The 72,089-nt window shown below is 45.6% G+C and overlaps 1 protein-coding gene and 1 long non-coding RNA gene across 2 annotated transcripts; both read right to left on the reverse strand.

Moving 5' to 3' along the window:
• Positions 1–12,848: 12,848 nt before the first annotated feature.
• On the reverse strand, positions 12,849–27,915 carry LOC142924758 (exosome complex exonuclease RRP44-like). The gene is made up of 10 exons (XM_076067567.1): positions 27,803–27,915; positions 25,609–25,693; positions 24,643–24,770; positions 23,333–23,419; positions 22,725–22,881; positions 20,800–21,017; positions 20,527–20,695; positions 19,849–20,004; positions 18,176–18,298; positions 12,849–16,186 (listed from the first exon to the last, which is right to left on the reverse strand). Exons 1-10 carry the CDS (start codon positions 27,841–27,843, stop codon positions 16,109–16,111), a joined length of 1,242 nt encoding a protein of 413 aa, XP_075923682.1. The 5' UTR covers positions 27,844–27,915; the 3' UTR covers positions 12,849–16,108.
• Positions 27,916–34,992: 7,077 nt separating this feature from the next.
• LOC142924759 (uncharacterized) lies at positions 34,993–51,938 on the reverse strand. The gene is made up of 3 exons (XR_012941843.1): positions 51,507–51,938; positions 49,875–49,970; positions 34,993–35,265 (listed from the first exon to the last, which is right to left on the reverse strand). It is a non-coding gene; the product is annotated as an uncharacterized LOC142924759 (long non-coding RNA).
• Between the last annotated feature and the right edge of the window lie 20,151 nt (positions 51,939–72,089).

Consider the following 72,089-nt stretch of genomic DNA (forward strand, 5'->3'; position numbering starts at 1 on the left):
GAAAGAGGTAGTGGCCAATGTCGTAGAAGGGATTGAGAGAGATGCCAAGGAGGACTTAGGGAAAGAGGTAGAGGCAAGTGAGGTAGATGGGAATGAGGGAATAGCCAAACAGGAAGTGGCTAATAAAGTTGATAATGTTGTGGAGACAAAGAAAGAGGGAGAGGATGGTGTTCAGAGGAAACGTAGGAATAGGAAGCTACAAAGGACTGAGATGAAAGTTCTGGAAGTAGAAGAGCTGAAGGAAAACGAAATTGAGGGAGAGGGGAATGATGGAGAGCCCAAGAAGGAAGTGGCGAGTAAGGTAGAGGTAGCGGTGATTGAGGTAGATGCAGTGGCCACACAGGAATTTGTGAAAGAGGTAGTGGCCAATGTCGTAGAAGGGATTGAGAGAGATGCCAAGGAGAACTTAGGGAAAGAGGTAGAGGCAAGTGAGGTAGATGGGAATGAGGGAATAGCCAAACAGGAAGTGGCTAAGAAAGTTTATAATGTTGTGGAGACAAAGAAAGAGGGAGAGGATGGTGTTCAGAGGAAACATAGGAATAGGAAGCTACGAAGGACTGAGATGAAAGTTCGGGAAGTACAAGAGATGAAGGAAAACGAGATTGAGGGAGAGAGGAATGATGGAGAGCCCAAGAAGGAAGTGGCGAGTGAGGTAGAGGTAGTGGTGATTGAGGTTGATGCAGTGGCCAAGCAGGAAGTGGTGAAAGAGGTAGTGGCCAATGTCGTAGAAGGGATTGAGAGAGATACAAAGCAGGAATTGGTGAAACAGGTCGAGGCAATTCAGGTCGACACGATCGAAGAAAAGGCTATGCACGTCTTGATCAATGAGGTAGATACGAATGAGGTAAAGGCCAAACAGCAAATGGCAAAAAAAGTTGAGAACGTGGTGGAGGAGATAAAGCAGGAAGGGGCAAATGAGGTTGAGGCATATGAAGTAGATGCCATTCAGGAAGTGGCAAAAGAGGTAGAGGAGATTGAGGGAGAGGCCAAGCAGGAAGTGGTTATGGAGGTAGAGCCGAATAAGTTAAAGGCGAATGATGTAGAGGTGATTGAGGTAGAAGTGGAGGTAGGGGCTATTGAGGTGGAGGAGAGTGAGGGGATTTTGGTAGAGGAGATTGATGTAGAGGCAAAAGAAGTAGGAGCTATTGAGTTAAAGGCAAATGAGGTAGAGCTGAAGGAGGTCGACACGATTGAAGACAATACAAAGCAGCAAGTGGTGAATGAGGAAGGAAGATGTGAGCAACCTTTGAGGGCAGAGAGTATTCAGGAAGAGAAGAAAGCGATTAAACACATCCCATCTTCTAAGGGAGAGAGAAAGAACAGTTTCTGGCGTTGGGCAATTTGGAGCTTCATGGGCTGCACACGGCAGCTGGAGAAAGATGAGGAAGAGGAGAATGAACGAGGAGGAGACAGAGGGAAGGAGCATCAAGACCAGGAGCCGGGAAACAAGAAGAAAGAAAAGTGGTGGAGACTCCGCAGAGGGAGAAACTAGCGTGTTCTCCCAGACATAGACATTGAGACGTGGTTGGATGGACATGGATATTTATATATATATTTCAATTGTAATAAAAACGTACTTATGTTTCTTGAACTCGACTTCTGGTACAAAATATGTATTACTGAAGCTATCAACAGAAGGTTTGTACAGGATTAACTGCACTTGTGGCAAATGTTATGTTGGGCAAACAGGACGAATTATCAGCACGAGACTAAAAGAACATCAGAGAAATATTAAATACACACGTGTCAACAAGAACACTCAATTGATTTTGATAATGTTGAAGTTATTTGCAAAACTAGCTATGACTGCCCAAGACTAATTAGAGAATCTATCGAAATTGAAATAAATAAAAATAATTTTAACCGTTTCGATAGCTACGAACTTAGTGCTGAGTGGAAGCAAATCATCAAATAATACATTGTTTTTAATGCATGCCTATACAGAGTACCATACTACAAGAGGGATTACTGTTGGTACGGCTATTTTAACACACACAATGGACAGGAAGGACAAGATCAAAGGGCTCGCAGAAGTGTGGTCACCACATCTATGCCTCTATATAAGGAACGAAACACGTGGACTTCTCCACAAATCTGGCCGTCGCCTGATGAAGCTGGTTGTAATTACTGGCGAAACGTCATACTCAGATTGTAAATCTTGTGGCTTGGCTCTCCAACACACCGGTGTGTACTAGTGACGAATTGGCATGTTCTGTTTACGTGACAACCCTTACTAGTTGGCTGTCAAGTGGTGCCGGGTTTTAATGACATATTTACGCGATCTAACCCTATTCAGTTGCATGCAACCAAGTTACACTTATCGCTCAGGTATGGGGTCGCCTCAAGAAATGCTTGTAATCGATGTATTGATGATGATGCACCATGGTCCCCAGTCTCATATTGAACCCGAGACTCATGCAGTCTGTGCACTCCCAGCAGATAGTGACAGCACAAAAGGGAGCGCGTCACCAGCATTAATTGAGTAACTCACTGGTTCGTTCATTTCGTCTTTCATCTGTTCATTCTTCAATTCATAGGTTCATTAAATGAGGTATTTGCCAATTAATTAATTAGGCACTTAATCCATTTACTCATTCAGAAAATCATTGATCGCTTCTCTCAGTCTCCTTCCATGCATCAAGTCATACGTGAAGTCACAGCTCAGTTCCCATTCGTGTTCAGCTATACAGGTGACGTCACGGCAGCTCTACACACAAGACAATGTCGTCCACGGTGGTGGAATATTGATTTGGTGCACTGCACTATAAACCAGTCAGCCATCCATAGGGAGTGTGGGGCCTGGTGCAAATCTCACCGTGTGGGATTCCTGAAGCCTTCAAACTAAACTGGAAGTCACGTAGATAGGTTCATACATATCAAGGGTCACCAAAAAGATTTCCAAAATCATGAACAAACAAAAGATCCAGCTTCGATTTAACACAGTACGTAAAATTCGTGATCTGATCCAATTTGTGAAGGATGTGATCCCTGACATGCAATACCCCCGGCGTCTACAAACTAATCTGTGTCTGTGGCAGTAGTTACATTGGGGAAACTAAGCGACATGTCTCGAACCGTGTTCGTGAACATGAGACAGATCTGAAACACGGAAGGACCAATACCTCGGTCATGGCTGATCATTGTTTTAATGCGGTGGGCTCACAAAATTGATTTCTCTAAGATGAAGGTACTTGCAAACCCACTGGCTATCAACAAATATTCGTTCATGAAGCCATCCATATATACAGACGGACACAATTTCAACCGAGAAGATGGGTACAAACTTAGAAATCATTGGAAGGACGTTATCAACCAGTTTAAGGCATAACTGGCTGTGATGCTTCATGCCACCTTTCGATGTAAATTTAAAAAATTTCCCGTGGCTTCGGCTGTCCGATTTCACATTAACAGGTTGAATTTATCGCGCCAACGTGGCCAACTACGGATGCCGACCTCTACGTCGTGGTGGCTCTGCGATCTTACATTAACACGCTAATCTCTCACATTATCATCGCCACCCATGCACTCGTCGTGGACGCCGCTCTCCGATCTTACATCAACATGCTAATGTCTCACATTAACATCACTAGCCCCGCCCACTTCGTTTAAGACCCTAGGACGACACCCTATAAAACAGTCTGCATTCAGCAGCTTTCCTCTTTCCTCCTGATGACGATCGCTTGTGTTGTGATCGAAATGTCATAGTTTTTTTGTTTTCTTTGAACCTATCTACGTGACTTTACCGAAAGACCCAAATAATATGAATTCCTGCAGTCACAAAAGCTTTAAGTCAAAATTTAAACCAGAAGTTTTACATCTGATACCGCAACGTCAAAGCACAGGGTCCACCCACAGCCTGAGGCCCAGGGAAGTTGCCCCGATTCGCCATTACCAGGGGTGGCTGTTCCAAGCAATGGCTAACATCAGTGGAGAGTGATATCGTGTCCTCCCCTCCCTCCACTAATCTGCACTGAGCAGCGTGGTGATACATGGTTATAAAACACCTATGGATGACATGATGTGGAGAGGCCTTCATCCAGCTGTGGATTGAAAATTGCTAAAGTAGGCTTTTTATAACATTTTAATGCATTTGGGGAGTAAGAGAGGTGCTTCGTGACACACGAGTACACACATTATTTTCTCTCGTATGTAAAAAAAGCGTACTTGACTAAACAGACACTTTAGACACCATTTGGAAGTGCACGCTGAAATGCACCTATTTGCAAAGCAAACCAGGATCAATCCACTGCTGGATGAAGCCCTCTCCATGCTGCGATTCCTCGCATCCCTGTGATGTGGCAATCCATTCAGCTCCTGTAAGCGACCTATTTTTATTTCTAGAAGCAGCCTGGCCACATATGATTGCTCAACGAGGTGGATTATGTGAAAAATTTTAGCAGTCATTATCTCAACGCATGTTTTTAGATGTGGAGAAAAAAACCGGAGGACCTGGAGAAAAGGATACGTGACCATGGAGAGAACATGCAAACTCCAAATACGGGAGACCCTTGAAATATCACGAGTTCATAGTTCGTGATTTAGACCTATCGCCGGCAAGCTCTATGTATATCAATTTACCTATCATGGGGATTAGATGTGGTCTTTAGTGGGTATACTGTACAAGGAAGTACTATATCATTGTGTGATATTGTGGTGGGGAGCGGGCGAGGGGATTATTTGTTTACTAGCCTTTTGCCCTTCCAAGCATGGGTGTATTGCAGTGAATCTGAAACTTGCAAGCGCAAAGCAGACCGCGAATTGATATTCATTGCATCCATTTGTGTGCAATTTGTAAGGCCGCGGTGACAGACCTATTTCATTTAAAGGTTATAATCCCTTGTTCATCATGACGTCCTTTTTACTTCGATGTCTCAATAGCGTTAGGGAGATCACATGACGTGAGGGTTCTGCCTTTGTAGTGAGTTTCTAAGTTGATGCTGAGGAGGTGGGAGGAGGCGCCTCGCCCCCCCCCCCCCCCCATGTGGAGTGACGTCACCCGAAAGTTGCTGAGACAAGGTCTTATATAGGCGTGAGATGAGTGCATCAAGGTAGGTGGGTGGAGCTAGAGATGGTCCAACAACAGAGGCTGGGGCAGTGGCCTTTGTATTGTGAGATTAGCATGTCAATGGCTGTGGCAGTGGCCTTTGTATTATGAGAGATTAGTCTCTTCATGATTATTAATGAGGGGGCCTGCTCGATGTGGAGTGACGTCACGCGCAAGACACAGACATTCTTGGCTCATAGTAGTAAATTTGGCATTCAGTACAGCACATTTCTATTGTGATGTGTCTAATTTTGGTTGCCGTGTATGTAAGGTCATTATTTAGGTCAAGCTTAAGTATTGAATATCACGCTTTTGGCTTTTGCTGCACTTTCAAAAAATTTAACCACCTCGATATCCAAGGTACTCCTTATAAAGGCATCAGGGTCGGGATCAAACCCTCAGCCTCCTCCATACCAGGTGAGGTAGTTAGCATCTCCTAGCCACCGAGCTGATTCTTTCACTGTGGCAATGATTGTCCATGCTTTGCACAAGCAAATACTGTAGAAGCATAACTCGCTTTTTGTGTCTCCACATAAATCAGAATACGATGTTTAAATACATCAGCCTAATGGCTTTTCCCACCAACATTCCCCAGCAGCATTTGTTTTAAGCAATATAATTATACCGGCTTCCATTTGGGTTTCATCAGTTAGGCTTGTTAAACTAATGGTGGTTGTTATTCAAAAAAGAGCCGGCCATTTGCGTCAGTGCCACAGTCCAAATTTACCGGACTTTAAATAATACTTTCCAATTATCCAATTGGTTAAAACCACAGAGCAGCATTGCCCTTAATGTGAAACCATGGCACACTCTACCCGTCTGTAAAACATATCACCTTTGTGAGAGCCTTGCATTGTAGGAATGGTGCAAATACATCTGGTAATGATTTCATCTAATTAGATCTGAGGAAGAGTCATTACTATAAATGTTGACTTAAAGCTTTCGTGACTGCAGGAATTCATATTATTTGGGTCTTTCGGTAAAGTCACGTAGATAGGTTCAAATTAATAAAAATAAAATAAACAAAAAACTCTGACGTTTTAATCACAACACAAGTGATCGTCATCAGGAAGAAGAAAGAGGGGGAAAGCTGCTGAGGCAGACTGTTTTAAAGGTTGAAATGGGTGTAGCCCAAGGGTCATAAACGACGTGGCTAGTGATGTTAATGCGAGAAATGAGCACATTAATGTAAGATCAGAGAGCGGCCTCCATGATGAGGGCGCGGAGGTGGCTATGTTAATGTGAGAGATTGGCATGTTAATGTAAGATCGCAGAGCTGCCGCCACGTCGAGGTCAGCACGCGGAAGGGGCTATGTTGGTGTGAAATTTGTTTCACCTGTTAATGTAAGATCGGAGAGCCGAACCTACGGGGAAAATAAAAACTAACATTGGAAGGTGGCAGGATGAGAACAACACCAGTTATGACTTAAACTGGTTGATGACGTTCTTCCAATGATTGCTGAGTTTGTACCCATCCTCTCAGTTGAAATTGTGACTGTGTCTGTATATGTGGATGGCTTCATGAACGAATTTTTATGATAGCCAGTGGGCTTACAAAGTACCTTCGTCTTAGAGAAATCAATTGGCGTGTGAGCCAAACGCATTAAAACAATGATCAGCCAAGGCTACTGTGTTGGTCCTACCATGTTTCAAATCTTCCTTATGCTCATGAACACAGTCCGAGACATGTCGGTTAGTTTCCCCAATGTAACTACTACCACAGACACGGCTTAGTTCGTAGACGCCAGGGTATTGTATATCAGGGACCCTGCGTGTCCGCAGGTGGTGGATAGTGGAACGACCTTCTGTCAACGTTAGCTGCAAAATACGCAGCAGCAACCCTGGCGGATAAGCAGTTGTGGACCAACCAGTGACAGCACCACCAGGGTGTGGTTAGGACTGAAAATGCCAATGGTTTTCCTCTTGAAAAGCGACATATACCCTTTAACGATGCTGCCACATAGCGAGTATAGGCCACCATTATAATAAGCATGTCTGCCACCAGCCATGGGTTAACAAGTCCTCAACGGCAGAGCAGGAGGAAGAAGATGTTAACATCTCAACAGCTGTGAAGGCGGACCAAGACTGCAGCAGAACGATATCTCCAATCGTGCTGGTCTCCTTGCCATTGGATTCATGGTCCCATTCTCTCAAGAACTGTGGAAGCTACTGTACAACAGCTTTTTGGCGTCATCTGGTCCAACACCATGTGAGACTAGGCTCTAACGAAAGCTGTCTTGGGTGTGGACCAATCAATTTCAAGGACAGTGCATACATTATCAGAGTTATGTTTTTTGTTTGCATTCCGACCGCAGGTATTGTGGTCAATGCAAACATGACTCCTTGTAAAAAAAAGGTGTCAGTTTTGTTGCCAAATAACAGTGTAAAAAAACAATTATTAGCTTCTCCACAATAAAATAAATTATGCACAGGCGTGTTTCATTAAAGGAACAACATCTTCTGACCCATTCAATACAATGTTTTTGGTGACCAGCTAGTGACGACGGGAGCATGATTGTGAAGTCTGGAAGCTTCTAGTGGCAACTACAAGAAGGTCGTCTAACACTCAGCAGAAACAAGAGTGTGTTTCTGCAGCTGTACCTGCGACTAAGAAGTCCTTTCAAATGATCCACTCTGCTCACCCCACGTGGGGAAGGAGCTAGGAAAGTGGCCCTAAAAATAGTCTGTCTCACTCCTTCCCGACTGGATAACCACGTTCAGAAGGATCCCCATTACTGTGGTGGAAACAAAACTAAAAGTCAGATAATTACCTTTGGGAACTGGAATGTCAGGACCCTTATGGACAACACTAAAAGTGGACGCCCAGAATGCTGCACCTTAATTGTGGTCCAGAAACTCAGACGACACAACACTGACGTAGCTGCCCTCAATGATACTCGACGAGAAGAGGAGGGGCAGCTCAAGGAACAAGGAGCTGGCTGTACCCTCTTCTGGAAAGGCAGACAGGAAGAATAGCGGCAGCTGCACAGAGTTGGTTTCTCCATCAAGAATGAACTTGATGATTGAGTGCCTCATGACTCTATGTCTCACACTGGTGGGGAGCCAATATTCTACTGTCATAAGGGTATATGCCCTGATTCTTCACTCCGATTATGAATGTTACATCAACCTTGATCAGGTCCTTTCTACTGTTCCTGTGGGAGACAAACTTATTCTGCTCGGTGATATGCATGCCAGAGTTGGAAGAAACATTAACCTCTGTAATGGAACCATCGGGAAAGAAGGAGTGGGTAAAGTCAATTCCAACGGCATCCTTCCCTTGACTAAATGCACGGAAAATGGAGTCATCATCATCAACACCCTGTTACGCCAGAAAAACAAATACAAAACATCATAGCATCATCCGTGATCTAAGCACCGCCACTTGATCGATTACGTCATTGTCCATGCCCAGGATCCCAAAGATGTCTGCATCATCCAGGCTGTTCTAGTAGCTGCTGGTGGCTGGACTGATCATCGACTCATCTGCTCAACCATGCTCATAAAGCTGGCTCCCAAGTGACGGCTTCATCGGAAGAGATGTCTACAGAAGATTAACATTGAAGCTTTATAGGACTCCATTAAGCAAGACCTCTTCCGCCAATGCCTCAATGAAAAACTGTCAAACTTGATTAACCAAAAGTGGGAGAATGTAGTTCGTCAGAGAAAGTGCTTCAATGATGTCCTCAAGTCCAACATGAAGAAGTGCTCCATCGACACTAACTCAAGGGAGTATCTTTCCCAGGATCACCTCAGATGGAGGCAGAGTCTATTTCAAGAAGCCAAACATTTTAAAACTTAACAGCAGAAACAGAAAAAGTGGGAATGGCGGAAACAACAGCCTGCAGCCTGACTAATGCAGTTCCACCCACCACTATTTCTGGACACATGTGCCAGAGTTGCGGCAGAATCTGTCGATCCCAGATTGGTCTCTTCAGCCATCTTTGGACCCACAGAAAATCCAAATTTTCTCTGGAAGGCAATCCTCGATTGCGAGGGAAAGCCTATGATGACACTTGGGTCCCTGGTTCCATTGAAAAGGACGCAGTTGGGTTCATATTTTCACTACCACCACACCGTTCCGGGCCCTATCCACTGCTATTTGTGACTCAGTCTATGGGCGTCTGAGTCTATGAGTTTGTATGTACAACGTTAGTTCATGGGCTTCTCTGGACAGACAAGATATTGGTAATACGAAGCCGTAATTTTCACAGCCCCGATGTGTTATATGTAATTTTTGTTGTGACTGAAATGATGTACATTATATAAGCGATATAGTTTGAAGAGTTGCGATGATTAGAAGGCTCGTGTAGGGGCTAATGTTGATCAAACTGTCGAATGTTTCCCTGCACTCAAGTAAACAAACACGAGAATGTGGAGCGCCATCTGCAGTTGGAAATGATGCGTCGATAGCTCAAGGAGCTGGAGAAAGCCACGGCCACGGCCTCCACCAACACCACCACTGCCTTCAACGCCATCCTGGCAACCACATGCAGTTCCGCCGCCACCACCAGGGATGCTGTTGGGAGATGCATCGACACCCCCACCCCGACTGCTTCTGGCATATTATTCACCCCCACCGCCATGGCGCTTGATGTTGGCAGATTCAGCCCTGCCCCCCGGCTGCTGCTGGCATCTCCAACACCGACACCACCACCCCGGCTGCTGCCGGGAGATCCAGCGCTGTCATCCCAACCCAGCTCATGCTGGCAGATGCACCTCTGCCTCCCCAGCTTTTGCTGGGAGATCCACCACCACCGCCTGTGCCAAATCCACCAGGTTCGGCAAATTGCGTAAATTTATTCGACAACTTCACTGGTCGGCTACTGCTGGAAGATCCACTGCCGCTACCCCTACATCTGCAGGCCGATCCACCACTGACACTCCTCGGTCTGTAGGCCGATCCACCACCGACACCCCTGCGTCTGCAGGCCAATCCACCGCTGCCACCTGTGGGTCTGCAGGCTGATGCACCTTCACAACTCCTGAGACTTCATATTCAATACTCGTTGAGAAATACAACTGAGATTATTGCATTACGTGTAGTCATTACACTTTCGGTGTTTTGCTTTCAATGGTGTTTGTCACGCCAAAACAAAGGTCACATGTTGCTTTCGGGAGGTTATAGCTGGGAGGGAGAGGACAAGTTTGGCAGAAAAGAACCAGAGCTTTGTATGAAGTGATAGGCCATGTAACTTTTATACAGCGCTATGCAGCTGAAAAAAAGGATATGCCACTGAACTAATTCAGAGTAAGACCTCCGCTCTGAAATCGGAGCTGGTTATAAACAACTGCCCAGATATGGGAATACCTCCACTCTTTCCACAACTACCTATCATGCGGAGTTGAGGGGGTGGAGTCCTTGAAGACATACAAAATATCAAGGCAGGTACTGCTTTGATTTATTTGGTAGGGCGAATGGTAAGGCCCTACCTCTTATTGGCATGATCCAGGTTCACCATCAGACTCTCCCACTCCTCGAAGTGAACAGCCATTACGAGATCATCACCAACATCATCAGCACACAGATCATCCGTTGTTCTCTCCTTCCAGATTAAGAAAAACCGTGGGGCATGTTACACGTTAACATTATTGATACATTACGATTCGTAGATCAAAGTAGATTTTAATACAATCAGTCCTCGCTTAGAATGCCCCCGTAGAACACCGATTCGTTACAGTGATAGGTGTGTGGCGAAATGTTCTGGACTGACTTCTACCACCAAGCCAGCTTCACAACATTTGCGGGTTTCTCCCGTTTCCTCCTACGTGCCGAATCCTGATGCTTGAAATTGTCCAAACATCTTAATGCAGCACGGAGCTAATAATGAGTCTCGAGACTCAATGTGGCTCTCCTGGGTACATAAAGGATTTTCTAGATTTGATTATATTTATTCATATGATTCAGCCTAGCAGCAGCACTGCGATGTGCCAGCCTTGCCACTGTGTCATGGTGGTAGTGGTGCTAAAACCGATTCGGAATAATATGTTCAGTACGCGTTGTGATTTTTTATTTTAAAAGTGTTAATCAAACGAGTTGCAGTGACATCATGGTCGAGTAAGCAGCAATGACCGCTCCAACCCCTACATTAGAACATTACCTTTTTCGACCCAACATAACCACTCGCTTTCCTGTTTGATAGTTTTCTTATTTTTCTACCTGGCCTCAGGCACTTTAAAGGGGGCCTTGGAAAGCTAGTTTTCTACTTTGGAGCTTCCTAGGGCGATCCACAGCCTCCTTAGGTGTAGGGTCCTCAGTAAGCAACTCGAGCCTGACCTCATGGCTAGGCCAAGGGGACCTTCCGCCTGTATCTTTGTGCTCCATGGAAGACAGATCCCCTGGGAAAAAAGCCATAGCTTTGTCTCCCCCCCCCGTTCAAGTTGACACCAGAGATCCCGGTGGCAGGAACGAGAGCTCTTACAAGCCCTTTTGTAAAAATAAAAAAAGAGAATACTGCCCTTCTTCGGGTCCTCAACGAGGTGTCGAGTAAGGTTTGCAGGAGGGTGAAGATTCAGGAGGCAGCCACATATGACCCTTCAGACTATGCTAGACGAGCAGAGCGGTGCAATGAAGACCTACGAAGCCAGGCTGCTGGAACCTGAGGAGGCTTACATCAGACTGGACTCTAAGAGACGGGAGTGCCAAGTAAACCATACGGCCTCCCGGAGGGGGTCGAGGGCAACGCTCCTCAAGATGCTCTATCCTACATTCGGCTACATCTGCTCGAAGCTCCGGCATTCCTCTCTACAACTGGGCCATCACCACCTACACGAGTCGGCGCTGCGCTGTGACCACGGCGTGCCTCCACGCGTGCCTGTCGACGGTCGTCCTCAAAACTGCCCGCATCGAACGCGAGCTCATCTCATTCGTATGGCAATGCTTGCTTCCCGCAGAGCAGACTCTTGTCCACAACCTCTCTCGCATAGATGTAGCGTAATAAATGCACATTCTTTACCGTCGGTATACTTACCTGCAGTTGCGGGCACAAGCCCATAGGGGGTACCACCCTGAGCTGGGGAAGGACAGAGAGAGCCAGGCCCCAGGTGAGGGGTTGGGGGGTTCTTCCAGAGCCCCCTGGAAGGTTCTAGAGAGGGGGCGGTACCGGGGGCGGAGAGCCCCCGAGAGGTGTATTAAAGGGGCACCTCTGGGACAGCTCGGGGCAGTGCTCCGAAGACGAAGAACAAAAGACCAGCCTAGCTAGGACCCTGGGACCCGACATCCTTATAAGGGTCGGGGGCCGAGCGCGGACCAGTGGTCAGGACCCGCATCTTGGCTGGGTCGGGTCAGAGTAGCCTCCCTAGCTAGGACCCTGGGACCTCGAGCCCGACGTCCTTGTAAGGGCCGGGCCGAGCTCGGACCAGTGGTCAGGACCCGCACCTTGGCTGGGTCGGGTCAGTTAGCCTCCCCTTGGGCACAGATAGCCAGAGGGCTGAGAGCCAGGTTTGATCAGTGCGAGGGCACGCTAGCCCAGAGGCTGTACCTCCCTAGATAGTGGGAGTTAAGGGGAGTTCTGTTCATAGTTACAAATAAACCGTGTTGCGTCTAAAGACGTCTCCAGTCTCCGTTCCGTGGAACCCACTACATATATATGTATTTTTATATTTTGACCACTGTGTGATAAACACGTTGCCTGCGTGCGGCGACGCTGGATGCTTTTCCCTCTTCCTTTTCCTCATCCCTTCACCACAGAATGAACACGGTAATGCGGTCATGCACCTCGGGGGGGGGGGGGGTCAGACATTTGTGACGATGTGTGACGAGGGGGAGGGGGGGGGTTCAGAAATGTGACGTCACATCAAAATGCGCAACTTTAAGTATAGAATTGTTATAACACTAATTGTTATACCACTCCTACAACATCAGTGCAGCGCCACGCACTACAATGGCAATAGTTGAAGCTTTGTTTTATTTTCAAAATGGAAATATGGTTTTGGGGGGTTGGCAGAGCTTTGTGACATCATATTTGAGGGGGGGGGTCTGACTTTTTGTGACGCCGAGTGACGAGAGGTCAAAAATTGCGTTACGTCATTTATGGACGGCCCCTCAAGTGAATGGCAAAATTGGTTTCGATTTACGTTGTTTCACTTACCGTCGTGTTTTTCAATGTACTAAATCGAGAACTTCAGTGCTTGGGGGATTTTGAAGCTGGCTCACCGCCTGGGCTGCTGCTGCCTTCCCACTCGGCTGTGGTTGCTCGAACCTCCGAGTCGTTCATAGCTCGTGGCTTCTAATATCGGAAGGAAGCGGTGATCGTCTTTGTTCGATGGCCAAGATCTGCTGCTGCGAGGATGACCGGAGTTTGCGTGATGATCGTTTATGCTCCTGGACACGAGATCAGCAAGGTGTGATGTTTCATTTGTGGGAGTTGCACCGCCTGTACGCGATCGCGGCTGGGGGGGGGGGGGGGACTCAACCGTCGACGCGCCCACCCGGGCCCCACGTTTGCCGTGAGGCACCATGAGGGCCTCCCCGACGGCCAGGGCCTCCACACGGTCGGAGTGGGCAGAGGCCGGCGTTCGACTGGTGGTTTGAAAAGAACATGGACAAACATTCGAGCTCACGCTTTTGCTTTGGCAACAATTTTCGTTAATTGGGCTCCGAGCGGCTCAACAAGCCTGGAAGCCGGCGCATTTAATCACCTCCGAGATCGAAATGTGGCAAATCGCATACTAATCAGGAGCAAGTTGGCCAAGGGATTGAGAATCAAATTTGCATGTGAAACGGCGGTGCAGGACTCGATTCGAAGGCGAGTGAATACTGCGCGGTGGTGCATTGCAAGTGGACATTATTATCATCCAACAGTGACCAGCATGGTCAAGTATGGTCAAACTAAACCTGACATCCAACATCACGTGGCCAGATGTTCATCCAGCAGTGGAAAACGTAACTTAAAGTAACCAAAATAACAGAAGATGCATGGAAAATAAATCGGTCTAATTTTGTATATAAACGCATATAACGCATGTGTACATGCTTGTAAATATACGATTCAGCTAAAAAATGTTAAACACATTTACACAAAGTCGCAAAGACATCAACTCGCTGAAATCTTTACCACTACTCCAGGAGCTTAGAATTATTGCCCAAGTACTGTATATACGTGAGCAAAGTTATAACCATTTACGAAACAATTTGAAAACGTGTCAATATTTTGTCAGAAATTATCTTTGCACGTCTAAAGGACAAGAGAAGCTGTAACGAAATGCGCATTTGTAAACGATTAAACCTTAAAATTTTCGGACACCGACATTTTTTCCAAAAACATTCCTTGTGTGATTGCACAGAGTCCGATGAGGGGTGGGGCAGCTGTGTAAAAAAACCTGAGGTGAAATTCTCCGTTAAACCGACGATTTAAACAGCAACAGCTCGGGAATTTTATACTCTGTTCTATGCAGCTGACCGCTGCCCCTTCATACAGTAAATGGCATCCTCACAAGAATAAGTAACCTAACATCCTTTGCAGGGAATCCTCTCGCGATAAAAAATATTCCATTTCCATCCATCACGAGACCCCTGCGGGTGTCACCGTGCACAATCATACTTCGAAGCTCTTGCTCGGATTCCCCAGAGCTTTGGCCTCCGAGTGGCCACCCTAATGGCCCACTCGATAGGCCAAACCTGGCACAATTGTAGGTTTTCAACTATAATACACGTTGTATGGGTTAGATCGTTTAAATATATAAATGTGTTGTTAAACCCACCACCACCCGACAGCCAATTAGTAAGGTTTGTCACGTAAACAGAACATGTCAATTCGTTACTAGTACTGTCCACCAGTGTGTTGGAGAGCAAAGCCACACCATTCACAATCTAAGTACAACATTTCGCCAGCACTAACTAGCTTCATCAGGCGACAGCCATCACTTGTGAGCACTTCTTTCGCGAATTGGGAGGGGAATCAATGAATGCATATGACTATGGGTATCCATTGCCGATTGGGTTATTTATATGTTAATCAACACACATTATGCATGCGCATTAAGGAACGAGGATTCTCCACGAATCTGGCTGTCGCCTGATGAAGCTGGTTGTAATTACTGGTGAAACATTGTACTCAGATTGTAAATGTTGTGGCTTTGCTCTCCAAGACACCGGTGTGATGTTACTAGTAACGAACTGGCACGTTCTGTTAATGTGAAAAACCTTTCGAATTGGCTGTGTCGGGTGGTGGCGGGTTTACTGACACATTTAAATATTTATTACGCGATCTAACCCAAAAAAACAGTGTTATGGATATTGGTCGCGAAAGCCTACGTGTTAAACTGGTTTTCAACTGTTAGATCAGTGGTAGCCGATATGTGAATCGCGATCCATGGGTGGATGATCACAAAAGATTTTGATTGTGGATTTTGGGACAAATAGGAATAAATACCTCTAATATAAAGCAATTATTGTTATAGCAGATGGCAAAACAAAATCCCCAACTAAGAATTAATGGATTAATAATATATATTTTAAACCAATAGATCGCACTATCACTTGGCATGTCTACAGTGTTCTATTAGTCGGTTAAATCCATCCGGGTAACTGTTGGTCATATATTGCTGGTAGATCACGGAACATGTTGAGATATACCAGAATGGATCACAGTGCTTTGTGGGTTGGACGCTGCTGCGTTAGTCAATAAACACCACCGATTCAGTAAACAATATTATTGTGAAATCACCTTCATCACAAGGGGGTCAGTGTCTTGGCTGGCAAAGAAGTGGGGCATAAGATATCCTAAACCTTTCATACATCTTGACGCGTATACACCTTAATTGGCTGATTGTACTGGTTGGCAAGGTAAAACTTCTAAATAAAAAAAAAAATTGCGCTACCATTTGAACCGCTGCGACAGGAGAACGAAGAACCGGTGACCTCTGGATTGCAAGTTCGGAGTGCAAACCGTCTGTCACTTCAGGGTAGCATTTCTCACAACCGCCACTGCTTTTTTTTTCAATTGTTCACCTCTGCTTGCGAGCACAATGTACACTTAATTAACTCTGAAGATGTAAAACCCAGAGTGTGTGCCCACTTATGCACCTCCTCCGACATGTTGTTGACACCGCATCCACGATACACTAGTGCTGTCTGGGTTTCTTAGGCCGGGGAGAAGGCGAGCCCCATGTGGTGGACTCCGCAGGGTTGTAGCCTGGAATCTGTGACAGCGGACACACAAATGGCACAAACGTACAACAAAGATAGTCACCCAAATAAGCCTTTAACAGACTGTGCTGCTGTTAGGCGGCATGGCCCACGAGGGGGTAAGTGGCCAACACCTCTCCCCAGTGCTGATGTTTACACACTGCACCAGGTACTCATTTAAGAAAGAGTTGACCTTGGGTAGGCAAAACAGCAGTTCAGATAATCCTCACTGGTGTTGGCGGTGAGTGGGAATTGGGTTGCCGGGTTCATAGCGCAGCATGCTAACCACTACACAAATGCTCTCACACACACACACATGCGAGAATTTCCAACACAAGTGATACGTTATTATTACACTTATTAACACTGAAAAACTTCGCCAAGTCTGAAGACTTTTGAGGAACAGGGGGAGAGAAGATGACAACTCCACACAGTAACACACTCTAGTTGGGAATCAAACCCAGTTTTCTTGCTGCAAGACGCAAGGGTTTACCAATGTGCCACCCTGCCGCCCATGGCGATACGTAAACTACCTTAATACCAGTTTCAACGCATGCTTATTTTTAGATATGGGAGGAAACCAGAGAACCCGGAGGAAACCCATGCAGAACAGACTCATGGAGTTTTGTTAAGAAATCTGATATTTACCAAGGCTCCCACACCCTGACTTAGCTTGGTATCTTGAGAACTCGCATTCATCAACAACAGCCCCAAACGATCATTTAAATAGGTCACGTTTCAGATAATGGCTCTTCTTTTGCAATGAACTAGGGCCATAATAAAAATCTATTTTATACAGCACCTTGCATATTGAAATATCTCAAAAAAGCACTGGACATTAAAAAACTACTCAAGTATAGATACAAGCCAATAGAAATGAAGTAAAAGCCGATAATACCAATGATGACAGTGATACTGACACTTTACACAGCATGCAAAATGCAATAAAAGCTAATCATAATGATTCCCCTCACAGTAATAACCAATCAGAATCCAGGAAAAGCCAATTAATAACGACGTTTTCAAGCTGGATTTAAACACACGGACAGTCACAACTGATATAGGTAGGGATAGTGTCCCATAGTCTTTGGATATACAGTCTGTTCTATAATACGGTAGTTGCGTACCTCAAGAACACCACGTTTTGGAAAAATCGTGTTATAATAAATAATATATATGATATGGGGTAAAGCGCAGTCCGCAATAACGCGTGAGATGCGTAACACAGGCTGAACAAAGACTAAGGAACGTGGGTAGCATCTAGAAGCATCCAGCAGCATCCCGCCTTGTGTGATGCTACGCCGAGGCAGCCGTTACAACCGCTTATTCCTACTCGCGGGACGTAGTTCCATTCATTCAACCCAGTTAAATCCAGTTCGGATCCGCGTTATACACAAAATGCGTTCCTTCATACATTCATCATCGCGTTATATCCAATTTGCCAGTTACAGGAGGTATAGGACAACAGACTGCAGCTCAAAATGCTAGCTATACATATATTTATTTTATTCCTGTGTTATAAGGGTATTACGTTCAGGGGCTAAATGCCAATGTATGGGTCTGATAGCCACGGGAGAGCCTCAGGAGAGGGTTTGTGTCATCTTGCCACCCCCTCCATTGAAGGAGCGCAGACTACAGTGGTGTAAAATGTGGTCCATAGTTTGGGTTGCATGGCCACAATCGTACAGTAGCTTGTTTTTAATGCACTGCTATGTATCTGTATGAGTCTCTATGAATCTCTAGGAATCATAATGGGTCTCTCTGTATCTCCTATGTATCTCTGTGTCTCTGTGGGTTTACTATAGGGTCCCACAGTTTGGGTTGCATGGCAACAAGCGCTATGCTGTGGCTTGTGTCATTAATTTTCGGCCCGCTGACGTTCCGATGTGGCGAGCGTTTGTTTTTTGTGCACTACTGCTGGCGCAGCAAGCAGCAACAGCAGCATGGTCACAATACAAATCGGTGGTATTCCGAGGTTTCGCGTCGCGCCGCACGGTGAGTACCTCCGGGCGGACGAGGTGCATGCGGATCTGCTGGTGCTGCAGGTTGGACGAATCCAGCGACACGCGCACGCACACCCGGTCGAACATGTTCAGCGCGATGCCCTCCACGCACAGCGTGGGGCCCTACACAAAACACAAAGACATATCTCCAATGTAGCCTTAACAGACTGTTAGGGCAAGTGCTGTTGGCGAGGAGCACAGATGAAGGCGGGCACGGCACACAAGGGGGTGGGTTGCCAGCGCCATGCCCGGCCGCCTTTGTCTCCCCAGTGGCGATGTTTACACACCGCACCAGGCATTCAATTGAGTTCCGAGTCAACCTAGGGGAGGCCCAGGACCGGTTCAGATAATCATCACTGGTGTTGACCGTGTGAAGGAATCGAACCCAAGTCGCCAGGATCGTAGCGCAGAGCGCTAACCGATACACTACCGCTGACTGCTCTCTGCCAAGTGCCCTGCACACAAGCACGGATTGACGTAAACCCAACGTTATTATTCATACTATTACATGGGTCACTCAGAAAAGCCTCACTGATTCTTAAAACGTTTGCCTTCAAGGTCACTGCTACGCCTTTGTAAAAGGAGGCGAACGATTGATATGTGCTCCCCAAATAAGTAATTTGCATGTAATTTGCCAACCTTGGACCATGATGCTGGCACACGAATAACGTTACAGGATCTTTTAACGTCCACTGTTAAAGCGGATAGCCTGTAAATATTTTACGCTTAATACACACCACAGTATTAACCGGAGTGGCCACCGAGTTTGAAACGCAAACCTCCACAACACACAGCGAATGCAATACCGCTTGGGTCACCTCACCGCGAGCTGAAAACCAGGCAGGAGAAGCCGATGGCTGCAATGACCAAACCAACCGAGGGATCGTGATGTGCGGGCCAGCCAAGGAATTTTAAAGCCTTATTTGACCATCATTAAGGAGTAGATGTACAATTGCAGTTAAAAACATACCTAAAATATGGCTGCAAATGTTGACCCTTTTGAGCTTCTGGTCCAAATTAGGCTGTGTGCATTATCCACGCAGAGTGACAATGTAATGCGGCATGCAAGGTATGCTGGAAAGGACTGGATCCACTGGTCACAAATGTGCTTTTTGCCATCTAGAGATCACTTTTTGCATCAACTACTATTTCCCTCATTTGTTTTTATTCTACAAGTACTTTTCTGCCCTTTGAGTTTCTCATTGTTTACAGAAAGCATTAGATTTTCTCTATAATTCTTCCGAATCTGAGGGATTTTACTGTATTTTTAATGTGATGTCCTCTCCGTGACAATACGGGCTCAATCATGGCAGTTATTTCCAAAGCATATTTAATTGTGACCGTTTTATATTTGAAACGCATTTACATCATTTAATTCAGTTTCAGTTTATTTTGGTATAGCCCTGTGAGCCATCCGGCTCTAATGTATCCACCGGTGTAACTTCCTCTGTAATAGTCCACACTGCCAAATGGCAAAAAGAACGGAGCTTCGTATCTCACTGCGTTCTTCCACCTTAAACCAAATGTGTCTGTGTGTCTGATAGAAACCTAATCGTAGAGAGATGGTCAGGGGGCTTGGGTCCCAGTGCATTAAGCCAGTCCTGGGTTTAAATGCAGAATTCAGCCGTTCGGGAAATGCCAATGCCTCCCGGTTAAGTGAACACATGCCCTACCTCCTCGTCGAAGGTAACGTTGAGCTTGAGATCTTTGGAGTCAAAGAAAACCGTCCCCTCCAAGCTGTACTTGGGAATGAGCACCACCACGGCGTTCTTGCGCGCAAACAGCACGAAGCCCTCTTCGCTCACCACTCCCTTGCTCTTGAAGAACAACTGAGACCACAACAACAACAGCCGTTAATCACCGCTACGTGGCCAAGAGCAGACAAACGCGCATCACTTACCAAGCCCATAATTATTTAACAAAATTTAAGGTAATTTTCTGCATCCCCCCGCTAATTTATTCCAGTTGTGCTATTGGCATCATGTCATGGGGATTATTTTGAGTTCAATCGTGAAGGTACAATGTCAATTGTATTGACTATAATCCTCCATCACCTGACAGAGCCAATCAAATAAAGTTGTCACATCATGGGCAAATGTGCCAAGTGACCAGGTTTTTCAGCAAACACAGAAGAATGCTGAAAAGCAATGTCAAGTGTAGCCAACCAGTACAGCCACGGCACCACCACACGTAAGCGTGCGAATAGAAAACAATTTATTCTTACTACACGCACAATACGATGCCTGCTTTCGTGACCTTAAAAATGGTTTTCAAGAGACGAATGGACGCATTATGAGGTGCCTAAGCACACGCCGTGCAAGCTCCACGTGGCCCACACTTCCGCCTCCCACCTGCGTGTGGAAAGCTACAGACGAGCGTTGGGCGTACTGCGCCATCTTGTGGCGGTAGTTGAGGTTGTTGCAGAGCTGCAGCTGCTTCTGCTTGTCGGTGAGCGCCGGGTACGTGGGGTCGGCGCCCACGCACACGGCCAGCAGCCGGTGCACAATCACATCCGAGTATCTGTAACGGTACAGGGAGACAACAACAACAATATTCACATTTGTTGTAGCCTCTATTTAATATGAAGATTAAATTTACAGTAGATACAGGCCAGAGCACGTCACCGTCGAATGGGCGACGTGAAGTGGGTGTAGATGGCGGTGGCGAGCCCGTAGTGGTGGGTGTCGGGCTCCATGCCGGAGCAGAAGTAGATGGCCTGCATCATGCAGCGTGTGGCCAGGATGCGCAGCAGAGTGTTGAGGTATGGTGGCGCTCCCGGCACCGCCGCCCGGTCCAGGGACTCGGCCAACGCCTTAGCCGAGTCCACCTGGATCTCGATGTTCTGCGCAAAAAAATCGGGCACACCGGCGTTTGTGAGGTGACTATCCCGCACGTGGCTTGTAGTTCAGTGCTGGGGAAGCAGCAAGGGTTGTGGTGTATTGGAAAGAAAACGTTATTCAGCGCACTTCCTGTGGGCATTCAGGTTTCCATAACCTGGCTTGCCAGGAGAAGGCAGTACAGCAAGTGGATCAATCTACATCTGGCACAGTGCCTGGCTGCCTTCCAGCGTTGTCTGTGGTTCGTCACACCTTTTGAGTTGTTCTGCCTCTAAGGGCGAGTGGAAATTATACGGCTACATCTCAAGATAAAGGTAAAAGGTGCAGCCCTGCAATTGCTCGCTCAGGCCAATACTGACATCGTTTCAAGACACCTCTGCTTCACAGTAGGGGGTAGCACATTCCCACCCATTTTGAGCATAATGTTCATCACAATAAGTCGACCTGATATTTCAACATTTCAGTGCTGGAATGTATCTAAAATTAAATACAGTACTACATTTATCGTGATGGTTTTTTGTTGCTTATTTCTGTGGAGTAGCTGGGAAACGAGCCGAGTCCTTCAACTCCCTACACTTGATAACACAGTATGTTCAATGCGGCTGCTGGATTTTGAAGCCAGGGTCCCAGCTGTAATCTCTGGGTCATAGGGTGACCCAGGTGACCCTTGCAAATGAGACTATTATGGTCTCTTGAGTTCTCACCCGGTTAAACCAAAAGACCTCAAACAAAAATTTGAGCCACACGGCGACCTCTGAATTCCTTGCGAGGAGGATGATATTGAAGGAAGGTTAACAGCAATCTAGAGACAGTAGAACCCCTCTTAAAGACGGTATTTGGTTCCACGAACACGAGCATTAAAGGATTTGGTCATTAAGCGAGTATAGGAAATACGTGTTAAAAGCTTAATTCGTTCTGATAGCATCGAAAGTTTCCCTTGTTCACCCAACAAACGTACTTTCTAATATTTAAACAATGGATATTAATACATAAAGATACTAACATTATAAACACATCATATTAAAATAAACACTGTTAATAAATGCATTAATTCATTTTGATTTAAAGATTTAGTGACTGCAGGGATTCATATTCTTGGTTCTTTCGGTAAATTCACGTAGAAGGGAAACAATAAAATAATAAAAATATAAAACAATAAAATTCTCACGACGTTTCGACTGCAACACAAGCAATCATCATCAGGTGTGAAAACCACAACAAGAAAATGTGACAAAAGTGGTGGTTATTTTAACGTTAGCACCACGGAGAGAGATTTGATAAACCATTTCGGGTCTTAATTGATTGATCACGCTTAAGGTGGCTGTCAGAACGCATCCATTATTTTTTGTCTCCCCCCTCCTCTTTTCCGAACATAGTTGGACTCGTCCATCTGAACAAACTGTCAAATCTCTCTCCGTGGTGCTAACATTAAAAATAACTGCCACTTTTTTCAAATTTTCTTGTTGTGGTTTTCACACCTGATGATGATTGCTTGTGTTGCAGTCGAAACGTCGTGAGAATTTTATTGTTTTATATATTTTTTTATTTTATTGTTTTCCTTCTACGTGGCATTAATTCATATTTATTGTACCTACAACAGCTCGTCGTTAACAGGGAAATGGTCGGTTAAGCCTACACATTGAGCTCTATGGAGGCCCGTTGTTAAGCGATTAGTTAACAAGGGTGGTCGTTAAAAGGGGTTCTAACTCTACCTTTGATTTCGCCGCCTTCACCAAGATGTCGTAGTTGGAAGGCGGAGGCGCCGGATGGCGTTGGAGCAGCGCACACTCGGGGAATTCGCCTACGATGCGCTCCGCCACGGAGATGTTGGCGAGCAACATGAACTCCTCCACCATCGAGTTGGTCTCCCTGTGTACACGCACCAGTTTCCGCCACCACAACACATCAACCACAAGGGTCAAGAATCTTTATCTTAGATTATTTTGCCGATAATAAATTTCCTACGTGATAAGCCACTTTGTTCAGCTATCGTTTGTGGTCAGGGTTTTACTTTTGTTATTTTGTTGTTTCTCTTCAACGTGACTTTACCGAAAAAACTAAGAATAAGATAAAAATAGTTTAGTTTTATTTGTATATTTGTTTAAGTTATTTGTTTACCTTTCCAATACTTTGCAATCCTAACGTGTGCTTGTATTGTTTGTTGTTGTAACGTTGTGACCTGCCCCAACTGGACATCTGTGAAAAAAGAGCTTTATAGCTCATCGGATTCTTCCAGTAGAAATATATTTTGATTCTGATAGAGAGATCTGCACAACAGTCGGATTGCAGTCATGGGAGGTGTCTTGTTGACGAGACTCACTTGAGTTCCTTGGTCTGCAGGTCGATCGGGTCGTGGGTTTCGCTGTCCATGTGGAATCGGACTTCAGGGGCTGCCAGAGTCAATGCCCTACGGGTGGAGAAGGGACATGAGCGAGTATCATGTCCAGCCAAAACAACACAGAATCTTAATATAAGACACTTCACAAACTCAGATATTTGAGTTGAACATGCACAGCTCGTTAAGTCAATCCACTGCTGGATGAGGGCCGCCCCATGTCATGCGGGTCGTGGGGTGGTACTTAACCGTGGTGGTCAGTACGCTTTGGCAAAGGTGGGGGAGCACAGACATGGGAGCATTAAGAAGAGTAAAACAATTTGTGTCACTGCATTGTCCTCTATTGCCCACAATGTAGCCCCGCAGCAGCCTGTAACACTCCAATTTAAAAGGATGTTATTAACCAGGTAAAACCTTAACTTCTTTATTGTTGCCTTCATTTCCGCATCTCCAGCTTCTTCAGCCTCCCACTCCCAGCCCCGCTCACTTCCCCCCCCCCCCGGCATTTTGCCGTGCTCGCCCCTTTAATCCCTCTAGCAGCACCCCACTTCCCCTATCCCACATCCCCCCTCTCTATCTCTCCCCCCTTGCTTCCCAACACTCTCTTACCTATATAGCCTCTTGTTACAACAGCCCTTTTTTGCCCACTTCAGCAATTTTTTCTGTCTGTGGTTGTCCCACCTGAAGAAGGACGCTTGTGTTGCGCCCGCAACGTCGTGATTTAATTTAGTTATTTTATAGTTTTACCTCCAGCGCTGTCCTACCAGACAGTCTCGCCCCCTTCACCTGATGAAGGCCGCTTGTGTTGTGGCCGAAACGTCGTGAGAATATTATTGTGTTATGTTATTTTATCAATTTATTATTTTATTCTCATTCTACGTGACTTTACCGAAAGAACCAAAGAAGAGGAGGTTACCTACGTGACTTTACTGAAAAAAAAACAAAGAGTATGAATCCTGTAACACTTGTTTGTGCATGGTATTCACCCAAGCCTCATGCATCATGGGGTCAAAAAAAGCTACAGGTGCAGCCTTGCAATTGCTTGCTCAAGCCACTGCTGGAAGAAGGGGGCTCCCATAAGAGGGGGCCCCTCTAGAGATACACCCTTTTACAGTCCCTCTCAATGTATTTTAGCCTACTCTTTCACGCTGGCCGGATGTCTTAGAAGACACGGGAGTAACCACACTTTACCGCGCCACAGGCGACCTGCCGATCGACTAAATGTGGTGCACCCATTAATACTGCTCAGCGCTCCAGAGGCGGTGGAGGGGATGAGGATCTTGACAATGAGTTACCCGTTTTGAATGCGCCTCTGCTTGAGGATCTTGGCCAGGGAGTTGAGGCCACGCAAGCTGCTGGTGACCGGGTCCTTCCGCCCGGCGTCATCCATCATTAGCTGAGCCTCTGCGTACGTCAGAGACGCCTGCGGGGATACGATGAACACACCACGGGTGAATCATGGGGTCCTCGCAATTACACAATGCCCACGCCTGATCCAAGCCCAAGCCAGAACTCAACAGATGTCTACGTGGCTCCCGATGACCACTGAGGGTTACGCTCACCCAAAGACAGCAAAATTGATATTTTTTGAATTCTCAAAGCTGGAATTTAACCAAATTTAGTGCAATGTAATTTGGTGGTTTTTTGTGCAGTGAGTTTAACACGTAGGCTTTCGTGATCAATATCATCCATAATACAGGTTTTTTGGGCTAGATTGTGTAAATACATGTGTCGTTAAACCCGCCACCACCCGACACAGCCGACTAGTAAGGGTTGTCACATAAACAGAACGTGGCCAATTCGTCACTTGTACAACACACCGGTGTGCTGTACTCGTGACGAATTGGCATGTTCTGTTTACGTGACAACCCTTATTAGTTGGCTGTGTCGGGTGGGGGTGGGTTTAATGACACATTTACATATGTATACGATCTAACCTAAAAAAAAAACCTGTGTTTTGTGCAGTGATTGTTGACTGGACAGAGACCATCAACTCACTACTTTCATGTTCTACCTCGCACCTCCGATTAGCACAGTTGGCTACGTACGGTGCAAAAGAAGTTCAACATACATACTGCCACTTGTGAACCCGGTTCTTCTCGCTCCACTTGTGAACCCAGAGGTGCAAGCTCAATGCTCTGACCTCTCAGCCATCCGGAAACCTCAACTGCACCAACATAGCAAGGCATCGATACAATAAACGTGAAAGCAAACGAGAGTTTTACAAAAACTGAACGTCTGTGGGGGTGGGGGGAAATCACCTTGGAATTGATGATGCTCTTGGTAAAACGTGTGCTCACGATCTCATCCTTTGGAGTCATCTCCCATATGCACGAGAACGCCAGCCTGCACGCGCACAGCACATGCACCGTCGCCATTCACCGTCGAGTGGCGGAGTCGTCATTGGAGTGGTGCAGGGTGTTCACTCAGGAAAGCCTCGCAAAGTCTCGAGACTCTTTTTCAGGAGGGTCTTGCCAAGTTTTTGGTAGTCGAGTCATTCTTTCAGCAGCGGGATGTTTGGCCAAATACCGGTTTGGGTTGTTACAAATTATTCAACTGGAATATATACGTAGCAACCATTGTTCGACTGCAAAAGCTTTGCAGTACCCTCCCGAAGTTATGAGATTCAGTGAGGCTTTCCTTGGTTAAGGACCATAGTAGTAATAACACGTTTATGTTAGCGATGAGAGGAAACCTGATAACCTGGAGTCAACCCATGCTAAATAGGGGGAGAACATACAAAATCTACATGGAAAGGCAACCAAGTCGGGCATCAATCCTAGGCCATTCTTGCTGTGAGACACGTGTTACTATTGTGCCATCCTGGTTTGGCTGCTTATGTATGTACACATGCTTGTGTGGATCTGTACAATGACACTTTAACAGTGCCACGCATCATGGGATTACATGTGCACCTGGCAACAACGCACGTTAGCTGCTGAGTATGGGTTGCAATGTGCGCACTCGCGAGTTAACAGTTGTTGGTGCATCTCGACGGTCGATGTTGGATCTCAACGAACACAGGTTTGAGCTCAATAACTCTGGCACCATATCAATCCTCTGCAGGCACACAAACACATAAACGCAAACACTTCTCTGTCAATAAACACAATCTGGCGAATACATATGCACCAACTCAACGAGTGTTTTGCAAGCAAACCCACACATGATTAAGTCGCCTGCAGGTAACTGTTCAGCAAGGAGATGTTTTCGTGAATGCCAGTTAAGATTGTATGGGTTTTATTTAGAGGAAATCTGATGAATGCAGAGGAAACCCATTCACTAACAGGGAGGAGAAGACGCCTTCTACTAGACGTCTGTCGGAAGTCGCTCACTCCACATGCATGTATAACCTCCACCATAGCCACTTCAACCAAAGCACAATAATGTGAAATGAAATGCACATCCATTACTACCTGGTGCATTCATTGTGAACCAGGCATTCGGTCAGTGACGTGGACACTTAGGCCAGTGGGGTCTTAGCCATGGCTTGGCTCAGGCTTGGCTCTCGCGCAAAATGCATTGAGATTATTTCTATTATTTTGGCTGCTATAAATGTGCAAATGATGGGCCACTTTGTTGAGCTATTCATTTGTGGCCAGGTCACTAATCAAAAATAAATCAATGCCTCAGTGGGCTTTGCCTGGTAGGATGGGGATGGTTTCGTTGTATTTGTTTGTGTTTGGGTTATTTGTTTATCTTTCTTGTACTTTGCACTACTATTATGTTGTTTCACTGTTTGTTGTTGTAACGTTCTTACCCGACTCTACTGGACATGTGAAAAATAGCTTTATAGCTCATTGGATTCCTCCAGTATAAATATTCTGATTCTAATTCTCAATAAGCCACATCAAATCAACACTTAAAACCTCAGCTGCCTCTAAGCATGGTTCCAGCCCTGAGCCTCTGTGTCTCTTGTGCCTCCTCGTATATCTCTGCATGCTCCCAGCCACGCTCAGAATTTCCGTGAGCTGAGCCTGAGCCAAGGCACAGCTGAGCCACTCATACTTCTTTGGAGGCAACGGAGCAGATCAAGCCAGAACCGAGCCATTTTGAAGTCAGTCCTGAGCCGAGCAGAGACCAAGAATACGGGCACTAAGGCAACAATGTTTGGAAACTTAATAACGGGAATATTGTCCACCCCTTTGTCAATCCACTGCAGGATGAGGGCTTCTCCATGCCGTAATTGGTCGCGATTGTCATTTGACCTTGCTTTATTACGATGGTCAATGCAGGTGGTGAAGGGGAGAACTTGGGCAGTTTTTTTAGATATCACTCTGTACCGGTGTTAGCCATGACTGGAACTAAACCAGCTTGACAGGATAAATGTGCAGTGCACTTATCATTGTGCCACTAAACTCCCCTTGTCACCTCCGCTAGCATTGACAAAACCATGAAAGGAATAGGCACGAATTACCGCGACCGTGACCACGATTACCACCACCAAATGAATACCTCGGTGTTCCCATTGTCGAGCGGTTTGCAGTGTAGGGCATCGTCGATGTCTGTGCAGCCTGGAGGATCCACACTGCAGATGGACAACGCACGGAGGTCCTCCCTGCCAGCCTGGTCCTTGTACGGGACACACACAGCACCAGGTTCAACAAAACGCTGCCTTACAACAAACAAAATACAGGGTGAGCCATACATGGGTAAACCAACTTCATGCTAATGGCGTTCTATCTTCTCAATAGGCGACTGAATATTTTGAAAGTACAGTCCGTTCTCCTATAACTCTGCGTGTTTTCATATCGTGAATTAGATATAATGCGATGAATGCATTAGGGAACACATTTTTTTCATAACATGGATGCGAATTGGATAAAAGGCGATCGAGTGAACAGAACTGCGTTGTGCGAGGCAGAATAAGCGGTTGTACGGTTGCCTCGGTGTAGCATCACACAAGGCGGGATGTTTCTGGATGCTTCTAGATGCTACTCACGTACCCGAAGTCTTTGTTAAGCCTGTGTACGCATATCACGTGTTATCGCGGACTGTGCTTTACCCTATATTATTTATTATGCGATTTTTCCACAATTCGGTGTTGTTCAGGAACGCAAGTACAGCGTTATAGGAAAAAAGTCTGTAGTCCCCTTGCTCCATTTATTTCTGTACTGGACCATCTCCACGGCTACTGCAGAGTCCTCCATATCCTGGCTCACCACTTTGATCCGCATCTCTCGAGGCCTGCCTCTCGGGTCTCCGCCCTGGTGCTTCCATAAGTCCGTCGCCTTCCTTCCTCCGATGTGAATTTCCTCTCTTCTTACGATAATGTGTCCGAGCCATCGACTTTCTTTCAGGTCGACGGCTTTTCTATATCCGGTCTGCGGTAAAGGTGTAGAGCCCCGTGGCTTCTCGTTTATGCCAGTGCAGCGGAAGGACCTCGACTGGAGGGAGAGCTCCAGAGAGGCCCTCTAGAAGGTATTCTACGCAGGCCAAACATCTTGAAACTATTGAGGTTTGACAGCACGATGATGATGATGGGGGGTGTTTTCGCATTTGTCTATTGTCAGGGGCCTATACGTCGGGGATCCACACGTCATTGGCCACACCAAAGGCCACCCAGGGGCCACCAGTGGCCCGTGGGCCTTGTAATAAAGAGCACTGAAGTAAAGGATTCTCACATGCACGACCGAACACACCAACACACCGCAGGCGTAAGAATTGAACTCAATCGATGAATTGACATATCGTCACATGTCTCATGCGTACCTCTGCTGTGATGCTGAACGTGGGAGGGGGCAGGCATGCAAGTACGGCCTGGCTGAAGGGCTGGTGTGGCACGTCGTGCTCCAGCAGCAGCACCTCTGTCTCCGTCTCCTTATCCCCACATTCGCCCAGAGAGCGCACAAAATGGCCCTGCACAAGCACACCGACGATTAGCACGGTTGTCTACGTATGGTACGGAAGAAGTTCAACATGCATATGCACATACGTGGCCAATCGTCACCGGTATCCCTGTTCCACCGGTACATTGGAACCCAGACAGCGCAGAGCTCTCGAGGTGTCTGTGGTCACCCACTGGCTTTTTGCCGTGTTGAACCAGAACCAAACCGTGATATGCTGGCCCCACAAGGCATCCAAATCTATCCGGGGGCCGAGGAAGGCCAGGGGCGGGGCTAGAGACACGTTAATTGTGTGACGGCAGTCGGTACACCACGGGGACGTGGCACCACAGCGTCATCTGCATGTGCCTAGACTTGTTCAAAGCATTGACCGTCCATGGCATGGATCTGCTTTTGCAGTGGATAAACAACCTGCAGCCTACTAAACCGTGCCAGCCATGGTGCCGCTCGGTTGTGCAGTGGCAAATAGGTATGAAAAGCACAACCACAATGCCAACCTTGTACCTAACGTACATTATGTAGAATATTAACCGGCATCTGTTTAAACAAAGATACAACCCAAAGAATACATCTTAACAATATATTTAACTTTTCACCAATTTTGTTTCTCATTGTGTTAATGGTATCACACAAAACAAGCAATCTATACAAACCCTTCGTGGTCAAGGACGACCCACAGGCGCAGACATAACAGAGCTACTTCTAAGATCCATTGAAGTGAAATGCAGTCCAAATTGTAGGGGGGCAGTGCTTTTCCAACCACTCTGCCAATCAAAGTAATGTTCATCACATGGCAGTCAAACGCAGTAGTTTTCTCAGAGATTGAAATTAAACAATAGAAGTGCACGACCAAATTTAATATCGTTTTTGGTGCAGTTATTGGTGACTGGGCTGAGACTATCAACTTATAACACCTTAATAACCTAGGTTGAATCACAGGTGAGTTTGCCATTCTTTCAAACAAATAAATCACAGTGGTGCCAGCTCATCCACCCTGACTTCCAATTCACCGTGTCACCGTTCGTGTTTTGGGTTCGACGGCTGTATTGCATACAGAGCCACGTGGCCGCGCGTCAAGTGACAGAAGGATGAGCCCGACGATGCCGACCACGGGACGGACGGGTGAGGTGTCACGGCGTGCGGGGCGTCACGGTGCAGTCGTACGTTCGGGTAGCGGGAGTGTCGCAGCCAGTCACCGATGGCCACCACGATGCGGTGGGCCTGCAGGGACGCTGCTTGTCTTGTCTCCACCCGCACTCGTGGCATGCGGCGGTCCGCGGGCGTGAACAGGTGGCGGGTGGCCTGCAACACGCACAAAGAGCCCCCAGTAAGGCATTCAACAAACTGTTTGGGCGAGTGCCGTCAGCACACACCTATTCAAGCTGGTACGGCAAACGACGGGGTGGGTACGGCCAGCACCATGCCCGACCGCCTTTGTCTCCACAGCGCTGATGTTTACATGCCACATCAGAGACTCATTTATGGCCGAGTCGACCTAGGGAAGGGCCCAAGACAGGTTCAGACATTTGCCGCTGTTTATTGGTTATGAGCGATAAATATAATCCAACTCGGGTCCCAGAATTCGTAGCGCAGCGCGCTAACCGCTACATCACCGCTCCCCACACGTACACACACACATGAAGATCAGCCCACCTCCTTGATTGGGCTGGGCATGAGCATGCCGCACAGCGGCCTCGAGTTCCGCTTGATGATGCCGACCACTTTGCCAGTGGGTCGACGCATCTTCCCACTTTCGGCTTTCAGCTGGAGACCAAAACAAAGGACAAACATCGTGTTGCTTAATCTAAGCAAGAGCGATGATAGCAGCAGCAGCAGCTGGGATAGCACCGGGAGATGACAACTCAAACTCAAATGAGCACTCACCACAGTGGCGTCTCTCTCACACACTGAAGTAATTAAATAACTATTTTTTTACCAGCTCACTGCGTAACACAATACAATTTGGCTTACAGGGGAAGGAGCAATCCAAAACAATAGCGCTTAACCTGCGGATGTGGTTTCATGCTGTGTCTAATCAATGTCAATAATGAGACTGACGCTTTGTTAAAATGACAAAAGATCACAGTGAGGAGTCCTCAGTAAATATTTATAAGTTAAAACAATTCTGGCGATTGATAGAATCAACCGGAACACGCCCATCAGATACCACACGTTTAAAAAAACGCGTAGGCTGTTGCGACCAATATTATGTACAACAAAGGTTACCCTCCCATCTAATTCACAATTTGATGCTTAATCTCTCGATTCTTTATGATTTCACTTGCAATTGTGATTGACATTTTCTCTTACCTGCTTAGCACATCAGTCACCCTGTATGTGTTTAATGTTTACGTAACGTTTTTATAAGTATAACTGTGCAATGATCAGTATATAAATAATCTGCCCAAGCCAACTTGCACTACATGCGATTTCATATCTAACACTTGTTTATGTTTGTGAAATATTGTCGACTTTTCATAAACCACGGTTGTTTTTGTGCCAATTTCAATTAACTTCATTGCTGTACTTTATTATGTTTTGCATTTTGTCACTGTGGTATGTATGCATGTAGAACTTATTTCGCACCGTACACAGCCAACCATGCTAAAAAGAGGTGCGTGGCAAGGACTACAATCTAAATACAAAAAGCAGTACTAAAGAAATTAGTTTTCAATATAGAGGCCACCCTGTGACCCAGGTCACTCTCGCAAATGATACGTGTCCTGATCTCTTGAGTTCTAATTAAGTTAATTAAAATGAACATTAAAAAGGAGCTCAGACCGTGGAAGCGACGCCGTGTTGAGCCTGGATATGCATAACAGGTGGTATAGGCTCTGCGCCAAAATTGCTGGCAGCAGAGCGCAGTACAGCAAAATGAACTGTTATCCTGTCCTTCTATGCTCCTGATCTATGCCCACCCCCTTCACCAACCCGCACCGAAGTATGGTCAAATAACCCCTACGTACATACAAAAATAGTACGAAATGATTAGCACTCCTGACTTGATTTTGAAGTAATGTAATGTAAAGTCATTTAATAAACGCAAAATCAAGCTAACAGCATCTCTAATGTGGATTGTTGTCTGGTCACACGGTGTTCATTATGTCTAAGGTCTCTCTTGAAGTGGTTGAGTCTTTGTTGTTATTCTTTGTTTAAACTATATTAAAACTATTTAAAAACTATAAACTAAATAACTTTACCAGGTAAGGACCCTGAGAGCTATATAGCTCTTTTTAAGTGACCTGGCCACAAATGATCGTTCAATGAAGTATCTTATCACATTTGAAATTGATATCAGCCAAATACTCTAAGTGCATGTCAGATTGTAACTGTGGAGGGAAAAGCCGGAGGACCTGGAGAAAAATCCATGCGACCACGGGGAGAGAGACACGCACACTGCAGGTGTCTGGGTTTGATTTTGGTTCGGCAGTGTTGGCGCTCCACTCACCACATCCTCTTCATTCTCTTCTGCAACGTCCCCTGCGACGCCCTCATCGTGCAGGACCAGCGAGGAGGGGGCAACCCAGCGCTCCTCGGGGAACATCTCCACGCACACGATGTCGTCGTGCATCGCGCGGTTTAAATGCTGCAGCCCCTGGATCAACACCTGCACGCAGGAAAAAAAAAGATCCCCCCTATAGCCTTAACAGACCGCTGGGCCAAGTGCTGTTAGAGAGCAGCATATACAGTAAAACCTTGGATTGCGAGTAACTTGGTCTGCGAGTGTTTTACAAGACGAGCAAAATTTTTAATAAATATTAATTTGATAAACGAGCGAGGGTCTTGCAATACGAGCAGCTTTGTACTGCCGAGCGTCACGTGATCACAACTAATATACGAGTGCTTTGATATACGAGTGCTTTGGATTACAAACACGTTTCCGGAACGAATTATGCTCGTAATCCAAGGTTTTACTGTACAAGAGTGAGCCCATGAATCTTCTGAAACCAATGTTTTTCAGTAACATATGTTCAAGCAGGGCAATTTCTGGACTGGGTTTTTTTTTCCAACAAAGGGCCAATGTACCTAATTGTTATTTAACGTTACATTTTGGAGGTGGAAATAGACCATTCATTTTGTTAACAAAGTAGTCACAACCATCATTAGACCTCCTTTGCCAGTACCAAAATATAATAGGGTTTTTCCCCTTTTTTCTGGCAACAAAAATGAAACCTTTTACAAGGAATCATGTGTGCATTAACCACAATACTTGTGGTGAAAATGCAAACAAAAACACACTGATAATATTTGCCATATATGCGTACGCCTTTTGGCGTCCGCTGGCCTCGCACCAATTGGGTCGAGGCTCAAAAGAAAGCCGTCCCTGGTGTGGACCAATCAGTCTCAAGGACAATGCATATATTATCATAGTGTGTTTTTTGTTTGCATTTTGACCACAAGTATTGTAGTTAATGCACACATGATTCCTTGTAAAAGGTTTCAGCTTTGTTGCCAGAAAAAAAGGGAAAAACCCTATTATTAAAGTAGTCACAATTAACGTATATACTGTGGTTATGGTGGCGTAGCTATCGAGTGTGCAGGCAGTGCAACTGCACCAGGACCCACAGGCCGGGGGGGCAGGAGCCAGGCTACGACACCTACGTAGGGTGCAAAAGACGTTCAAAATACAAATATTTTAGCCCAGTAGCTCTTAACCTTTACTACAGCCTTGCAGTAAAGGTTAAGAGCTACTGCTCATGCCAAGAACGCTATGCCACTGCTTCATTATAAATTTGTTTTTAAAACTCACACAGATACGATCGAACAGCATTGTTCCTTCCGGACGCAGGCTTGTGAAACGTGTACCTCTTTATCACTGTCACCGTCCCCTCGCACCCTCAGAGTCCCCTCCAGGTAATTCTCACGACTCGCAAGGAAGGTTCCCTGGACAAACCGGCCGGAGCGCACACCTTGCTGCAGCTGGGACAGCGAGAGATGTTCGGAGAAGATTACCCAGGACTCCACCACATCCTGCACACGTACACAGCACATGCACGGCACATGCACGCGTCAACAACAATTTTGCAACCGCCATCACGTAACGAAACGAAGGATCCATTCTGATTTATCTCAGAGCAGTACGGCCATCCGTGTTAGAGAACGTTCCACAAAAGCGGATATCATAGAGCTACCTCTAGAGTTTCACCCTTCCGTCTCTGCTTTTTGATAAATATGCCACGTTATAAATCTAGGATTTATTTGATTCATAATAAAGGTTTTTGGGTTAGATCGCGTTATTTATAAATGTGTCGTAACCCTCCACCACCCGACACGGCCAATCAGCAAAAAAAGTGTCACGTTGACAAAAGACAAATAATTCACTACTTTAGCCCACCGGTGTGTTGAAGAGTGAATCCAATTGAGTACTCAAACTGTAAATGTTGTGGATTCACTCTTCAACACACCGGTGGGCTAAAGTAGTGAATTATTTGTCTTTTGTCAACGTGACACTTTTTTTACTGATTGGCCGTGTCAGGTGGTGGAGGGTTACGAGACATTTATAAATAACGCGATCTAACCCAAAAACCTTTATTATGAATAATATTGGTCGCGAAAGCCTACGTGTTAAACCGATTTATTTGATTGATTGACCATTGCTGGTGAGGATGAGACATTCTAAAAGGGAGCTGTTTAACACGTATTATTTTGCGACCAATATTATCCATAATAAAGGTTTTTTTGGGTAAGAGCACGTAAATTGGTGTAGTTAACCCGGTACAGCCAATTAGTAAGGTTTGTTACGTAAAACAAAACGTGTCAATTAGTTACTACTGCAGCACGCCAGTGTATTGGAGAGTAAACCCACAACACTTACAAATCGAGTATATCGTTTCCCTGGCGATTACAACCAGCGAAACGTCGTACTCAGCGCAAGGCAAGTGTCCCTTTCTTCAGTGAGGCAGCTGGATGCAACGCGGAAGTGAGGGGTCGGACAAGGGTACAGGCCCGCACCAAAAATATGAGGGGGGGGCAGAGCTGATGCACGCATACGGAGTCTCACCTGCTCCGAGGCCAGTGCCAGACGGTCAATCAACTCAGGGTTGTCCAGCAAGCTGCGCACGTATTCCTCCACTGGGGGTACACAGACACGCGCAGATAAACGCAGAAATTATAATTGGCGACACGATTTACCGGACGATTTAGAGTGCCACCCAAAATGTAAATTTGTTACTTTTCAAGTCATGCCTGCTGGATTTATTAATTTTCCTGTTTAACTGAAGCACTGTTTAACAAGAGGCACTACAGACTTGATTCAAAGCTTTCGTGACTGCAGGAATTACTCTTTGGTTTTTTCGGTAAAGTCACGTATAAATAAGAAATAATAAAATAACATAATAGCGTACGACGTTTCGGTTGCAACACAAGCAGCCATCATCAGGTACAGAAGAGCTAAATTTACGAGAGAGAGGAAACACATAACCCCAGATGTATATACAGACACACAAGTAGGGGGGAACTAACACAGATACAACAGGGGACACAGAAAGAGAAGCATACTAAACAAACAGGGTTTAGCGCCCGAAACGTCGTGATTTGTTTAATTTTATACCTATGTTACTTTACCGAAAGAACCAAAGAGTATGTTTAACTGTGTCTCTGTGACTGTGCGTGTTTAACTGTGTCTTTGTATGTGACTGTGTCTGTGGTGCACGTCTTTGTTGCCCTTAATATGGCTGTCTGGGTGGCGAGTGGTCGCTCAGTGGTTAGTTCACTGCGCTACGAACCCAACGGCCAGAGTTCGATTCCCGCTCATGGCCAACACCAGTGACAATTATCTGAACCGGTCTTGGGCCTCCCCAGGTGGACTCAGTCTCAAATGAGTACCTGGTGCGGTGTGTAAACATCTACACTGGGGAGACAAAGGCGGCCGAGCGTGGTGCTGGGCACCCACCCCGTCTTGTACCGTGGCCGACCTTCACAGAAGTTGCCCCAAGTTTGTTGAAGGCCACACAGGGATTTTTTTTCTTTTTTTTAGTGCATCCACCGCGACCTGGCTGCGAGGAAATTGCTGGTAACCCATGGACACATCGCCAAGATTTGCGACTTTGGGCTGGCACGGGACGTCCAGCTTGACCCCAACTACGTGGTGAAGGGCAATGTGAGTCCTTAACCTTACTTAGCATCATCAGCATCATTATCAGTATCGCTAATGTCATCACCATCATCGGGATAGAAGGCCCATCACTTTAATTGTACTCAATGTTTTTATTTTATTTTGCACAGCCCCTAAGAAAAAAAGAGTGGGGGTGCTGCCACACATGGTGGTGCAATGGCTCTCCCACCCTGGACTTGCAATCCAGAGGTCGGTAATTGGATTCAATCTCTCTGCTCTGCCGACAGTTTAAAATATGGCGCAATTTTACAAATCGCCTCCCCCCCCCCACCATGTGGTACACGGGGTAACTGGCCCAGAATAACAACCTGTGGTGGTGACCACCAGGCTAACTACACTAATTACAACATGACTAGCTACGACAGACCGGGACCACAGCTCGGGTCCAGGTCCACGTGTTGGAGACTCGGTAGAACGTAGACGCAGACAAAGGTTTCTTCAAGATGAACAACAACGCCAGTCCCTCTAGGGGACCCGGCTTATATTCTCTGTGGCGTGGCTGGCTCCGCCCTTGGCCACGACCACCTTCTAGAATCCTCGAGCAGCAGGATCTGGACCCCGACCACGTGACCACCCCTAGCCCCCACTTGGGGCCCCTTTGTAGACTTAGCCGGTCACGTGTCCTCTCGGGTCAACCAGAGTGCCATGGCCTTTAGTAACCCCTTTACTACGGCCGGCATTCCCACACCCTATCCTGTCGGGCTGGCACTGCACGCCAAGCGTGATGCCATCCAGCTGATCAATCAGCGCTGACCGAGCCCTTCTAGGGCCGGTACTACACCTGGCACTACACAGTGACATCCCGTGATATCATTACACATTTAACCCTTCAGGGTAGTGGAGGGCTAGATTACGCTAATTTGGCCAGATGAATGTGGCCTCAGGCAAAAAAACGTATGACGAATCGCGAAGCATCGCCCTGAACTGAATTTACTGAACGTATTGTTGTTGTGCTTGTGGCCATGCGGTCATGTCTCCAGAAAGCATGTTCCATGGGCTCTACAAGGTGCAGAGCGACGTGTGGTTAAGGGCAATTCCCTGTCCCCAGACGACTTGCTTGTCAGTTTTGATGTGCTTTCCTTATTCACCAAAGTTCCGATACCTGACACCATCGCAATCACTGAAGACTTGGTTCATCAAGGACTGCATACTGATGTACTCCCCCTGGTGAGACACTGCTTAACCAACACATATTTCACCTGGAATGGAACTTTCTACAAATAAACTGAGGGCACCCCAATGGGCACCCCCCTATCTCCGGTTGTAGCCAACGTTTTCATGGAGAAATTTGAAACTGACGCCATCCAGACTGCCACTCTACGCCCGACGTTATGGAAGAGGTACGTGGATGACACTTTTGTCATCTGGCCACATGGCTGGCCTGCTCTAGACCAATTCCTCGACCACATCAATTCCATATACCCAGCCATCAGATTTACCATGGAAGTCGAAAAAGATGGCAAGGGACCCTTTTTTATGTCCTAATTAAAAGGAGAGCTGATGGTTCAATGAGCCACTCTGTCTACAGTAAAGCTACCCATACAGATGCTTACTTAAAACCGGATTCCCACCACCATCCATCCCAGAAGAACTCCCTCATCAAGACTCTATACCATAGAGCCCAATGCATTTCCGACCAGGAACACATTGCCAGTGAACTCAAGCATGTACACCAAGCTCTCAAGGCTAATGGTTACTCCGACTACACAATCCGCAAAGCCATCACTCCAGCCATGAAGAAGGATCCTCTTGAGGAGCCATTCAAAACCATCACCTTACCCTACATTGCGGGGGTCACAAATAAGATCTCCAAAATCCTGAATAAACACAAGATCCAGGTCCGATTCAACACAGTACATAAAATCCGTGATCTGGTTCCGTCTGTAAAAGATGTGGTTCCAGACATACAGTACCTGGGCGTCTACAAACTAAGTTGCCTTTGTGGTAGCAGTTACATTGGAGAAAACAAACGACATATCTCGGACCGCATCCGTGAACATAAAGCAGACTTGAAACACTGTAGGACGAACACCTTAGCCGTGGCAGATCACTGTTATAATTCAGTGGGCTCACATGACATTGACTTCTCCAAGACGGAGGTTCTCTGCAAGCCATCCGGCTTGTATTTTATGGTGACTTTCAGACCGCAGTCCATTCGCTGGCACTGCCTCTTCACACGACGATCAATGGTATGGTTTATAGCATGTTATATAATAATACAAAATAGTATAACATTGTAATGTTTAACATAATTCATAAGGCAATATATAGTATCGTAATTGTATAGTGAATATACAGCAGTGTGGTATACAGTAGGGTTGGTAGAATAATACATAGTGTAATATTACAAGTCTAACATTTTACAGTCTAAAGTATAGGGTAGTGTAAAGTAACGCATTGTATAATTCAAGGGTGGGTTTGTCTATGGTAGTGTATATTACGGTGTATAGTTGTGTAATGTAGGAAAAAGTTTAGTTGGAGACATATCAATATACTGCATAATGTTCGAGCTTACATTGGGCTGTGTATACGATATTATACAATGTAGTTTAGATTGGAAGGTATAACATTACAATGTATAGTAGTCTAGTTTATGGCATGGTTGTAACGCAACACAGGACAGAGCAGCACATCGTGGCTGTTTCTCCCCCCTCCTCCGTTCCGAGCATGGATGGACTCGTCCGTCTGAACGAGGCTCGTCGCTCTCCGTGGTGCTAACGTTGGAAAGAAGGAAAAAAACGCCACCCTTTTTTTCGCCATATGGCATTGTAATGTATGACTTATTGTTAGTAGCTCAGCTGATTGGAGAGTATATAGAGTTTATTGATAACATTGATGTAGTTTATATTTTAGTTGTATTAATTCGTTTACTATATGGTATTCATTATATAGTGTAGTGTATACCCAGTTACTTTATTTTATAGCTCAACTTATTGAAGAATATATTGAGTACATTTATTATATTGATGTAGTTTATACTTAGTTTTTTCACATCGGTTTATTGTATGATAGTTGGGTAGTTGCAGTCCTTTAGCGTCCATAAACTAAACGCCTCTGTTGAGATGTAAACTTTGACTTTAACATAGCTATTTCCGTGACCAGTCACATGCTAATCCCTCATATTAACATGATGCTAATCTCCCAGTTACATGCTAATTTCTGACTTTAACACACTGCTGATCCAACACTTTAACACAGCGATTTCAATGCTAAATTCTCCTGTTTGATATGTAAACTCCTTTGTCAAGGCGCTTTACCTCTCCCAGCGAGCTTAAAAGACGCTGCGAATCTTAGCAGCAGTTATTGAAGCGCTGTCGTCCTACAGTTCTGTTCCTTCACCTGAAGGCTACTTGCGTTGTGGCCGAAACGTCGTGAGAATTTAATTTTTTATTATGTTTTATTTTTATTATTTTATTTCCATTCAACGTGACTTTACCAAAAGAACCAAGAAGTTGCATAGAGTTGTTGCATGCTTGGGCTCCAGATGCCGAAATTACCTTTTAAAAAACGGCTACCAGTCTCATCAGATCTCAGAAGCTAAGCTTGCAATGCCCAGCCCTGATGGTAACCCGGGGATACAAATTAATGTGGAGAAACAAATGTTCGCTTGTGACGACCAAGGCTACGCCTGTCCTCCCAAGGACAGGCCTCACTGATTCCGAAGACTTTTATTTTCAGGAGGGTCCTATTATTGCAGTAGGGAGGCGATGTTGTGCTGTGCAGTGCCGGAGAGTAAGCTCATGCAGCCGGTCCACCCTGTCCTCTCTCCTCCCGTCGGGACGGGTCGGTCACAATAGCGTTCAGAAACACCCTCCACGTCACAAAACAGTTCAATTTCTCAATCCGGAGGTCAGCTCAAATCTGTATTGTGGGCGTTCCCTTGTACTCTACTGTCTACGTGGGGCTCTGGGTCCAATCCCCTGATCACAATTGCATTCACTTAAATAATAATAAATTCTCCTGGCCACCCATAGAAAATAAGAGTGCACAATTATACGTGTGATTCATCACAGGCGAGCTCACACCGGCTACACTTACAGCTTAGGGCCTCGCATTAAGAGAGGGGGGGGGTCTCTAAATACGAAACAAGAAATAGACACGAGGTTTAGAGTTTTAACATAATTGTTTAATAAATAAAGATCGGTGAGAAAAAAAGACTCTCCAAAGCAGTTATTTTCATTCTGCTAACAAAAATATACAGGCATTCATAGAAGGGGCCTCTTAAGCTTGACAATGGCATAGGGCCCCAGCAATGCCATCATCCGGCTCTGCTGCCGAGTGTCATCCCAATGAAGTAATTTGCAGGTAACTTTAGCATTGGGATGTTTGGCCAATACCCAGTTACATTGTGATTGTGTGTTTTCTAGCTATGTGAGCAAACTGGATAACCCATACAGAACAAAGGGGAGAACGTAGAAAACTCCACAAAGTGCCAGTCGGATAATTAACCAAGGCCCTTCTTGTTGCGAGGGTCAAATATCACCGCTGCACCACCCTGCCACCTGAAACGATAATAGTTCGCTTATAATTTTTTCGTTATTTGAGTGTGTACATTTATACGCGATAATCACGTCTCATCTCAAGCATTTGAAAAGGGCATCCACAGTGGCAACTGTTCTCTGTGTGACACACGGTTATTCTGCACCTAACCTGTAAGCAGGTCAAGTGCTGTTTGCTGCGAGCAATCCCAATTGAGTGAGTCGCAGTGAAGTTTTTTTTTACATGACAATTTTCGCCTGTGATGCTGACACACGATGGCCATACTTTATTTTAACTAATGTCTTGGGATCGTTTTTATTTTTTTACGTTGAATTTTATTGAGTAAATCACGAGCCCGTTACAGTGCGCCACGGGACTGCACGTCATTCGAGTGGTGCATTCACAATGCAACCGGACCATTTATTAGGGGGGGCTGACGCGAAGGGGGGAGTGAGGCCCGCGCCCCCCCCATAAACTGGGGGGGGGGGAGAGGGGGGCATTGTGACAGGCGTATTGTAGTAGGTGTAATCTGCTCCACGTTTGTCTTGATAAAGGAGACCTGTGCAACCTGCTCGGTGTGTGATGTGCGTGCTCCTCGGTGTGTGATGTGCGTGCCGCTGGATGTGTGATGTGCGTGCTCCTTGGTTTGACGTGCGTGCTCCTCGGTGTGACGTGCGTGACGCTCGGTGTGACGTGTGTGGGTGTAGGAGAGGCCCCTTACCCTGGCGCATGGCAGTCGATGACAAGTTCTACCGCTTGATCTGCGATGGCTACTGCATGCAGCCACCCCCCTGCTGCCCACCGCAAGTGTAAGCCGCCCCCCCATACCTCCCACACCAGGTTTTATCCACTGCTGGACTGATGCGTTTCTATTGTGGATGCAGGTGGCTGACGGAGGAGAGTGCGAAGTGTTTGTTCTGGGATATTCTTTGATTTTAATTGTAGTGATTCAATTAATTGATTGAACAATTGCTTAAGGGTGAATTACGTGATGTGTTATTGGCAGTGAGTTGTGCTGGCTCGTTCAGTCTCGTTGACACGGCCATTATGAACCATCTTAGTCTGGAATGTCCTACTTCCAGCCGTACGTGCTGTTGCGACCCACAGACTCCTCACATACAATGAGGGAAAAAAGTATTCGATCCCCTGTTGATTTTGTACGTTTGCCCACTGACAAAGAAATGATCAGTCTATAATTTTAATGGTAGGTTTATTTGAACAGTGAGAGACAGAATAACAACAAAAAAAATCCAGAAAAACGCATGTCAAAAATGTTATAAATTGATTTGCATTTTAATGAGGGAAATAAGTATTTGACCCCCTCTCAATCAGAAAGAAGTCTGGCTCCCAGGTGTCTTTGATACAGGTAACGAGCTGAGATTAGGAGCACACTCTTAAAGGGAGTGCTCCTAATCTCAGCTTGCTACCTGTATAAAAGACACCTGTCCACAGAAGCAATCAATCAGATTCCAAACTCTTCACCATGGCCAAGACCAAAGAGCTCTCCAAGGATGTCAGGGACAAGATTGTAGACCTACACAAGGCTGGAATGGGCTACAAGACCATTGCCAAGCAGCTTGTGAGAAGGTGACAACAGTTGGTGCGATTATTCGCAAATGGAAGAAACACAAAAGAACTGTCAATCTCCCTCGGCCTGCGGCTCCATGCAAGATCTCACCTCGTGGAGTTGCAATGATCATGAGAACGGTGAGGAATCAGCCCAGAACTACACGGGAGGATCTTGTCAATGATCTCAAGGCAGCTGGGACCATAGTCACCAAGAAAAAAATTGGTAACACACTACACCGTGAAGGACTGAAATCCTGCAGCACACGCAAGGTCCGCCTGCTCAAGAAAGCACATATACAGTGAGGGAAAAAAGTATTTTATCCCCTGCTGATTTTGTACGTTTGCCCACTGACAAAGAAATGATCAGTCTATATTTTTAATGGAAGGTTTATTTGAACAGTGTGAGACAGAATAACAACAACAAAATCCAGAAAAATGCATGTCAAAAATGTTATGAATTGATTTGCATTATGAGGGAAATACGTATTTGACCCCTCTGCACTTGGTGGCAAAACCCTTGTTGGCAATCACAGAGGTCAGACGTTTCTTGTAGTTGGCCACCAGGTTTGCAAACATCTCAGGAGGGATTTTGTCCCACTCCTCTTTGCAGATCTTCTCCAAGTCATTAAGATTTCGAGGCTGACGTTTGGCAACTCGAACCTTCAGCTCCCTCCACAGATTTTCTATGGGATTAAGGTCTGGAGATTGGCTAGGCTACTCCAGGACCTTAATGTGCTTCTTCTTGAGCCACTCCTTTGTTGCCTTGGCCGTGTGTTTTGGGTCATTGTCATGCTGGAATACCCATCCACGACCCATTTTCAATGCCCTGGCTGAGGGAAGGAGGTTCTCACCCAAGATTTGACGGTACATGGCCCCGTCCATCGTCCCTTTGATGGGGTGAAGTTGTCCCGTCCCCTTAGCAGAAAAACACCTCAAAAACATATTTCCACCTCCATGTTTGACGGTGGGGATGGTGTTCTTGGGGTCATAGGCAGCATTCCTCCTCCAAACACGACGAGTTGAGTTGATGCCAAAGAGCTCCATTTTGGTCTCATCTGACCACAACACTTTCACCCAGTTGTCCTCTGAATCATTCAGATGTTTATTGGCAAACTTCAGACCGGCATGTATATGTGCTTTCTTGAGCAGGGGAACCTTGCGGGCGCTGCAGGATTTCAGTCCTTCACGGCGTAGTGTATTCCAATTGTTTTCTTGGTGACTATGGTCCCAGCTGCCTTGAGATCATTGACAAGATCCTCCCGTGTAGTTCTGGGCTGATTCCTCACTGTTCTCATGATCATCGCAACTCCACGAGGTGAGATCTTGCATGGAGCCCCAGCCAAGGGAGATTGACAGTTCTTTTGTGTTTCTTCCATTTGCGAATAATCGCACCAACTTTTGTCACCTTCTCACCAAGCTGCTTGGCAATGGTCTTGTAGCCCATTCCAGCCTTGTGTAGGTCTACAATCTTGTACGACATCCTTGGAGAGCTCTTTGGTCTTGGCCATGGTGGAGAGTTTGGAATCTGATTGATTGATTGCTTCAGTGGACAGGTGTCTTTTATACAGGTAACAAGCTGAGATTAGGAGCACTCCCTTCAAGAGTGTGCTCCTAACCTCGGCTCATTACCTGTATAAAAGACACCTGGGAGCCAGAAATGTTTCTGATTGAGAGGGGGTCAAATACTTATTTACCTCATTAAAATGCAAATCAATTTATAACATTTTTGACATGCATTTTTCTGGATTTTTTTGTTGTTATTCTGTCTCTCACTGTTCAAATAAACCTACCATTAAAAATATAGACTCATCATTTCTTTGTCAGTGGGCAAACGTACAAAATCAGCAGGGGATCAAATACTTTTTTCCCTGCCAATGAACATCTGCATGATTCAGAGGACAATTGGGTGAAAGTGTTGTGGTCAGATGAGACCAAAATGGAGCTCTATGGCATCAACTCAACTCGCAGTGTTTGGAGGAGGAGGAGGAATGCTGCCTATGACCCCAAGAACACAATCCCCACCGTCAAGCATGGAGGTGGAAACATTATGCTTTGGGGGTGTTTTTCTGCTAAGGGGACAGGACAACTTCACCGCATCAAAGCGACGATAGACGGGGCCATGTACCATCAAATCTTGGGTGAGAACCTCCTTCCCTCAGCCAGGGCATTGAAAATGGGTCGTGGATGGGTATTCCAGCATGACAATAACAAAAAACACACGGCCAAGGCAACAAAAGAGTGGCTCAAGAAGAAACACATTAAGGTCCTGGAGTGGCCTAGCCAGTCTCCAGACCTTAATCGCATAAAAAAAATATGTGGAGGGAGCTGAAGGTTCGCGTTGCCAAACGTCAGCCTCGAAACCTTAATGACTTGGAGAAGATCTGCAAAGAGGAGTGGGACAAAATCCCTCCTGAGATGTGTGCAAACCTGGTGGCCAACTACAAGAAACGTCTCACCTCTGTGATTGCCAACAAGGGTTTTGCCACCAAGTACTAAGTCATGTTTTGCAGAGGGGTCAAATTCTTATTTCCCTCCTTAAAATGCAAATAAATTCATAACATTTTTGACATGCGTTTTTCTGGATTTTGTTGTTGTTGTTCTGTCTCTCACTGTTCAAATAAACCTACCATTAAAATGATAGACTGATAATTTCTTTGTCAGTGGGCAAACGTACAAAATCAGCAGGGGATCAAATACTTTTTCCCTCATTGTAGAGACCCACAGACTGCTTCTCTCTCTACGAGATAAACATGACCAGTGTTTCTGCACTACGTATGGAGATGCAGTGGCATTTAGACGCCGCTGTGTGAATCCATACTGTAGATATTTTATGCCTTCATGACCCTCTACCTACTCACCCCCCCTCACCTCCCTCGCCACCTGACCCCCTTCCTCCCCCTGTGACGTCATTAACATCATCAGCACTCATTCAACCATTCTGAGAACGAACGCGCACTGGAAGAGGTGAAAGCGCAGACCGAGCTTGTGCGCGATTCGCCTTCCTCGCACCCTCACCGCACCCTCCCCTCGCCCCACAGCCGCAAGGTGATGCACCGCTGCTGGAGCTACGCGCCGTTAGAGCGCCCCACGTTTGAGGCGATCCTCGCAGAGCTGAGACCGGCCTCCAACCATGACAAGATCGACAAAGGCGAAGAGGTCGGCTGGGAGCCGTCGTCCGTTCCGTCCGAGCACAGCTCCCTCGCTTGCTAGGATCGCCCTCGCTACCTTGTCCACTCTAGGGGTGAAGTTTTTTTTATTATTTCAAAGATTACCGTGCTACATTTGTTTATTCAGGGAAGTCTCACTCTTTTGCAGGAGGGTCCTGTCCAGCTTTCACAGAAGGGGGCGATGTTGCCACGGTGTGTAATCCCTGTTTAAGTAATTTGCAAGTAAAATCTTACAATTAGAATGGGTTGTTCTTTTTTGAAAGCTGAGAACCCTGAGAAAACGCGTGCACAACAGGGGAAGAACATGCAAAGTCCACAAACTCTCACTTACACGCAAAGACAAAGATCCCCCCATGTAACAGACTGTTGGAGTAAGTGCCGTTATGAGCACTTATGCAGGCCAGCACAGCATATGGGGTTTGTCTCTGCCAGTGCTGATGTTTTCACAATGCACCAAGTACTCATTTGAGGCCGAGGGTAGGTCCAGGAATGGTTCAGATAATTGCCACTGGTGTTGGCCGTGAGCAGGAATTATGCCAGGATTTATGGCTCCATAGTACAGCTCGCTAACCCGCTGCACTAACGCTCCCCGTAAACATCGGTAACATAAACAAACAACAGCTCGTACAAATACAAGAACAAATACAAGAACCCCCCCCCCCCCCCCATAAGGTACATCGTGTTGTTTTGATTTCACGACTCGGCGCGACTCGCAAATACTCAAAGCGAGATGCTCGTGGCTAGTAAACAGGTGTCCAGTAGTCAATCCGTGTTTACTAAAATCTCGTGGTTGGTAAATTAGCGGTTGGCAATGGATTCCTGTAGATGTATGCCTCTACTTACGAAAGGGATGCGTTCTTCAAAAAACGCACGTAAAACAAAATATCGTAAATCGGAATGGCTTTTCCGATTAATTGGATACGAAAAACTTGCGATGTGTTTCAGACAGTTATTTCTACTATAAACCCAAAATAAACACCAATATTTCACAATGCAAAAAATAATAAAGAACAAATATTACAATGGTTGAATAATAATCAATTAAAAAAATAATTAACATCTTCAAGGAACTCACCAAAAGATCTGCATGTTGGAATGACTGGAGAGGTGACGAGGCGTTACTTTTGCACTATGGGGATACTGTGACACTGTCGTGGATGGATGACAGCTTTTTGCTTGATGATCTCATGGTGCGTGCCATGTGATATATTGTTTCCGCTGAAATTCTATTTCGTAAGTCGAAAAGTATCCTTAATTTGTCAATTTCGTTTTCACTAAATTTCGTGAATGGAACATTCGTAAATCAAAAGACAAAAGATTTCCTGTACAACCAATATAGACTGTTGGGCCAAGTGCAGTCGTCAAGCACCTAATACAGAAAATAAAAAACACGTGCATTCATGCACAACCACGTACAAATACACGTGACAATTATAAGCACATGCTCTCAACAGAAATTACAAATGTTATATATTGTGCTTTAATGATTACATTTTATATTAGTGTGTCTTAATATTACCATCATCACCACCATCATCACAAAATGTATCATTACCATCATCCTAACCATCTGTATAATCAATCACCATCTGTATCATCACCACCAAAGCAAAGACTCCCCGTATAGCCCGAATAGACTGTTGGGGCAAGTGCTGTTAGCGAGTACCTGTGAAGGCCAGCATGGCACACGAGGGGTGGGTGGCCAACACCACGCCCGGCCGCCTTTGTCTCCCCAGTAGTGATGTTTACACAACACCAGGTACTCATTTGAGGCTGAGTCGACCTAGGGGAGGCCCATGACCGGTTCAGAGAGTCGTTACCTGCGTTGGGCATGAGCGAGAATTTAACTCGGGTCGCCGGGTTCGTAGCGCAGCGTGCTAAACGCTACACTACCGCTACCCACGACCTGTATCACCATCATCTTCCAGAGTTAATACATTTCATGTCAATAGCTGGAAATGCTTGTATTTGTAATAAAAAAAATGCATAAGTAGTTGTCACTCACTCACCCACACTCAAACGGTCAGAAAGGACTGAAAGATGAAATATCTTCAGAACCCTACATCCTGAAACTAAATTAATTATTTCAATTTTACCAAGTAAGGCCCACTGAGCTATATCGCACACTCAGGAGTCCTGATTCAACTTCTGGGAGTCTCAAGTCCAACGCCATGGAATTGTATATGTTTAAACATGTGCGTGCATGTGTGTTTGTGTGCACGTATGTGTGCATGCGTGCCTTCATATGCGCATGCGTGTATGCACATGCGTGTGTATGCACGTGCGTGTGTAAAATAACTTTAGCCATGACGAATGAGAATAAAAGAATAAATTGATAAAATAAAAGAACACAATAATATTCTCACGACGTGTCGGCCACAACACAAGCGGCCTTCATCAGGTGAAGGGGACGAGACTGTCTGGAAGACAGCGCTGTCCTGTTGTGGCCGAAACGTCATGAGAATATTATTGTGTTATTTTATTTTATCAATTTATTATTTTATTCTCATTCTACATGACTTTACCGAAAGAACCAAAGAAGATGAATCCTTGCAGTCACGAAAGCTTTAAATCGAAATTTAGCCATGACATTTGGGATATGTTAGGTTTAGGGTTAAGAGCTTTGCGCACGTAAACAGGTGGGTGTGTTAACTCACCAGTGTGTAGCTCACCTCACCGGTGAGCTGGTGTGTACGCTATCTAATCTGTAAGCTTACGACTGTGTGTGCACACTACTGTGTAAGCTCACTGATGTGTAAACCTGCTGGTGTGTGGCCTCACTAATGTGCAGCACATTTTGTGGAAGCTCACTAGTGTGCATGCACACGAGTGTGCCGGTGAGTGTGAGTGTGTGTGAGTGTGCGGTGAGTGTGTGTAAATTTGTGTGAGTGTGTGTGAGTGAGTGTGTGTGAGTGAATGAGTGCGGTGTGAGTGTGTGTGAGTGTGTGTGAATGCGGTGTGAGTGCGGTGTGTGTGAGTGTGCAGTCAGAGTGTTGGTAAGTGAGTGTGCGGTGAGTGTGTGTGAATGTGCAGTCAGTGTGCCGTGAGTGCGTGGTGAGTGTGCAGTGAGGGTCCAGTGAGTGTGTGAATGTGCAGTCAGTGTGCCGGTAAGTGAGTGCGTGGTGAGAGCGGTGAGTGTGTGTGAATGTGCAGTCAGTGTGCCGGTAAGTGAGTGCGTGGTGAGTGTGCGGTGTGTGAGTGTGCAGTGAGTGCCGGTGTGCGAGTGTGCCGGTAAGTGAGTGTGCGGTGAATGTGGTGTGTGTGAGTGTGCCGGTGAGTGTGTGGTGAGTGTGTGGCTTGACGTGTCTCCGTATCAGTCTTACTCAGCCACCCCCTTACTTGCCCACGCGTAGATCCGTCCTGCCCACCAGACAGCTACATGCGATTCAAATGTCCACGTACACATGACATCACATTGCGATGCGCATGTGTGACATACATGTGCCACGTGTTGCACACACTACGCACGTCCCATGCACAAAGGGCATGCCTTACAAGTGATGACCACGCGATGCAGGTGCTTGCCTTGTAGATGTCACGTACCCGTGACGCACGTGGCCCGTGCGCGTGACGCGCGTGCTCCGCGCTGCCGTGTGCTTTGACCAGGGCCGTCCATAGTGGGTGCGTGGCCCCCCCCCCCGATGCCTTCAAACTAAACCGGAAGCATTACATGTGACACTGATGTCTACACGTGGGGCCTCCCCCAAAGCGCGGGGCCCGGGATAGTCGGTCCAATTTGCCGGACACTCGGGGACGACTCTTGATTTGGCATACGCAACGCGCACGTTGTGTGCGCTGTGCGTGGGGTGACTGGCCCGATGTGCGTGCCAGGCAGGGCAAGGGGGACTGCCAATGATTGTGTCGAGACCTTTTGTATGGGTGACGAGATGAACGCCCAAATTCAATGCAGGCCGCCACACAAGGGCTGCACATTTCAATGTTGAGCAGGTCCCTGTGTGTCCGTGCGTGTGGGTCCCTGTGTGTGTGTGTTGTTTCTGTGTGCGTTATGTGAGGGTAGCAGTGGCGCAGTGGATAGTACGCTGCGCTCCGAACCCCGCACACATGCGAGTTGGAGTCCCGCTCATGGCCAACACCAATAACGATTATTTATCTGAACTGGTCCTGGGTCGATTCAACCTCAATGAATACCTGGAGCGGTGTGTGTAATACGTCACCACTTGGGAGACAAAGGCGGCCGGGTGTGGTGTTGGCCACCTACCCCCTGGTATACCATGCCGACCTTCATTGGTGCTTGCGAACAGCACTTGCCACAACAGTCTGTTAAGGCTATATGGGGGATCCTCGTCTCTGCAGTGGGAAACTCGTAGGTGTGTGCATGTGTGGAGGGAAACCTGTGCTGCTGTCGTACGTTGTGACCGGGCGAGGCCAATTTCCGTCCTCATGGTCGGCCACGGCGTCCTGGTCTTCGTACTGCTGCTTGTTTTTGGCTGTAATGACACCCAACATGGACAACCCCATCACCTGCGTTCAAACAAGTGTTACACAGTACGAACAACATGCGCAATAAAGCAACCACAAAGCACATACACTTTTAAATATAAAAGCACTGGGGGTCTAGTACTGTAGTCACCAATCCGTGTGTATTATTTATTTATTTGTTGGTCATTCTGATGGCAGCACAAACAGAAGCTGCATCCATAACTTCTCAATCCGCACAGTCCCAGGCCAAGGTCCATTCGTGGAATTAATACAAATATTTACTTATTAGAGGGTGTTTTTGTTTGTTTGGGTTAGATCGCATAAATCTTAGCCAAGTTTGTCACGTAAACAAAACATGCCAATTAGTGACTAATTCAGCACATCGGTGTGTTGGAGAGTAAACCCACAACATTTACAATTCAAGTACCGTGACGTTTCGCCTGTAACTACAACAACAACCCGCCTCGTCAGGTGACAGCCAGAGTTGTGGTGAAATCCTTCCCCTGTTTCGGTCTTTAATAGACGTAGACGGGGGATAAATGTGACGTCGTCGCTTGTAAGCAGATCCGATACGAAGACGGGGGGGGGGGGGGTAATGTATTGATGTAAATTACAATGGATATCTGTTATTGATTGGGTTATTCGCAGTTAATCAACATACATAATTGTTACTCCTGCTATTATGGATTAACTCAAGCAGCTAGCGAAGGATGCTAGGTTTAGTAATATGTTATATATGTCGCTATTGTTAACTTTCAATCACATTTCTTTTGATCACTGTTGCATTGTTTTTATAGCATTATTTTAGTAATTTCTAGAAAGGTTTAGTTTAGCCTGATTTTTTTTATGTAGTGTAGAGTTAGACTTAAAATTGTAATTTAAACTGTATTATGATTGTTATTGTTATCTAACATCAAAATGGGATTTTTTTGCACACTTTAGTACGCAGCATAAACAAATGGTGCTTTTTCTAGAAGATTTCATTGTTTTTGTAGGGGATGTCTCAATTTGTGTACAGTAAATTATCAATGCATCTTGTAATTGTATTGTTTGTCGCGGTTGCACCCGAATCAAGAGCCGAATGGCTCACAGGGTTATTCCAAATAAATGAAACTGAGCAGTCCATGCGGTCCGCACCACGCCCGGCCACCTTCGTCTTGCCAGTGTTGACGTTTACACACTCGACTCGGTTAAGGCTGAGTCGACCTTGAGGGAGGCCCGGGACAGGTTCAGATATTCGCCGCTACTGCTTTTGGCCGTGAGCGTGAATGAACTTTGCTGGCTGAGCACAACGTAGCAAGTTGCCACGAGGTTCTACAGCAAAGTGGCAGAGCCCCCCCCCCCTCCCTCTACACCGCTCCCATCCCCCGCGCGGCCCTCACGGCCCCTCCACCTCACCGCGTGCCGAACCCGCGCACGTGCAACTCACACACACACAGGGTCTACTACTGGCCCGTACGTGTTTACAGTATGTTAGACTTCTTTCACACCGTACATAGTGGACACTGTGTGTGTGTGTGCTGCGAGCTGAGTGGTGGAGGTACCTGGCAACAGTTGAACCGAGCCCGCTCGGCCTCTTCATCCGTGGCGACCAGGGTACAATCGTTACTATATTCTTGGTTCTTTCAGGTAAAGTCACGTAGATAGAAAATAATAACAATAAAATAAAAATAAATTAAAATAAAAGCAAAAAACCCAAGACGTTTCGATCGCAACACGTGATAAAGACCGCTTGTGTTGCCATCGAAACGTCGTGGGTTTTTTGCCTTAACTTAAAATGGTATTTTCTATCTACGTGACTTTACCGAAAGAACCAAAAATTATGAATTCCTGCAAGTTACGAAAGTTTAAAGTAAAAAATTGACAGTCGTGTAACTAATGAGGCCTGGAGGATACAGTGGGTCACGTGGTTTCCGGGGTTTGTTACCTTAACAACTAGTGACGTCACTTCCTTAGCAACGGGCGATCGTTACAGACGGAGGTGGACGCGCGCTCTGTGTGCTTAAAGATCGCATTCGGGAGCACACTTCGACAACGTCGTCAGTGAACATCGATAACGCGGTTAAATTACTTGGTAAACCTCATTGACAAACATCCGTGAGGTTGAACACTTCATTAACACAGTTAACGAAATCTATTGACCAAACGTGACCATCCGTGACTTCTCGTTCTGCCTTCAAGGCGATATCTTCCGTGAGTACATCCACACGCGCGCTGTATCAGGATAACATTAATCTGAGAGAACATCTATATGTGAATGTGTGTTCGAAATGTTTAATATACTTGCCGACATGCAACAAACTTGAAATTTGGCATGTGGGTAGTTTCCTGACTGTATACAATTCAAAAAGTATAAAAATAGACTTTTCTATTTGGGGGGGGGGGGGGGGGCGCAAAAATGGATATAATATTTCGATGTAAAGCTTTCGTGACTGCGAGGATTCATCTTTGGTTCTTTCGGTAAAGTCACGTAGAATGAGAATAAAATAATAAATTGATAAAATAATATAACAATAATATTCTCACGACGTTTCGGCCACAACACAAGCGGCCTTCATCAGGTGAAGGGGACGAGACTGTCTGGAGGACAGTGCTGGAGTGAGAAAGCCACGCTGAGATCACGACCTTTAAGCTGTGTGAGAAGAAACAAAGCGCCTTGACAAAGGAATTAGCATATAATTTAGCATTGAAATGGCTGAGTGATTAGCTTGTGACTGGTCACAGAAAAGGCTATGTTAAAGTTAAAGCATGCACATCCGCAAAGGCACCCCTTGACAAAGGAATTAGCATAGAATTTAGCATTGAAATAGCTAAGTTAAAGTATACACATTGGCAGAGGCACTCCTTGACAAAGGAATTAGCATAGAATTTAGCATTGAAATAGCTGAGTGATTAGCTTGTAACTGGTCACAGAAATAACTATGTTAAAGTCAGAGCATATACATTCACCGAGGCAACTAGTACAAATCAAACAGGAGAATTTAGCATTGAAATAACTAGGCGAATTTAGCATTGAAATAACTGAGTGATTAGCCTGTGACTGGTCACAGAAATGGCTTTGTTGAAGTTAAGGCCTACACATCTGAGCTATTCACAGTAACTGGGTATACAATACAATATATAATGAATACTATATAGTAAACCAATAAAAAATACTAAAATATAAATTACCTCAATGTTATCAATAAACTCTATATTCTCCAATCAGCTAAGCTACCAACAATAAGTCGTTATATATCACAATGCTATATGGCGAAAAATGGGTGAATTCTTACCCTCAACTTTAGCAACACGGATAGCTACGGGTCCCGTTCAGACGGACGAGTTCATCCATGGTCGGAACAGAGGAGGGGGAGAGAGACAGCTGCGAGGCGCTGTTATACTCCATGTTGTAAACCATACCATTAACCGTGGTGTGAGAGGTATTAAGAGTCAATGCCAGCGAAAGAGCTGCGGTCTGAAGGTCATCGTAAAATACAATTAATTAAGAACGGAAATGGTTTAAAACATCTTTCCAATGGTTACTAAGCCAGAATCCATCTTCTCGATTGAAATTGTCTCTGTGCTTGTATATGTGAATGGCCTCATGAACGAATCTCTCATGGTAGCCGGTTGGTTTGCAAAGAACCTCCGTCTTGGAGAAGTCAATGTCATGTGAGCCCACTGAATTATAACAGTGATCTGCCACGGCAGAGGAGTTCATCCTACCGTGTTTCAAGTCTGCTTTATGTTCGCGGATGCGGTCCGAGATATGTCGTTTGGTTTCTCCAATGTAGCTACTACCACAGAGGCACTTTAGTTGGTAAATGCCCGGGTACTGTATGTCTGGAACAGCATTTTTACAGATGGAACTAGATCACGGATTTTATGTACTTTGTTGAATCGGACCTGGATCTTGTGTTTATTCAGGATTTTGGAGATCTTTTTAGTGACCCCTGCAATGTAGGGTAAGGTGATGGTTTTGAATGGCTCCTCAAGAGGATCCTTCTTCATGGCTGGAGTGATGGCTTTGCGGATTGTGTAGTCGGAGTAACCATTAGCCTTGAGAGCTTGGTGTACATGCTTGAGTTAACTGGTAATGTGTTCCTGGTCGGAAATGCATTGGGCTCTATGGTATAGAGTCTTGATGAGGGAGTTCTTCTGGGATGGATGGTGGTGGGAATCCGGTTTCAAGTAAGCATCTGTATGGGTAGCTTTCCTGTAGACAGAGTGGCTCATTGAACCATCATGTCTCCTTTTAATTAAGACATCCAAAAAGGGTAGTTTGCCATCTTTTTCGACCTCCATGGTAAATCTGATGGCTGGGTGTATGGAATTGATGTGGTCGCGGAATTGGTCTAGAGCAGGCTGGCCATGTGGCCAGATGACAAAGGTGTCATCCACATACCTCTTCCATAAGGTCGGGCGTAGAGTGGCAGTCTGGATGGCGTCAGTTTCAAATTTTCTACAAACAAACTGAGGGCACCCCAATGGGCTCCCCCCTATCTCCGGTTGTAGCCAACGTATTCATGGAAAAATTTGAAACTGACGCCATCCAGACTGCCACTCTACGCCCGACCTTATGGAACAGGTACGTGGATGACACCTTTGTCATCTGGCCACATGGCCAGCCTGCTCTAGACCAATTCCGCGACCACATCTATTCCATACACCCAGCCATCAGATTTACCATGGAGGTCGAAAAAGATGGCAAACTACCCTTTATGGATGTCTTAATTAAAAGGAGACATGATGGTTCAATGAGCCACTCTGTCTACAGGAAAGCTACCCATACAGATGCTTACTTGAAACCGGATTCCCACCACCATCCATCCCAGAAGAACTCCCTCATCAAAACTCTATACCATACAGCCCAATGCATTTCCGACCAGGAACACATTACCAGTGAACTCAAGTACGTACACCAGGCTCTCAGGGCTAATGGTTACTCCGACTACACAATCCGCAAAGCCATCACTCCAGTCATGAAGAAGGATCCTCTTGTGGAGCCACTCAAAACCATCACCTTACCCTACATTGCAGGGGTCACTAAAAAGATCTCCAAAATCCTGAATAAACACAAGATCCAGGTCCGATTCAACACAGTACATAAAATCCGTGATCTAGTTCCATCTGTAAAAGATGCTGTTTCAGACATACAGTACCCGGGCGTTTACAAACTAAAGTGCCTCTGTGGTAGTAGCTACATTGGAGAACCCAAACAACATATCTCGGACCGCATCCGCGAACATAAAGCAGACTTGAAACACGGTAGGACGAACTCCTCTGCCGTGGCAGATCACTGTTATAATTCAGTGGGCTCACATGACATTGACTTCTCCAAGACGGAGGTTCTTTGCAAACCAACCGGCTACCATGAGAGATTCGTTCATGAAGCCATTCACATATACAAGCACAGAGACAATTTCAATCGAGAAGATGGATTCTGGCTTAGTAACCATTGGAAAGATGTTTTAAACCATTTCCGTTCTTAATTAATTGTATTTTACGATGACCTTCAGACCGCAGCTCTTTCGCTGGCATTGACTCTTAATACCTCTCACACCACGGTTAATGGTATGGTTTACAACATGGAGTATAACAGCGCCTCGCAGCTGTCTCTCTCCCCCTCCTCTGTTCCGACCATGGATGAACTCGTCCGTCTGAATGGGACCCGTAGCTATCCGTGTTGCTAAAGTTGAGGGTAAGAATCCACCCATTTTTCGCCATATAGCATTGTGATATATAACGACTTATTGTTGGTAGCTTAGCTGATTGGAGAATATAGAGTTTATTGATAACATTGAGGTAATTTATATTTTAGTATTTTTTATTGGTTCACTATATAGTATTCATTTTATATTGTATTGCATACCCAGTTACTGTGAATAGCTCAGATGTGTAGGCCTTAACTTCAACAAAGCCGTTTCTGTGACCAGTCAGAAGCTAATCACTCAGTTATTTCAATGCTAAATTCGCCTAGTTATTTCAATGCTAAATTCTCCTGTTTGATTTGTACTAGTTGCTTCGGTGAATGTATATGCTCTGACTTTAACATAGCTATTTCTGTGACCAGTTACAAGCTAATCACTCAGCTATTTCAATGCTAAATTCTATGCTAATTCCTTTGTCAAGGAATGCCTCTGCGGATGTGTATACTTTAACTTAGCTATTTCAATGCTAAATTCTATGCTAATTCCTTTTTCAAGGGGTGCCTTTGCAGATGTGTATGCTTTAACTTTAACATAGCCTTTTCTGTGACCAGTCACAAGCTAATCACTCAGCCATTTCAATGCTAAATAATATGCTAATTCCTTTGTCAGGGCGCTTTGTTTCTTCTCACACAGCTTAAAGGTCGTGATCTCAGCGTGGCTTTCTCACTCCAGCGCTGTCCTCCAGACAGTCTCGTCCCCTTCACCTGATGACGGCCGCTTGTGTTGTGGCCGAAACGTCGTGAGAATATTATTGTTATTTTATCTTATCAATTTATTATTTTATTCTCATTCTACGTGACTTTACCGGAAGAACCAAAGAAGATGGATATAATATATTGCACGCCAAGTGAGCAGTGATGTCACATTAGTCACATTAGTGACGTCACTGTTCACGTCACCCGCATCCAGTAGTGTCACGCAGTGTGCCTACTGACGTCACGCATCCCCCGCCCCCAACCCTCCTTGTATGCCGTGTATCCCGCACAAATGCGCGGCTGGGGCGACGGGAAATAATGGATATAATATACTAGGCTACAAACTTTAAATTTGGCATGTGGCTAGCTTCCATACTGTACACAATGTAAAAAGTATAAAAAATATACTTTTTTTAATTTGGGGGGGGGGGAATAATGGATATAATATATTGCACAAGTGGCGTCACATCTGTGATGTCACCGGCATGCGGCAGCGTTACGCAGTGTGCCTGCTGACGTCACGCATCCCCCCCCCCCACCTTCCGCGTAGGCCGTGTATTAATCCAAGACAATAATCCAAGTCCCAGGCGAAGCCGGGTAGTAAAGCTAATCTCTGATCAATTATGTTAATCCTCAGGGAAGCCAATCAGCATCAATGGGAGGGCTAACAGCCAAGGAATTTCACCAGTGTGCTTTTTTGATCCACAAATCGTGTGACAGGAATCACTGCCGATTGAAATAAAATGCCTCTTCTTGATCACTGCTTGGTCACGTAAACACAAGTATTAAGAATCATAGTTCGATCACTGCTCGATCAATGCTCGATCACATAGACACATGTAATGTGGTGCCATGGTGGCGAGATGTTAACGACCTCGTCTGGTGTACAGAAAGTTGTGGGTTTGAGCCCTGGCTGAGATAAATTTCCACGTGATAAGCCACTTCAATGAGCTATCATTTGTGGCCAGGACACGTCTGAAAAAGAGCTATGTCGTTCAGTGGGCCTAACCTGGTAAATTAGGAATTAATCGTTTTTTATTATCTAATTTGTCAACGCTCGACCAATGCTCGATCACATAGAAACAAATATTCAAAATTTAATTGCTCGATCACTGCTCGATCATATAGACGCATGTATTCAAAATGTCACACCGTGATCACTACTCAATCAATGCTCGATCACATAGACACGTATTCAAAATGTCTTAGGTCGATCACTGCTCGATCACATAGACAGATGTATTCAAAATGTCATAGCTCGATCACTGCTTTAACACATAGACAGATGTATTCAAAATGTCATAGCTCGTTCTCGACTGACCCATACATGGTGGACACTAAGTATACGGTAGGTGCCACAAGTTGTGAGTCATGGAGTTAGTTGGCAACATTTGACCCGAGATCACTCAGCTTCATTATCTGTGGCGTCTAGGTGCTGTGGGTACGTGATCTCCACAAGCGGCTCGACAAGTAGTGACTTGAGTTCTCCGTGGGGGTCCGACGTGCTCGCTGTGCACTTCAGCATCGCATACGGGACCCACTTTGTCAACATCGCTAAGAAACATCGTTGACACAGTTAACTGACTTGGTAAACTTCGTTGACTAACATTAACGAGGTTTACCACGTCCGTAACATCTTTAACAAAGTCGTTGACAAGGTGAAGATCCACGACATCTCTTGTACCGTCACGGCGACATCTTCAGTGAGTACATTCTCCCCTCGCATTCATGCACACAGGCGCTGTAACAGAATTAAATTAATCTACGACAAAATTAATTATACATTATGTTCATGCTTAGGAAAGCCAATCAGGTACAATGGGAGGACTGACAGCCAAAAAAATCCACCATTGGGCTTTTTTGATCTACAAATTGTCTTTTTTACGATACGTAAATCGTCTTACAGAAATCACTTTACCGATCAAAAAAATCACCTTTGCTTAATCACTGATTGATCACGTATACACAAGTATTAAATATCATAGCTCGATCACTGCTCGATCAATGCTTCATCACACAGACACAAGAAATGGGGGTGCCACAGAGGCGAGATGTTCACGACTTCGGCTGGTATACAGGAGGTTGTGGTTTTGATCCTAACCCTGACCCCTGCATATTCAGACTTTGCATGTTCTCACCCTGGTCGTGTGGGTTTTTCTCAGGTCCTCCATTATTTTTTCAAATTTTGAAACATGCATTTTGATTAATTGTCTGCTCTACAGTTCCACACGATAAAACAATTAGTTGCGCTATCATTTATGGCCAGGCTATAATTTTTGGATCAGGTTGCTTCCCAAGAAGCACAATATAGCTCAGTTGGCCTTACCTGGTAAAATAAAAATAAATATTTATAGTTTTTAGTTCATTGTCAAAATATCAGCTCAATTACTGCTCGAAAACATAAACATACTTATTCAAAATGTCAAAGCTCGATCACTACTCGATCAGATAGCCACATGTTAAAAATGTCATGGCTTGATCACTGCTCGAACAAATAGACACATGCTCGATCACTGCTCAATCAATGCTCAATCATATAGACACGTGTATTCGAAATGTCATAGCTCGAACACATAGACACCTGTATTAAAAATGTCATATCTGGATCACTGCTGAATCAATGATCAATAATTTCGACATACATATTAAAATGTCATAGCTTGATCACTATATTCTTGGTTCTTTCGGTACTGACCCGTACATGGTGGACACTGTACGTATACGTATAGGTGCCATAAGATGTGAGTCGTGGAGTTAGTTGGCAACATTGGACCCGAGCTCACTCTGCTTCATTATCTGTGGCGTCTAGGTGCTGTGGGTACGCGGTCTTGACAAGTAGTGACTTCAGTTCACCTTGAGGATCCGACGTACTCGCTGTGCACTTCAACATCGCATACGGGACCATACTTTGACAACATTGCCAAAAAACATCGTTGACAGTTAACTGACTTGGTAAATTTCGTTGACTAACATTAACGAGGTTGAACACGTCCGTAACATCGTTAACAAAGTCGTTGACAAGGTGAAGATCCACGACATCTCTTGTACCGTCAAGACCATGTCTCCCGTGAGTACATTTGCCCCTCGCATTCGTCGACACACATGCACATATGTTACACACACCCCCGTGTCGCCTTCACACAAACAAACACACAGATGAATGTCACCCTAGATTCATATGGACCGCTGGGGAAAGCATCGTTAGTGTGCTTCTATTTAGACTGAGGCAGCTAACGAGTGATCCTTTTGGTCCGCACCATGCTGCCTTTCCCTCCCCAGTGTTGATGTTTATACACCGCACTGGGTCATCAGTGAAAGCTTAGTCGACCTTTCTCTATTCCCTCACCCCCGCGTGGCCCCCTACAGCCGCCCCCCCCCCTGCCCGGGCGGGATAGGGGTGGGGGCACGGGAGTTGATGTGGGATCCACGGGGGGGGGCAGAGGGCAAGTGGGGGGGCGTCCTGTTGTTCTATTTTCCGTAGACTTGCAATACTTTGCAGTAATTGGTCGAAGCGGTATCCACACACGTGAAGTTAGGTATGGGGAGTGACACACGTGGGGAGGGGCACGGGGAGTGAGAAATAAGATGATGGTTACCATGATGATCGTTATGGTGGTTATGATGAGGATGGTAATGATGATGGTGGTGGTGGTTGTAAGCTGTGATGTGATTAGAGTCTCACGTGCGCTGCTGTGATTTTGTTGCAGGGTGGAGAGAAGAGCAAGCCGACGGGAAGTGAGTACTGTAATTCCACACACAGACATACACACAGACACATGCACATGTATACAAAGACAGATCCCCGTATAGCCTTAACAGACTATTGAGTCAAGTGCTGTTAGCGAGTTAGCACCTATGATGGGGTGGGTGGTCAGCACCGCATCCGGATGCCTTTGTCTCCCCAGTGTTGATGTTTATACGTTGCACGAGGTACTATTTTAAGTTTGAGTAGATGTAGGGGAGGCACACGACCGGTTTTATTTATTAGTCACTGATGGTTGTGAATGGGAATCGAACTCAGGTCGATCCCCACAGACACAACTGCTCCCAACCACTCATACAGACACTGCACATAGACACAAACAAAGACAGAAATCTTGTGTATAGCCTTGAAACACTGTAGGAGCAAGTGCTGTTAGTGAGCACCTATGACGGCCGGCACCGCACACGAGGGGTGGTTTGCCAGCACCACACTTGTCCGTCTTTGTCTCCCAAGTTGCGATGTTACACACCGCATCAGATACTTTTTTGAGGCTGAGTGGACCTAGGGGAGGCCCCTAACCGAGTCAGATAATAACAACAGCCCTCATTCGCCACTAAGTGACGGAGACGTCACCATGGCGCTTGTGCCAGGCCTGGTACACTGTGAGGCCACTTGAAGTGTCGAAGGCTTGCCGACAGGAGATCAGGGGACAGACCCCAGTGCGATGGGTTGACTGACTGAGATGACTGGCAGACGCACCACCTTTGCATCCTACTGTGCCAACTTGCTGCGTTTTAGTCATCCAGTGCACCGTCTGTTGTTGTGAGCGTCGCTCCTCTCACCCTCCTTTTTTGCTTGAGGGCAACTGCCACCAACTTCCCATAAGCATCCTTCACGAGCTTCCTCCATAGAGGCAGATCTTGACACCAGTGGTACCAGTCTTTGGCAAGTCCACTTAGTTCCGTATCCTCCTGCACTGCATCAGTCCATCTCTTCTCCAGGCCGTGCCACGCCCATTTAGCCCCCTCTATCTAGAAAACAGAGGCTGCTTGGGCATGCGGTGGCTGAGCAAGCAGGCTACATGACCCAGGCAATGCAGCCCTGCCCACCAGTGGAGCTCACTGTGAGCTCTTCACACATTCCAGCCTAGTTAAACCCAGGGTGGATCGTAGGCAGGCCAGTCTGAAAGTTTAAAGCTGGTTCAGATTTTTTATTTATTCCATCATTGGCCAAGAAGACCCAGCGCTTTGTATCGAGTGACAGACCAGGTAGATACCCCAAAGTGTTACGAAGCTGATGAAAATATGCCGATTCGGAGTGACACCTCTGCTGCCAAACTGGAATTTTTGCATAAGCACACTATCCAGGTACGTAAACTTCTTCTCTCTACAACTACCCCATCACTGAAGAGTAGTTGAGGGGGCGGAGTATTAAATTACACAACATACTCAGCCGGGTGCTTACTTTTGGTGGTGCTGATGGTAAGGCCCCACCTCTTTGTCGCACGCTCCAGGCTTAGCAGCAGAACCTCCAACTATTTTTCAGTGTGAGCATCAACTTCCAAATTATCAGTATACATAACATAGTTGACCAGTAGGGAGCAATCCCTTGACCTCACCCAGGCATCAATCAGCCTCCCATTGTATCTGTAGCAAATAGAAAAAAATCCACCGGTACAGCCATGAAAAGCTTCTACAACTATGTGGTCGAAGATGATGCTAAATAATGTGTCAGCCAGAGTAGATCCCTGTCGCACCCCACTGTAAACAGGAAATTGCTCTGACTCCCAGGCATGCAACTTTATCCGGGCCTGCCCACCATCGTGAAGGTCCTTAATGATTGTGAGCAGAAGGTTAGGGACTCCGAAAATACGAATAACAATCCAGAGCCCTGGCCTACTGATTGTATCATAGGCCTTCACCAGGTCGGCGCTTCAACACTACACATGTAACGCATGGAATTGTTACACTTTTCAACCACACACACAGACACATTTTAATTAAAACATGTCCCTGATTTGTAAAAAAAGAATCAGAGTACTAGTCATCAAATAGGCAATTGACACTTGGTCCAAAGAATATGTGATACTGTAATAGAAATACATGAATAGCTAAATTCAGAATTTTGGTTAATAAGGCATAACCCAGTGCACAATATGACATTCATGAAAAGGCAAATAGTGCAACAAAGGAAATCAGCTTTCAGTCTGTATCAGACGGTCTCTGACGCTAGTGTTGAGAAGGTGACATGGCAAGCGTTTAGAAACCCGCTGTGCCAGTGGATGTAAAGTCGTTACACACAGTGTCTTTCGAACAATACAACAGTCAGGTGCTTGATGCAGCTGGTGACTTTCCAGATGTGGTGGGGTATTGAGGATGTGCAGAACGATGAAATTGTACTTCTTTCTCGAATGTCAGTTGTTGTCGGGCTTTGACGATGTGTAGCACGATGGATTTCCTTCAGTATTCAACGTACAGAGGTGTCTTTACCATGATAATTATTCACAGGCTTGTTGGTTTACAGTCACGTTTTTCTAAACTCATCCGATTCATGGCACGTGACCTTGCAGCAGTTTTGAGCAATGCCTTTCCTTCTCCAAGAGGCACACATGTATCCTCTCTTTCCTTCAAGATTTCTTCTGCAAAACTCACTTTAACTCTTCTTAATTTCACTTACCATATGTATCGGCTCAATATAAATTGACAACTGCAAATCTTAAACTTTGCTTTTAAAATTTCCACTCTTTTACCACTATACCGTCTCCACTACTTAACCACTATACCTCTGAGTGGTTACTCAGCATTTCAGCCATTCTCGTGCAAGGAATGACTTCTGTTGAGAGCAACCTCACATGCACGGGAGCACATGCTATCCAACCAACATAAACATCAGGGTTGCCCCTGGCTCTCTGGCCCCTCTGGGCACTCTCTGTGCTCCGGGCACCCCGGCCCTCCTCTTCTCCTCTCCTCCCTTCATCTTCTCTAACGTAGCCCACTAATATACTAATTGTATGAATGGACCAGTGTATAAGAATTAAAAGTGGATTTCTTATCCGATTCATGCTCTCTCTTGTGAAACAATGGACATCTTATAAATTTAGCCAGACCTCCACAGCTTGGTCATCAATCCATATTACTTTTTCGGAGATAACGAAAGTTTATCTATGTTTTGGCCTGGAGTTTCCAGACCTCGCAAGCTTAATATGGCCTCCCCAGCCAGCTTATTAATCTAATAAAGTTCTTTGGAGGAGGAGGTGTCTCCGGCATATGAGTCAACCTCCAGACCTCCCTACAGTGTTATCATTGTTACATCGGTCTCAAGTTAAGTTAGATTCCTGTCAATGGTGCCAAGTTTCTTTACCAAAATAACATACAGGAAATACGCCTTTTGGCGTCCTCTGGTCTAACACCGTTTGAGACGAGGCTCAAAAGAAAGCTGTCCCTGGTGTGGAACAATCAGTTTCAAGGACAATGCATATATTATCAGAGTATGTTTTTTGTTTGCATTCTGACCACAAGCATCGTGGTTAATGCAGACATGATTCCTTGTGAAAGGTTTCAGTTTGGTGTTTTAACATCTTAATACCTGTTTTGTTGCCAGAAAAAATGGGAAAAACCTATTATCATACTGGAAATACTCAAACACCCATTAACGAATCAATTGTGGTGCTGCTCTCTCCTCCCCATGTGACTCCCCAGACCGTCGCTCGAAGAGGCAGCACAAGAGGATGCTCTGTGCTGCAAAACTAGAAGCTGAGCACCACATTCGGGAGCTTGAGATGATCCTGATGGATCATTGTGCACAGCAGCAGGCCAAGTATCAGCGGGAGCTGCTGGAATTCCAGAACAGCACCGAGCTGAAGAACTTCATCATCCACCACCAGCAGCAGCAGCAGCAAAAGGCAGAAGAGCAGCAGGAGGCAAACGTCAACACTAATAATGAGGATGTGCAACAGACATGTCAGAATAGCAACAAGGTTGAGAGCGAGATGGAAGAGATGGAGAAAGTGGGGGAGAGAAATGGTATGAAGAGAAAACGTGGGAGTAGGAAGAAACATAAGAACAAGAAGAAAGTTCTGGAGGAGACAGTGAAAGAAGAGGTGGCTGAGAGAGAGGGGAGTGAGGGAGAGCCCATGCAGGAAGTGGTGGAGGTTGGGACGATTGAGGTAGAGATGATTGAGGCAGTGGCTTTGGAGGATGTGATGAATGAGGTAGAGTTGAATAAGGTAGAGGTGTTAGAAGGAGATGGCAAGCGGGAATTAGCAAATGAGGCAGAGGTAGCGGTGATTAAGGTAGAAACAGTGGCCAAGCAGGAAGTGGTGACAGATATAGCGGCCAATGTCATAGAGGGGATTGAGAGAGATGCAAAACAGGTATTAGCAGAAGAGATAGAGCCAAATGAGGTCGATTGGAATGAGGGAATGGCCAAACAGGAAGTGGTGGAGAAAGTTGAGAATATTGTGGAGACAAAGAAAGAGGGAGAGGATGGTGTTCAGAGGAAACGTAGGAATAGGAAGCTACGAAGGATTGAGATGAAAGTTCGGGAAGTAGAAGAGATGAAGGTAAACGAGATTGAGAGAGAGGGGAATGCTGGAGAGCCCAAGAAGGAAGTGGCGAGTGAGGTAGAGGCGAATGAGGTAGAGGTAGCGGTGATTGAGGTAGATGCAGTAGCCACACAGGAATTTGTGAAAGAGGTAGTGGCCAATGTCGTAGAAGGGGTTGAGAGAGATGCCAAGGAGGACTTAGGGAAAGAGGTAGAGGCAAGTGAGGTAGATGGGAATGAGGGAATAGCCAAACAGGAAGTGGCTAAGAAAGTTGATAATGTTGTGGAGACAAAGAAAGAGGGAGAGGATGGTGTTCAGAGGAAACGTAGGAATAGGAAGCTACGAAGGACTGAGATGAAAGTTCGGGAAGTAGAAGAGATGAAGGAAAACGAGATTGAGGGAGAGGGGAATGATGGAGAGCCCAAGAAGGCAGTGGCAAGTGAGGTAGAGGTAGCGGTGATTGGGGTAGATGCAGTGGCCACACAGGAATTTGTGAAAGAGGTAGTGGCCAATGTCGTAGAAGGGATTGAGAGAGATGCCAAGGAGAACTTAGGGAAAGAGGTAGAGGCAAGTGAGGTAGATGGGAATGAGGGAATAGCCAAACAGGAAGTGGCTAAGAAAGTTGATAATGTTGTGGAGACAAAGAAAGAGGGAGAGGATGGTGTTCAGAGGAAACGTAGGAATAGGAAGCTACGAAGGACTGAGATGAAAGTTCGGGAAGTAGAAGAGATGAAGGAAAACGAGATTGAGGGAGAGAGGAATGATGGAGAGCCCAAGAAGGAAGTGGCGAGTGAGGTAGAGGTAGTGGTGATTGAGGTTGATGCAGTGGCCAAGCAGGAAGTGGTGAAAGAGGTAGTGGCCAATGTCGTAGAAGGGATTGAGAGAGATACAAAGCAGGAATTGGTGAAACAGGTCGAGGCAATTCAGGTCGACACGATCGAAGAAAAGGCCATGCAGGTCTTGATCAATGAGGTAGATACAAATGAGGTAAAGGCCAAACAGGAAATGGCAAAAAAAGTTGAGAACGTGGTGGAGGAGATAAAGCAGGAAGGGGCAAATGAGGTTGAGGCATATGAAGTAGATGCCATCCAGGAAGTGGCAAAAGAGGTAGAGGAGATTGAGGGAGAGGCCAAGCAGGAAGTGGTTATGGAGGTAGAGCCGAATGAGTTAGAGGCGAATGATGTAGAGGTGATTGAGGTAGAAGTGGAGGTAGGGGCTATTGAGGTGGAGGAGAGTGAGGGGATTTTGGTAGAGGAGAATGATGTAGAGGCAAAAGAAGTAGGAGCTATTGAGTTAAAGGCAAATGAAGTAGAGCTGAAGGAGGTCGACACGATTGAAGACGATGCAAAGCAGCAAGTGGTGAATGAGGAAGGAAGATGTGAGCAACCTTGGAGGGCAGAGAGTGTTCAGGAAGAGAAGAAAGAGATTAAGCACATCCCATCTTCTAAGGGAGAGAGAAAGAACAGTTTCTGGCGTTGGGCAATTTGGAGCTTCATGGGCTGCACACGGCAGCTGGAGAAAGATGAGGAAGAGGAGAATGAACAAGGAGGAGACAGAGGGAAGGAGCACCAAGACCAGGAGCCGGGAAACAAGAAGAAAGAAAAGTGGTGGAGACTCCGCAGAGGGAGAAACTAGCGTGTTCTCCCAGACACAGACATTGAGACGTGGTTGGATGGACATGGATATTTATATATATTTCAATTGTAATAAAAACGTACTTATGTTTCTTGAACTCTACTTCTGGTACAAAATATGTATTACTGAAGCTATCAACAGAAGGTTTGTACAGGATTAACTGCACTTGTGGCAAATGTTATGTTGGGCAAACAGGACGAATTTTCAGCACGAGACTAAAAGAACATCAGAGAAATATTAAATACACACGTGTCAACAAGAACACTCAATTGATTTTGATAATGTTGAAGTTATTTGCAAAACTAGCTATGACTGCCCAAGACTAATTAGAGAATCTATCGAAATTGAAATAAATAAAAATAATTTTAACCGTTTCGATAGCTACGAACTTAGTGCTGAGTGGAAGCAAATCATCAAATAATACATTGTTTTTAATGCATGCCTATACAGAGTACCATACTACAAGAGGGATTACTGTTGGTACGGCTATTTTAACACACACAATGGACAGGAAGGACAAGATCAAAGGGCTCGCAGAAGTGTGGTCACCACATCTATGCCTCTATATAAGGAACGAAACACGTGGACTTCTCCACAAATCTGGCCGTCGCCTGATGAAGCTGGTTGTAATTACTGGCGAAACGTCGTACTCAGATTGTAAATCTTGTGGCTTGGCTCTCCAACACACCGGTGTGTACTAGTGACGAATTGGCATGTTCTGTTTACGTGACAACCCTTACTAGTTGGCTGTGTCAAGTGGTGCCGGGTTTTAATGACATTTACGCGATCTAACCCTATTCAGTTGCATGCAACCAAGTTACACTTATAGCTCATGTATGGGGTCGCCTCAAGAAATGCTTGTAATCGATGTATTGATGATGATGCACCATGGTCCCCAGTCTCATATTGAACCCGAGACTCATGCAGTCTGTGCACTCCCAGCAGATAGTGACAGCGCAAAAGGGAGCGCGTCACCAGCATTAATTGAGTAACTCACTGGTTCGTTCATTTCGTCTTTCATCTGTTCATTCTTCAATTCATAGGTTCATTAAATGAGGTATTTGTTAATTAATTAATTAGGCACTTAATCCATTTACTCATTCAGAAAATCATTGATCGCTTCTCTCAGTCTCCTTCCATGCATCAAGTCGTACGTGAAGTCACAGCTCAGTTCCCATTCGTGTTCAGCTATACAGGTGACGTCACGGCAGCTCTACACACAAAACAATGTCGTCCACGGTGGTGGAATATTGATTTGGTGCACTCCACTATAAACCAGTCAGCCATCCATAGGGAGTGTGGGGCCTGGTGCAAATCTCACCGTGTGGGATTCCTGAAGCCTTCAAACTAAACTGGAAGTCACGTAGATAGGTTCATACATAGCAAGGGTCACCAAAAAGATTTTCAAAATCATAAACAAACGAAAGATCCAGGTTCGATTTAACACAGTACATAAAATTCGTGATCTGATCCAATCTGTGAAGGATGTGATCCCTGACATGCAATACCCCCGGCGTCTACAAACTAATCTGTGTCTGTGGCAGTAGTTACATTGGGGAAACTAAGCGACATGTCTCGAACCGTGTTCGTGAACATGAGGCAGATCTGAAACACGGAAGGACCAATACCTCGGTCATGGCTGATCATTGTTTTAATGCGGTGGGCTCACAAAATTTATTTCTCTAAGATGAAGGTACTTGCAAACCCACTGGCTATCAACAAATATTCGTTCATGAAGCCATCCATATATGCAGATGGACACAATTTCAACCGAGAAGATGGGTACAAACTTAGAAATCATTGGAAGGACGTTATCAACCAGTTTAAGGCATAACTGGCTGTGATGCTTCATGCCACTTTTCGATGTAAATTTAAAAAAATTCCCGTGGCTTCGGCTCTCCGATTTCACATTAACAGGTTGAATTTATCGCGCCAACGTGGCCAACTACGGATGCCGACCTCTACGTCGTGGTGGCTCTGCGATCTTACATTAACACGCTAATCTCTGACATTATCATCGCCACCCATGCACTCGTCGTGGACGCCGCTCTCCGAGCTTACATCAACATGCTAATGTCTCACATTAACATCACTAGCCCCGCCCACTTCGTTTAAGACCCTAGGACGACACCCTATAAAACAGTATGCATTCAGCAGCTTTCCTCTTTCCTCCTGATGACAATCGCTTGTGTTGTGATCGAATTGTCACAGTTTTTTGGTTTTCTTTGAACCTATCTACGTGACTTTACCGAAAGACCCAAATAATATGAATTCCTGCAGTCACAAAAGCTTTAAGTCAAATTTTAAACCAGAAGTTTTACATCTGATACCGCAACGTCAAAGCACAGGGTCCACCCACAGCCTGAGGCCCAGGGAAGTTGCCCCGATTCGCCATTACCAGGGGTGGCTGTTCCAAGCAATGGCTAACATCAGTGGAGAGTGATATCGTGTCCTCCCTTCCCTCCACTAATCTGCACTGAGCAGCGTGGTGATACATGGTTATAAAACACCTATGGATGACATGATGTGGAGAGGCCTTCGTCCAGCTGTGGATTGAAAATTGCTCAAGTAGGCTTTTTATAACATTTTAATGCATTTGGGGAGTAAGAGAGGTGCTTCGTGACACACGAGTACACACATTATTTTCTCTCGTATGTAAAAAAAAGTGTACTTGACTAAACAGACACTTTAGACACCATTTGGGAGTGCATGCTGAAGTGCACCTATTTGCAAAGCAAACCAGGATCAATCCACTGCTGGATGAAGCCCTCTCCATGCTGCGATTCCTCGCATCCCTGTGATGTGGCAATCCATTCAGCTCCTGTAAGCGACCTATTTTTATTTCCAGAAGCAGCCTGGCCACATATGATTGCTCAACGAGGTGGATTATGTGAAATTTTTTAGCAGTCATCTCAACGCATGTTTTTAGATGTGGAGAAAAAAACCGGATGACCTGGAGAAAAGGATACGTGACCATGGGGAGAACATGCAAACTCCAAATACGGGAGACCCTTGAATATCACGAGTTCATAGTTCGTGATTTAGACCTATCGCCGGCAAGCTCTATGTATATCAATTTACCTATCATGGGGATTATATTTGGTCTTTAGTGGGTATACTGTACAAGGAAGTACTATATCATTGTGTGATATTGTGGTGGGGAGCGGGCGAGGGGATTATTTGTTTACTAGCCTTTTTCCCTTCCAAGCGTGGGTGTATTGCAGTAAATCTGAAACTTGCAAGCGCAAAGCAGACCGCGAAGTGATATTCATTGCATCCATTTGTGTGCAATTTGTAAGGCCGCGGTGACAGACCTATTTCATTTAAAGGTTATAATCCCTTGTTCATCATGGCATCCTTTTTACTTAGATGTCTCAATAGCGTTATGGAGATCACGTGACGTGAGGGTTCTGCCTTTGTAGTGAGTTTATAAGTTGATGCTGAGGAGGGGAGAGGAGGCACCTCGCCCCCCCCATGTGGAGTGATGTCACCCACTAATTATTATCAATGGAGGGGGGTGTCCATTTGGAGGACGTCACCTGCTCATGATTAATAATGGGGGGGGGGGGTCCATGTAGAGTACGTAACCTATTCATGATTATATTCTATAGGTCTTTTGGTAAAGCCACGTAGATAAAAAAATAATAAAAATATCACGACGTTTCGATCGCAACACAAGCAATCGTCTTCAGGTGAGAGATAAAGTTGCTGAGACAAGGTCTTATATAGGCCTGAGATAGGTGCATCAAGGTAGGTGGGTGGAGCTAGAGATGGTCCAACCACAGAGGCTGGGACAGTGGCCTTTGTATTGTGAGTTTAGCAAACTCCTCCGCCATCTCAGTTGAGTACTCTCTATTAACTTATTAAATATTTAAACTTGTTATATACAATAGAACCCCTCTTAACGACCACCCCATGTTAACGAGTAATTCCTTAACGACAGGCCTCCATAGAGCCCAATGTGTACTGTAGAGTAGTGTATAATAGTGGAGTGCCTCTGTAGAGCCCAATGTGTTCCCTTACCGATCATTCCCATTGTTAACGAAGGGCTGCTGGTTTATTCTCCTTGACACGAGATCAGCAAGGTATCATGGTTCATGTGTGGCAGTTTCACCACCTGTACGCGATCACGACAGTCGACGTGGCTGACCGGGCCCCACGTTTGTGGCGAGGCACCACGGAGGCCAACGTTTTCATGGAGAAATTTGAAACGGACGCCATCCAGACTGCCACTCTACGCCCGACGTTATGGAAGAAGTACGTGGATGACACTTTTATCATCTGGCCACATGGCCGGCCTGCTCTAGACCAATTCCTCGACCACATCACTTCCATACACCCAGCCATCAGATTTACCATGGAAGTCGAAAAAGATGGCAAGCTACCCTTTTTGTATGTCCTAATTAAAAGGAGACCTGATGGTTCAATGGGCCACTCTGTCTACAGGAAAGCTACCCATACGGATGCTTACTTAAAACCGGATTCCCACCACCATCCATCCCAGAAGAACTCCCTCATCAAGACTCTATACCACAGAGCCCAATGCATTTCCGACCAGGAACACATTGCCAGTGAACCCAAGCACGTACACCAAGCTCTCAAGGCTAATGGTTACTCCGACTACACAATCCGCAAAGCCATCACTCCAGCCATGAAGAAGGATCTTCTTGAGGAGCCATTCAAAACCATCACCTTACCCTACATTGCGGGGGTCACAAAACAGATCTCCAAAATCCTGAATAAACACAAGATCCAGGTCCGATTCAACACAGTACATAAAATCCGTGATCTGGTTACGTTTGTAAAAGATGTGGTTCCAGACATACAGTACCCGGGCGTCTACAAACTAAGTTGCCTCTGTGGTAGCAGTTACATTGGAGAAAACAAACGACATATCTCGGACCGCATCCGTGAACATAAAGCAGACTTGAAACACGGTAGGACGAACACCTCAGCCGTGGCAGATCACTGTTATAATTCAGTGGGCTCACATTACATTGACTTCTCCAAGTCGGAGGTTCTCTGCAAGCCATCCGGCTACCATGAGAGATTCGTTCATGAGGCCATCCACATATACAAACACAGAGACAATTTCAACCGAGAAGATGGATTCTGGCTTAGTAACCATTGGAAAGACATTATAAACCATTTCGGTTCTTAATTGATTGTATTTTATGGTGACTTTCAGACCGCAGTCCATTCGCTGGCACTGCCTCTTAATAGCTTTCACACGACGGTCAATGGTATGGTTTAAGCATGTTATATAATAATAAATAGTTTAACATTGCAATGTTTAACATAATTCATAAGGCAATATATAGTATCGTAATTGTATAGTGAATATACAGCAGTGTGGTATACAGTAGGGTTGGTAGAATAATACATAGTGTAATATTACAAGTCTAACATTTTACAGTCTAAAGTATAGGGTAGTGTAAAGCAACGCATTGTATAATTCAAGGGTGAGTTTGTCTATGGTAGTGTATATTACGGTGTATAGTCGTGTAATGTAGGAAAAAGTTTAGTTGGAGACATATTACTATACTGCATAATGTTCGAGCTTACATTGGGCTGTGTATACGATATTATACAATGTAGTTTAGATTGGAAGGTATAACATTACAATGTATAGTAGTCTAGTTTATGGCATGGCTGTAACGCAACACAGGACAGAGCAGCGCATCGTGGCTGTTTCTCCCCCCTCCTCCGTTCCGAGCATGGAAGGACTCGTCCGTCTGAACGAGGCTCGTCGCTCTCCGTGGTGCTAACGTTGGAAAGAAGGAAAAAACCGCCACCCATTTTTTCGCCATATGGCATTGTAATGTATAACGACTTATTGTTAGTAGCTCAGCTGACTG

Source organism: Petromyzon marinus, chromosome 16, assembly GCF_048934315.1.
Source record: "Petromyzon marinus isolate PM22_M1 ecotype Great Lakes invasive population chromosome 16, UKy_Petmar_22M1.pri1.0, whole genome shotgun sequence".
Taxonomy (NCBI): Eukaryota; Metazoa; Chordata; class Hyperoartia; order Petromyzontiformes; family Petromyzontidae; genus Petromyzon; species Petromyzon marinus.

Excerpts from the sequence above, each read along its gene's own strand:
- LOC142924758 (XM_076067567.1), bottom strand. The coding sequence starts at position 27,843 with ATGCCCTACACTGCAAACCGCTCGACAATGGGAACACCGAG. Across the intron at positions 23,420-24,642 it reads CAGAGGCGCATTCAAAACGG|GGCATTGACTCTGGCAGCCC; the intron begins GTAACTCATTGT and ends CTCCACCCGTAG. Across the intron at positions 21,018-22,724 it reads TGAAGGCGGCGAAATCAAAG|AACATCGAGATCCAGGTGGA; the intron begins GTAGAGTTAGAA and ends TTTTTTGCGCAG.